General features: G+C 39.5%; 2 non-coding genes across 2 annotated transcripts; one reads left to right on the top strand and one right to left on the bottom strand.

The window, feature by feature from the left end:
* Positions 1-29,193: 29,193 nt before the first annotated feature.
* On the bottom strand, positions 29,194-29,297 carry LOC112718460 (small nucleolar RNA R71). Its single transcript, XR_003160799.1, has one exon. It is a non-coding gene; the product is annotated as a small nucleolar RNA R71 (small nucleolar RNA).
* Positions 29,298-44,885: 15,588 nt separating this feature from the next.
* On the top strand, positions 44,886-44,993 carry LOC112718765 (small nucleolar RNA R71). Its single transcript, XR_003161092.1, has one exon. It is a non-coding gene; the product is annotated as a small nucleolar RNA R71 (small nucleolar RNA).
* Positions 44,994-72,089: the final 27,096 nt, after the last annotated feature.

The raw sequence follows: 72,089 nt of genomic DNA on the forward strand, positions 1-72,089 counted from the left end.
ACAACCCAAGGATAGCCTGGACTCCTGGGATAAGCTGGTCACTGCCTTTTTGGAAAAATTCTTTCCTCCTCAAAAGCTGAGCAAGCTGAGAGTGGATGTTCAGACCTTCAAGCAAAAAGATGGTGAATCCCTCTATGAAGCTTGGGAAAGATACAAGCAGCTGACCAAAAGGTGTCCATCTGACATGTTTTCAGAATGGACCATATTAGATATATTCTATTATGGTCTATCTGAATTTTCGAAAATGTCATTGGACCATTCTGCAGGTGGATCTATTCACCTAAAGAAAACGCCTGAAGAGGCTCAAGAACTCATTGACATGGTTGCAAATAACCAATTCATGTACACTTCTGAGAGGAATTCCGTGAATAATGGGACACCTCAGAGGAAGGGAGTTCTTGAAATTGATGCTCTGAATGCCATATTGGCTCAGAACAAAGTGTTGACTCAGCAAGTCAACATGATCTCTCAAGGTCTGAATGGATGGTAAAATGCATCCAACAGTACTAAAGAGGCAGCTTCTGAAGAAGCTTATGATCCTGAGAACCCTGCAATGGCAGAGGTCAATAACATGGGTGAACCTTATGGAAACACCTATAATTCATCATGGAGAAATCATTCAAATTTCTCATGGAAGAATCAACAACAGCTTCAACAAGGCTTTAACAATGGTGGACGCAATAGGCTGAGCAATAGCAAGCCTTTTCCATCATCTTCTCAGCAACAGACAGAGAATTCTGAACAAAATACTTCTAATTTAGCCAACCTAGTCTCTGATCTGTCAAAGGCCACTTTCAGTTTCATGAGTGAAACAAGATGCTCCATCAGAAATCTGGAGGCACAAGTGAGCCAGCTGAGTAAGAAAGTCATTGGAACTCCTCCCAGTATTCTCCCAAGCAATACAGAAGAGAATCCAAAAGGAGAGTGCAAGGCCATTGATGTGATCAATGTGGCCGAATGCACAAGGGAGGAGGAGGACGAAAATCCTAGTGAGGAAAACCTCCTGGGACGTCCTTCAAGCAAGAAGGAGTTTCCTATTAAGGATCCAAAGGAATCTGAGGCTCATACAGAGACCATAGAGATTCCATTAAATCTCCTTCTGCCATTCATGAGCTCTGAAGACTATTCTTCCTCTGAAGAGGATGAAGATGTGACTGGAGAGCAAGTTGCTCAATATTTAGGAGCTATCATGAAGCTGAATGCCAAGTTGTTTGGTAATGAGACTTGGAAAAGTGAACCTCCCTTGCTCATTAGTGAACTAGATACTTGGATTCAGAAAATTTTACCTCAAAAAAGACAAGATCTTTGCAAGTTCTTAATACCTTGTACCATAGGCACCATGACCTTTGAAAAGGCTCTATGTGATCTGGGGTCAGGGATAAATCTTATGCCACTCTCTGTAATGGAGAAGCTGGGGATCATTGAGGTACAACCTGCCTTGTTCTCATTACAATTGGCAGACAAGTCATTGAGACAAGCTTATGGAATAATGGAGGACGTGTTAGTAAAGGTTGAAGGCCTTTACATCCCTGCTGATTTCATAATCTTAGACACTAGGAAGGAAGAGGATGAATGCATTATCCTTGGAAGACCTTTCCTAGCCACAGCAGGAGCTGTGATAGATGTCAACAGAGGTGAAATAGTCCTTCAATTGAATGGGGACTACCTTGTGTTTAAGGCACATGGCCATCCCTCTGTGACAAAAGAGAGTAAGCATGAAGAGCTTCTCTCAGTTCAGAGTCAAGAAGAGCCCCTACAGTCAAACTCTAAGTTTGGTGTTGTGAGGCCACAACCAAACTCTAAGTTTGGTGTTAAGACCCCATATCCAAACTCTAAGTTTGGTATTGGGACTATACAACATTGACTTGATCACCTTTGTGGCTCCATGAGAGCCACTGTCAAGCTATTGACATTAAAGAAGCGCTTGTTGGGAGGCAACCCAATTTTATTTATCTAATTTTTATTTTATTGTTATTTTGTGTTTTATTAGGTACATGATCATGTGAAGTCACGAAAAAACATATAAAAATTAAAAACAGAATCAAAAACAGCAGAAAAAAAATCACACCCTAGAAGAAGCACAGACTGGCGTTCAACGCCAGTAAGGAGCATCTGGCTGGTGTTCAACGCCAGAACAGAGCATGAAACTGGCGCTGAACGCCAGAAACAAGCAACATTCTGGCGCTGAACGCCAGGAATGTGCCTAGAGGAAAAGCTGGCGCTGAACGCCAGTAACAAGCATGAAGCTGGCGTTCAACGCCAAAAATATGTTACATGTGGGCGTTGAACGCCCAGAATGTGCACCACTCGGTGTTTAAACGCCAGAATGGTGTGCAAAGGCATTTTACATGCCTATTTGGTGCAGGGATGGAATTCCTTGACACCTCAGGATCTGTGGACCCCACAAGATCACCTCAGGATCTGTGGATCCCACAGGATCCCCACCTAACATATTGCCACCTTACCTCCTAATCCTATTTTACTCTTCCCCATGTCACACTTCCCAAAACCCTTCACCAATCACCTCAATCTCTCTTCCCAATTACCCACTTACATCCATCCACTCTTCCCCATAAAGCCTACCTACCTTCAAAAATTAAAAAACATTTTCCCACCCAATCCCACCCTATATGGCCGAAACTTCACTCTCCCCTCTCCCTATATATACCCTTCCATTCTACTTCATTTTAACACAACACTACCCCCTCTATTATACCTTGGCCGAACCATCATCTCTCCCTCTCTACCATATTTTCTTCTTCTTCTTCTTCTATTCTTTCTTTTCTTGCTCGAGGACGAGCAATATTTTAAGTTTGGTGTGGTCAAAGCACAATCTTTTTTGTTTTCCACTACCATCAATGGCACCTAAGGCCGGAGAATCCTCTAGAAAAGGAAAAGGGAAGACAAAAGCTTCCACCTCCGAGTCATGGGAGATGGAAAGATTCATCTTCAAGAGCCATCAAGACCACTTCTATGATGTTGTGGCAAAGAAGAAGGTGATCCCTGAGGTCCCTTTCAAGCTCAAGAAGAATGAGTATCCGGAGATCCGACATGAGATCCGAAGAAGAGGTTGGAAAGTCTTAACCAACCCCATGCAACAAGTCAGAATCTTAATGGTTCAAGCGTTCTATGCCAATGCATGGATCACTAGGAACCATGATCAAAGTATGAACCCGAGTCCAAAGAATTATCTCACAATGGTTCGGGGAAAATACTTAGATTTTAGTCCGGAAAATATGAGGTTGGCATTCCACTTGCCCATGATGCAAGAAGATGAACGCCCCTACACTAGAAGGGTCAACTTTAATCAAAGGTTGGACCAAGTCCTAATGGACATATGTGTGGAAGGAGCTCAATGGAAGAGAGACTCCAAAGGCAAGCCAGTCCAACTAAGAAGACTGGACCTCAAGCCTGTGGCTAGAGGATGGTTGGAGTTCATTCAATGCTCCATCATTCCCACTAGCAACCGATCTGAAGTTATTGTGGACCGGGCCATCATGATTCATAGCATCATGATTGGAGAGGAAGTAGAAGTTCATGAGGTCATCTCCAATGAAATTTACAAAATAGCCGACAAGCCCTCCACCATGGCAAGGCTAGCTTTTCCTTATCTTATTTGCCATCTATGTTACTCAGCTGGAGTTATCATAGAAGGAGACATTCCCATTGAGGAAGATAAGCCCATCACCAAGAAGAGGATGGAGCAAGCAAGAGAGACCCTCCACGGATCTCAAGAGATGCATGAGGAAGCTCATCATCAAGAAATCCCTGAGATGCCTAAAGGGATGCACTTTCCTCCCAACAACTATTGGGAACAACTCAACACTTCCTTAGAAGATTTGAGCTACAATGTGGAACAACTAAGGGTGGAACATCATGAGCACTCCATCATTCTCCATGAAATAAGAGAAGATCAAAGAGCAATGAGGGAGGAGCAACAAAGGAAAGGAAGGGACATAGAAGAGCTTAAGGACATTGTTGGTCCTTCAAGAAGAAGACGCCACTAAAGGTGGATTCATTCCTTGTTCTTATTTCTTTCTACTTTTTGGTTTTTATGTTGTGTTTGTCTATGTTTTGTGTCTTTATTTCATGATCATTAGTATGTAGTAACCATGTCTTAAAGCTATGAATAAAATCCATTAATCTTTCACCTCTCTTAAATGAAATATGCTTTAATTCAAAAGAACAAGAAGTACATGAATTTCGAAATTATCCTTGAATTTAATTTAATTTTATTGATGTGGTGACAATACTTTTTGTTTTCTGAATGAATGCTTGAACAGTGCATATTTTTTATCTTGTTGTTTATGAATGTTAAAATTGTTGGCTCTTGAAAGAATGATGAAGAAAGAGAAATGTTATTGATGATCTGAAAAATCATGAAATTGATTCTTGAAGCTAGAAAAAGTAGTGAAAAGTAAAAAGCTTGCGAAAAAAATGGCAAAAAAAATAGAAAGAAAAAGAAAAAGCAAGCAGAAAAAGCCAATAGCCCTTAAAACCAAAAGGCAAGGGTAAAAAGGATCCAAGGCTTTGAGCATCAATGGATAGGAGGGCCCAAGGAATTAAAATCCAGGCCTAAGCGGCTAAATCAAGCTGTCCCTAACCATGTGCTTGTGTCATGAAGGTCCAAGTGAAAAGCTTGAGACTAAGTGGTTAAAGTCGTGATCCAAAGCAAAAGAGTGTGCTTAAGAGCTCTGGACACCACTAACTAGGGACTCTAGCAAAGCTGAGTCACAATCTGAAAAGGTTCACCCAGTTATGTGTCTGTGGCATTTATGTATCCGGTGGTAATACTGGAAAACAAAATGCTTAGGGCCACGGCCAAGACTCATAAGTAGCTGTGTTCAAGAATCAACATGCTTAACTAGGAAGGTCAATAACACTATCCAAAATTCTAAGTTCCTAGAGAAGCCAATCATTCTAAACTTCAAAGGAAAAAGTGAGATGCCAAAACTGTTCAGAAGCAAAAAGCTACAAGTCCCGCTCATCTAATTAGAATTAATATTCATTGATACTTTGGAATTTACAGTATATTCTCTTCTTTTTATCCTAATTGATTTTTAGTTGCTTGGGGACAAGCAACAATTTAAGTTTGGTGTTGTGATGAGCGGATAATTTATACGCTTTTTGGCATTGTTTTTAGGTAGTTTTTAATAAGTTCAAGCTACTTTTAGGGATGTTTTCATTAGTTTTCATGTTAAATTCACATTTCTAGACTTTACTATGAGTTTGTGTGTTTTTCTGTGATTTCAGGTAATTTATGGCTGAAATTGAGGGACTTGAGCAAAACTATGAAAAAGGCTGACAAAAGGACTGCTGATGTTGTTGGAATCTGACCTCCCTGCACTCGAAATGGATTTTCTGGAGCTACAGAAATACAATTTACCCGATCTCAATGGCGTTGGAAAGTAGACATCCAAAGCTTTCCAGCAATATATAATAGTCCATATTTTATTCGGGAATTGATGACGTAAAGTGGCGTTGAACGCCAAGTACATGCTGCTGTCTGGAGTTAAACGCCAGAAACATGTCACAAACCGGAGTTGAACGCCAAAAACACGTTATAACTCGGCGTTCAACTCCAATAAATGCCTCAGCTCGTGGATAGATCAAGCTCAGCCCAAACATATACCAAGTGGGCCCCGGAAGTGGATTTATGCATCAATTACTTACTCATGTAAACCCTAGTAGCTAGTTTATTATAAATAGGACTTTTTACTAGTGTATTAGACATCTCTGGACGCCTAGTCCTTAGACCATGGGGGCTGGCCATTCGGCCATGCCTAAACCTTTTACTTATGTATTTTCAACGGTGGAGTTTCTACACACCATAGATTAAGGGTGTGGAGCTCTGCTGTACCTCAAGTTTCAATACAATTACTATCACTTTCTATTCAATTCTCTTTTATTCTTATTCCAAGATATACGTTGCACAAAACTTTGATGAATGTGATGATCCGTGACACTCATCATCATTCTCACCTATGAACGTGCGTGATTGACAACCACTTCCGTTCTACTTTAGGCCGGGCGCATATCTCTTAGATTCCCCAACAGAATCTTCGTGGTATAAGCTAGATATATGGCGGCATTCATAGGGATCCAGAAACTCTAACCTTGTCTGTGGTATTCCGAGTAGGATCCTGGGAATCTGGAAAGTCTAACCTTGTCTGTGGTATTCCGAGTAGGATTCCGGTATTGAATGACTGTGATGAGCTTCAAACTCCTGAAGGCTGGGCGTGATGACAAACGCAAAAGAATCAATGGATTCTACTCCAACCTGATTGAGAACCGACAGATGATTAGCCGTGCTGTGACAGAGCATTTAGACCATTTTCACTGAGAGGATGGGATGTAGCCATTTTCAAGGGTGATGCCTCCAGACGATTAGCCGTGCAGTGACAGCGCATAGGACCATTTTTCCGAGAGGATTAAAAGTAGCCATTGATGATGGTGATGCCCTACATACAGCTTGCTAGGAAAGGAGTAAGAAGGATTGGATGAATGTAATAAAAAAGTAGAGATACAAGAGGAGCACAACATCTCCATATGCCTATCTGAAATTCCCACTATTGATTTACATAAGTATTTCTATCCCTTTTTATTTTATTTATCTTTTAATTATCTAATCCAATTACATTTGACCCTATGAATCCACTTAACTGAGATTTACAAGGTGACCATAGCTTGCTTCATACCAACAATCTCTGTGGGATCGACCCTTACTCACGTAAGGTATTACTTGGATGACCCAGTACACTTGCTGGTTAAGTTGAATGGAGTTGTGAGCTTCTCTAACAGTGCCTGAAACTCTTGTATCACAATTTCGTCCACCACTCTTCCACCTTCTTAGTAAGATCTACTAGCTGCTTGGTGATCATCTTGTTTTGGGCTAACAGTGCATCCATGTGGTTCAGCTCCATTACTCCTCTAGTGTTGCTTCTTTCGGAGGCATAGAAGTAATCATTCTCAGCAACTGTTTCAATGACATATATGGCTTCTTCAATGGTTTTCTTCTTGTTTAAAGAGCCTCCTGATGAATGATCCACAGCCTTCTTTGACTCATAGGAAAGACCTTCATAGAAGATGTGAAGTTGAACCCACTCATTAAACATCTCTGGTGGGCATCTTCTTGTTAGATCCTTGAACCTTTCCCAAGCTTCATAAAGTGTCTCCCCATCTTGCTGTCTGAACGTCTGCACTTCAGTTCTCAGTCTATTGATCCTTTGAGGGGGGTAAAACCTTGCCAAAAACTTGTTCACTACCTCTTTCCAATTGGTCAAGCTCTCCTTTGGAAAGGATTCAAGGCACTTGGATGCCTTGTCCCTGAGTGAAAAGGGGAACAAGAGCAACCTATAGACATCGGGGTGGACTCCATTGGATTTCACCGTGTCACAAATCCTCAAGAAGGTGGTCAAGTGTTGGTTAAGGTCTTCTTGAGCACCTCCTCCAAATGAGAAATTATTTTGCACCAAAGTGATGAGCTGGGGTTTTAGCTCGAAATTCTTGGCATGTATGGTGGGTTTCTGAATGCTGCTCCCACAATTTCCAGGATTAAGGTTGATATAGGATCCTAAGACCCTCCTTTCTTGCCCAGCACGGTTGGCATGGCCTTGATTATGAGCCTCCTCTTCATGATTATTCTCCAAATTCTCTTCCATGTTGGGTTCGAAATACTCTTCCTCTGCTTCCTCAACACCAATAATCCTTTTTCCTCTTGTTTCCCTTTGTCGTCTCCAAAGGGTTCTTTTAGGTTCTGAATCAAAGGATGTTGAAGCTCCTTCTCTTCTCCTGTCATACAACAAAAAAATTGCACAACAGGAGGTATAGTGAAGATTATTCTTGTTAGAGTAATAGTTAGTGTGAGTGATGCAATTTATCAAACAGTTAGTGGGTTAGTGAGCTGAATTATGATCAACTAAGAAAAAGAGAACAGAAAATAGAGAGGGTATAGGGGGTGTGGAAGAAATTAAAAACTAACTAAGGTAAATTGACTGAATAAAAAGAAACGAATAACGAAATAAAAAAATGCTCAATCTAGTGATCTTCTAACTTAATCATTATTGATTCAAAATCAATCCCCGGCAATGGCACCATAAACTTGATGCATGAAAACTTGTCTCTCAACAAATTTCCCTTCGGCAAGTATACCGAATTGTCGTCAAGTAAAACTCACAATAGAGTGAGGTCGAATCCCACAAGGATTGATTGGTCAAGCAACTTTAGTTAGAAGAATATGCTAGTTGAGCTAAACAGAATTTAGATTATGATGCAGAAATTTAAATGACTAGAAAGTAAATAACAAAAATTAAAGTGCAGAATCTTAAATGGGGAGTTGGGATAATGAGCAAGAATTTAAATGGCAGAAAGTAAATAGAATGGGTAAGATCAGAAATGGGGAGATCATTGAGTTTAGGAGATGTTGCATTCTCCAGATCAAGTTCATTCTCATCTCCTCCTCAATCAATGCATTCATTAATCTCCTTGGCAATCTTAAGTGATTAGATCCCAATTCCTTGGCAATTCAATCTCTCTAAGCTTGAACAATTGCCCAATTCCTTGATTTAATTGCTCATGGGAAGAGATGAAAGTGTGGTCACTGATTATACCACATGTATTTCCAAATCAAAGTGTTGGGAGGATTAAATGTCACAATATCCATCCAAACCCCAATTTGGTCCAACATGAGAAAGCATTTCTAGCATGATTTCCTCATCCCTTTTCCAAGGTTCAAAGGAGATCCAATTATGGAGAGTTTCTTTTCCAAGACTACTAACCAATTGAATTAAGATCGAAAGCTTTCTAGTAAGATCAAGAGAAAAGAAAGAAGAAGAAGAATAAAAACTATAATTGATCCATCAAATTACAACAGAGCTCCCTAACCCAATGAAAGGGATTTAGTTGTTCATAGCTCTAGGAATCAAAAATGGCAGAAAAGAAGAATCCATGCTAGAAGTACAGAAAAGTAAATATGCAGAGAGTAGTTCCCCAAAAGTGCTAAGCTTCTCTCTAGTTCAAAACTACTCCTATTTATACTACTCCTCATGATCTTCTAGTGAGTGCTTCAAGTCTTGGATGTGGGCTCTGGACCTTGAGTTGAAGCAATTCTCATCTTTAGTGGGCCCAGCTTGCAGAGAAAAATGAATTAGGCTTGGGCATTTAGTGAGATTAACTTTGGGTAATATTTTGAGTGCGAGAACGTTAGTGGCATTCACTTTTTTCACTAACGTTCCACCCTTATATTCCCACGTTAATTCCAACGTTAGAAATCTTAACGTGACTTCTAACGTTTCTTACTCAATCCTTGGCCAACGTTAACGGGACTCACTTCTCCCATTAACGTTGGCTTGTGCCCCTTTTTGCAAACGTTAATGGGAATCACTTTTCCCATTAATGTTGCTTGCCTCTTGCCCCTACGTTAGATCTCACGTTAGCTTGGCTAACGTAGCTCTTAACGTGGGTCTCTATCACCTTTGAGAGCGTTAGTGACACTCACCTTTGTCACTAACGCTCCTATTGCCTTAAGTCTCTACGTTAGAACCCACGTTAACTAAGTTAATGTGGCTCTTAACGTAGTAATGAAGCCATCTCCCAACGTTAGTGACAAAAGTGAGTGTCACTAACGTTGGCGTTGTTGATCCTCTTCCACGTTAGAGTTCACGTTAACTAAGTTAATGTGACTCTTAACGTGGGGCATTGCCTAGTTTCCCAATGTTAGTGGTGTTCACTTTTACCACTAACGTTGAGGAGAAACGTTATTGGAGTTCATGTTTCTCGTTAACGTGGAGTCCTCTTTTTCTTCTACATTAAGTACCACGTTAACTTAGTTATTGTGGCTCTTGACGTAAGCTATGAATGGCTTCACAGGCGTTATTGGTGATCACTTTTTCATTAACGTTGCAAGCTCTTTGCCATCCCACGTTAGTAGTCACGTTAAATAAGTTAACGTGAATGCTAACATGGTTCTTCCATGCTTCATTTGTCCTGAAATCAAGCAATTAAAGTGCATCAAAGCTCTAGCCAAAGTCATGAGATTATGCATCATCAAATTCTCATGCAATTCTGGCAAAAATGTCATGAAATCATGCAAAATTCACAATAGTTGCTTGAATGAAGGTGTAAGTGTATTTTCACCCAAAACTTGCCTTATTCAGTAGGAAAATGCATGAAACTACCCTAAAATAGTAAAGAAAAGGTCAGTGAAACTGGCCTAGATGCCTTGGCATCAGGGGCACGCGTACGCGTGACTTGATTTGTGCCATTGGCGCGAGAGCAGCCTCGCATTCGCGCAACTTTCTGTTTCAAACGCATATTGCCAAAATTTAGGGTGACGCGTGCGCGTGGGTGACGCGCACGTGTGCATGGCCGTTCGTTTAAAATGATGCAGACACGTGGGGCACGCGTTCGCATGGGGCACGCGTTCGCGTGGGACACGCGTTCGCGTGGGACACGCGTTCGCGTGGTAGGGCTTGTGCTTCTAGCATGGTTCCAGCACTACTCCATCATAACTCTCTGCCATGCACCCATTTACGTTGATTTTACCGGGCCAGACGTTTGCATGGGTGACGCGGACGCGTGGGGAGGCTATTTCGCAAACGACACGAAGGCGTCAGCGGCGCGATCGCGTGGGTGTATTTGTCCTGAGGCACGCTGAGGCACGCCTCCAGCCACGCTCTCACATGACTTTCTGTTCAATTTTCTTTTCTTCCCAATACACTTCTGACGCGGACGCGTCAGCGACGCTTACGCGTTGCATGCATGTTTTATATATATATATATGCAGGATGCAAAATTCTTATGCAAAATTTATGAATGACCACTAATAAAAATGAAAATAAAATAGAATAAAACTAAGAATAAAAATGAAAGAATATACCATGGTGTGTTGTCTCCTACCTAGCACTTTTGGTTAAAGTCCTTAAGTTGGATATTTGGTGAGCTCCTTGTCATGGTGGCTTATGCTTGTACTGATCCAGAAATTCCCACCAGTGTTTGCAATTCCAATAGCCTCCGAGATCCCAAACTAGGCGCAAAGAGCCTTCAAGCAGGATTAAGCAAGTGACAAGACCCCAAGAGTATTGATTGCTAGACTGAATTCTGGGGTCCCAAATCTTGCTTTTGCACCCGTCTTCTGGTTAAGCAATATTGTTCCATCCGGGTGGCAAGCAGTCTGAATTCTCACTGAAGCGGCCAAACAACATCCTAGACCCATTCAATTGAGCTCTATACCAACCTTTGCGTTTAAACTTTGAGCACACAACCATGTTAAACCTTGCTTGACAACTCCAACCACTAGCCATCTTCCTCTTACTCTTAATGTCACAAAGAGCTCTAAGTTGATCATCCGTCTCTAGAAGCCCATATTCAAGTGGGAAAGTAAAGGTTAAGGATAAGAATTTTACCCACTTGAATGTTGTATTGGACGGTAATGGTTTTGGGAGAGGTGTTTCTAATGATCTTGCAAGCTCCACTCCCTTGTGCTCTTCTTTGACAACTTCCACCTCTTTGCAAGCTTCTTCAATATCAACCTCTTCCTCTTGGTAGCTTTCTTCCAATTCAATCTCTTCTTCATTGCTCACCAAAGGCATGGTAGGTTGTGCTTCTTCTCTTTGAATCTCCATCTCTTGATTAACCTCTTCCAAGTCTTCGACCATGACATGCCTTGGAGGTTGTACACCCTCCTCAACAACAAATTCAAACGTCTTGGAAGGAGGCTCTATGACCTGACCTTCCCATGGAGGTTCAGTATCTCCTAAGTCTGCAACCACTTTTTCCTTTTCAATAATTGCTGCTTTATCCAGTTGTTTAAGTATAAAATCGTACTCCTCCTTGATGATTTCTTTTCTATGACAACTCCCTTCAATTACTCCTTCATCTGCAAAGGTCTCTTCTACCTTCACCTTTAGTACCTCCTCTAGCTCCTTATGAAGTATGGATTTGCAAAGATGATCCCTTCTCTCTTGTTCCATGTCAATAGCATCATTGGGATCATGTTGCTCTTGGATTGATGGATGTTGGTGCTCTTCCATTGATGGTGGTGATGGGATGGAGAGATCATTCTGTGGTTGAAAAAGAAGTGCACTAGAGGTTGAAGGTTGATTGTTGAAGGTATTCAGTGGTCCAATTTGGGCGAAGAAAGCTTGTATAGCAGAGTTTAGATCAGTAAGTGCTTTCTCCATGGAGGTTTGGGGTGGATAGGAGGGTTCATTTGTTAGGAGAAAGGGTTCATGGTAGGAAGTTGGTTCATCTTGATAATGATAAGGAGATGATGTATATTGAGGTGGTGGTTCATGAGAGTAGTTGTGTTGGAATGGGGGTGGTTTTGTGTATGGTTCATTTAGCTCAAAAGGTGGTTGGTATGGTGGATACGGGTTAGGGTCATATGGAGGTGAATGGTGGAAAGGGGCTTGTGAGTATAGTAGTCCAAAGTTATGTTGATGAGGGGGTTCATAGGCATATGATGGTGGTTGTTGATAATCAAAAGAGTGCTCACCATAACCATTGCCTTGATATACATCACAGAATGGTTGTTGATAGTCCATTGGAGGTGGTTGTTGCCAAGAGGGTTGATCAAATTCTTGTGGCTCCTCCCATCTTTGATTGTTCCATCCTTAATGCATGTTCTCATTGTAATCTCCTCTTTCTGCAAGATAGTTGTAACCAGACTCAAAGCCAAAGGGGTGAGAGTTCATAGTAGTGAGAGAAAACAAAAACAAAAATTAATAAAAGGCAAATATTTAAAATAACCAATAATAAGGCACACGTTTGCAATTCCCTGGCAGTGGCGCCATTTTGACGATCGGATTAATTGATGGTAAAGAATTTCATAAAAATATAATCGTGTTGGAAGTATAGTTCCTAAACCAACAGAGAATCCTTTCTTACAAAAGTTTTGTTTGTCACTTAAGCAAACCCAATAAAAATAAATAACCGAAGTATTCAAACCTCGGGTCGTCTTCTCAAGGAATTGTAGGGAAGTATGATTTATTATTGGTTATGGAAAAAGATATATTTTATTTTGGGTTTTTGAAATAAGGAACAAGTAATTTAAATGACAAGAAAAATAAATTAATAATTAAGAAAACTCTTGGCAAGATATGAAAATTAGAAGTCCTATCCTAGTTATCCTTTTCAATTGTGATGAAAATTGCTCGCTGCTCCCACTTAGTCAACCTCTAACTATGAAGGTACGTCAAGTGGATAAATCAATATGAATCCTCAAGTCCTAGTCAATTCCTACGAAAAGACTAGAGTTAGGAGAATCCAAATCAATCAGCAAAAAATTCCAATTTTCAATCATCAGCTGAGTTTGATAACTTAAGAGTCTCTAATTACTCAACGAATGCTAAGAGTGTAAAAAGCTAAATTAAAATCATATATCTGAAATACCTCAAATTATATTAATTAAGAAAATCCTAACATGAATAAGCCAAATTGAAAAGATAAATAACAATTAAGGTAATAGAACAAATAAAAGTAGAAAATACATTAAAGGAACATTGAATCTGTAATTTGAAAAGAAGTAACCTAAACATAATAGAAATCCTAAATCCTAATCCTAAGAGAGAGGAGAGAACCTCTCTCTCTAAAAACTACATCTAAAAACCTAAAATTATGAATTATGAGCTTCTGCTAAGTATCCATTGAGTCTCTGCATGTTCCCTGGCTTTATTCTGTGTTTTTGGGCTAAAACCTAGGTCAAAATGCGGCCCAAAATCTTCCCTAGCGTCTCCTGAATTTCTGCAAATCGCGCATGTCACGCGTATGCGTCGGTCATGCGTACGCATCACTCAGTGTTTTCCTTGCCACGCGTACGCGTCGTCCATGCATTCGCGTCATTCGTGCAGACTCCAATCCACGCGTTCGTGTCAAGCACGCGAACGCGTCACTGCTATTTTCTCCAATTCACGCGGTCGCGTAAGCCATGGGTCTGCGTCGGCATTCGTTGGTCATCTCCTTAGTTTCTTGTGTTCCTTCCATTTTTGCAAGTTTCCTCTCCATTCTCTAAGCCATTCATGCCCTATAAAGCCTGAAACACTTAACACATGGATCACGGCATCGAATGGTATAAAGGAGAATTAAAATACGTAATTAAAAGATCTCTAGGAAGCAAGTTTTCAACCATAGAACTAAACTAGGAAGGAATTGTAAAATCATGCAAATCATATGAATTAGTGGGCAAGAATTTGATAAAAACCACTCAATTAAACACAATATAAACCATAAAATAGTGGTTTATCACATACAAAGCAGCATTTACCCAGAAAAATCCAAAGCAGACAGCCAATAATCAATATTTAATCAAGAAAACCAGAAATCAACTAACCTAATGCCTCCTAGTTACTAAAGCAGAAATTAAAAAGCAGCGAAAATTAAAAAATGCAGAAACAGGAACAGGGGAGTGTACAGGGTAGGAACATGAGTTGATGAGGGAAGAAGAAGAATGTAGGGCGAGATAGAGAGGGTCTAGCGGCATAGAGGTCCTCCGCTGCTGGTGGTTGCTCGCCGAACTGAAGGTGCAGCGGCTAGGGTTACTGTCGCGGAGTTATCGTGGAGACAGGGGTACAGCGCAGGAAGAAGAGAAATGGGGAAATAAATGACGAAGAAAGAGAAGAAGGAAGGGAGAGAGAGGGGCCGACAGCAGTCGCCAGCAGTGTAGCGGTTGGAGGTGGCTGGGTGGTCTAGACTAGAGGTGGCGTAGGTTTGGGATGATGGTGATGCTGTGCTCTGGGAAAAGAAGAAGAAGAAAGAAAAGGTTGGGGTGGGGTTTGTGAAGTGCGACAGTCCCATCTTCGAATTAACGTTTGAAAAATGACCTGTGCGTACGCACAAGGTCGAGTGCAGACGCAAACTTAAGGAAAATGAGGGGTATGCACACGCACAGCAGCGTGCAGGCACTGTGGACAGAAGGGCCATCACAACCTGTGCAGACGCACAAGTGGTTATGCGCGCGCACAAAAGGCAGAAAAAGGTTGCTTCCCACGCACAAGGGGTGCGTGCGCCGCGACCAGTTGGGTTGCCCAAAGCTGTGCGTGCGCTCAGAGCTATGCGCACACATAGGTAGCTTTTTTTTTTGAAGAAAAAGGGTGGGGTGTGCGTACGCACGCAAGGTGTGCGGATGCACAGGGAGAAAAGAAGGGTTGTGTACACACGCACAACCCGTGCGCGTGCTGTGAACAAAGGGGATGTTTAGGTTTGTGTGTGCGCACAGCAGGGTGCGTATGCACAGGGACGGAAAAACAGGGGACGTGTGTGCACGCACGTAGTTGTGTGTACTCAAGGACTCTGTTCTTGCAACAAAAATTATGCCTCTAAGGCACCAAATAGGTCATTCAAAATAGGTTTTCAAGTACCAAAATACCATAAAACTCCAAAAATCACATTATTCCACTAAAATTACCTAACAAACATAAAATTCAACTAACCAACCAAGCAAAATAACCAATTATTCAAGCGTTAAAAAATAAAAGAGAGAAAGTTAGAAGGATATTACCATGGTGGGGTGCTCCCACCTAGCACTTTGGTTTAAAGTCCTTAAGTTGGACTTTGAGGAGATCCTTGTTAGGGTGGCTTGTGTTTCTTCTCCTCCTTGAATCTCCAACCAAGTTTGTTCATAATTTGACCTCCGGTGTCCCAAATGATTTGCATCAACCTCTTGGAAGATTTCAAGCTAGCAACTAGGATCCATGAGTGTTGAATTTTGAAACTAATACCCGGATCCCATACTTTAGTTTCTCTATCACTCTCTTGTTAATCTTCACTTGTGCCTTTGGATGGACAACCTTTTGAATCACCTTTGAAGCACCCAAATAATCCTTGGAATCCTCTTAATTGTATCTTGCAACCAATATCATATCTTTCACCACGCAACAACCCAAGAAGGACTTTGAGTTGGTAATCCGTTTCCAAGAGAGAAAATTGATGTGGGCCTATGAAGCTCATTGAAGAAATTGTTACTCACACAATTTGTCCTTGGTTTGGAATTGCTTCCTCACCCAATTCTTCTTCTTCTTCCTCTTCACTTAAGTCCTAACATGGAGGTTGTGAGAATTCTACCTCCATGTCTCTCTCAAACTCAATGGAAAGAGGCTTATTTGGATTATTAAGGGGATTAACTAAGGAGGACAAAAATCATTAATGATGGAATCCTCATCTTGATCAATCTCCCTCAATTCTCCTTTTTTCTCCTCAATTTCAGTACTCCACTTTCTCCCTTTTGTTCTAATTCATGCTCTATCTCTTCTTCTTTCCCTTGTGGCTCCATTTTATTCTCCTCTCTACACTCATTTGTTGCTCCTCCATATTCTTCAAGAGGAATGTCTTGATTGCTTGAGTGTAGTGAGGCTAAGCGGTTCACTGTTTTGGCTATGGTAGCCATGAATTCCCCTTGCTTCCTTCAGAACCCTTCTTGCTCTTGGAAGAATACTTGAAGGTCTTGTTCTTCTTGGGGCAAGGGTTCGAAAACTACACATTTAGGTGGAAAAGAAGATTTGAAGGTTGGAAAGAAGGTTGTATATGTGGGAGGTAGTTCATGTAGGTGGGGAAATCGAGGTGGTGTATAAGGGGATGATGGTTCATATGGTTCGTAACAAGGTGTATAGACATTTTGATTCTATAGAAGTGTATGATATGGTACTTGAAGGTTTGGTGGTTGGAGGTTGTGTATGGGGTATCTTTCATATCTTTGGGTTTGATATTCATATAGGGAAGAGTGTGGGGAAAGATTTGGCTCGTTGTAGCATGGAGAAGAATGCTCCTCCTTCCATCGCTTCTCCCATTCCATTATGCAATCCCAATTTGAATTCATCATACCCTACAAAATAGTTACAAAAAAGCTCCAAGCAACAAGGGTGATAACTCATAAAGAAAATAGAAAATAAAAATAAAAGACATCAATAAAACAAGAAAACAAACACCTAAATATTAGCAAAAACAACCAAATAACCAAAAAGTAAACTATTTACACTATTAACATATTCACAATAACCTAAGATATAACACCAATTGCGTTCCCCAGCAACGGCGCCAAATTTGACGACTGACCAAAAGCATAGGTTTGGATTTTCACACTAAAAGTAAAATTTGTCTGTTGCAAGTATAGTCCAAACTCGACAATTGGAAATCAATCAAATGTTAAATTCAAACAAGATATAAACTGAGATCAAGAGTAATTCAACCTTGGGTCATTCTCCATAGGAATGCAATTGAAGTGTTATCCGCCTTCGGTTGTGAGGACAAAGTGGTTTTGCAATCAAAGAACAAAAGATTAAAAGAACCAAGAAATAAAAGAAAGAAGCAATGATCAAAATTGGTATCAATGCAATAAATAGGAAACAAGATCAAAACTAGTGAAAATGTTATAAATGCATAAAAAGCCTTGACTTGGGAGTGGGATCCAAGGAATCCTATCATTTCATAACCACAACTATGATAATTATGATGAGTCAATCTCGCTTAGTCTACCCCTAACATCGAAGAGTAAGTTGAGCAAGCATAATTGACTTTAATACATAAGTCCTAGCTAACTTACCAAACTAGTTGATAAAAAGCTAGCGTCAATGGAAACAAGAGTCAACTAACTACCCATAAATTAACACTAAATGTCAGACATTATGACTCTAGTATCCTAGGAACACATATCCGAAGCCAAGGGGTGAAAATCTACTCAAAACTCATAATTGGCACTTTCACAAACACCTTGTGGGCTTAAAAGTAAAACATGAAAAATTGCAAAGACAAATAAAAGCTATAACCAAAATATTCACAAAACCAACTATAAACAAGCACTCAAGCATATATAGGGCATAAAACATAAAATTCATCAATCAAAACTTTAAGAAACTCAAAATTGCAATATAAACAATGTAACTTGAAAATGTGATAATTAAAGAGAAAATTGAGAGTACTTAAAATTAAAGAATCAAAATCCAAAATCAAAGCTTGCTATAAAATGCTACAATTGAGAATTGAAGAAAACCCTAGGAGAGCAATCTACTATACACTACTCCTACTCCTAATTATGAAATTAAACTATCTAAGTGAGCTCCCTTGATATGTGTTGAATTCCCCTTGATATAACACTCTAATTTAGGCTTCAAACCTTCCAAAATGGGTAAAAAGCCCTCAGAAATTGTGTAGCATGTGTTTCATTAATGAAACCATGTGTAGAGTCTTGTGTGTATGCACAGGTAGTTGTGCATACGCACACATGCTAATTCCTTCTTGTGCGTACGCACGGGTACTTGTGCGCATGGACACTTGTCTGTGTGTACTCTTTCTTGTTTTCTTCAAGTGTTCTCCATTGTATATACTTTCTTCCACTTTTGGCTATCCATTCTTGCCTCTATGACCTGAAATTACTCAACAAACATGTCATGGCATCAAATGGAATACAAGTGGAATTAAATTGCTCATTTCAAGCATAAAATTGCATGTTTTCGTAATTAAGTTCAATTTAGGGACAAAACACAAAAGTATGCTATTTTGGTGCCTAAGTGTGAGTTTATGTGATGAAATCCATCCAAATCGAGCTAAAATATATCGGAAAATATGGACTCATCACCTACTAAAACATAATAAAACTTAACGAAACATACTGAAAACACTAAGAAAATGATGCCAAAAAGTGTATAAAATATCCTTTCATCAGAACACCAAACTTAAACTGTTGCTTGTTGATGAGTCCATATTTGACGATATATTTTAGCTTGAATTGACTGGATTTCATCATATAAACTCACACTTATTCACTAAAATAGCATACGTTTGTCTTTGATCCCTAAATTGAACCTAAATGTGAAAACATGTGTTTTTATGCTTAAATTGAGCAATTTAATCCCACTTTTATTCTATTCGATGCCGTGATATGTTTCTTAAGTGATTTCAGGTCCTAGAGGCAAGAATGGTTTGGTAGAAGTGGAAGAAAGGATGCAAAAAGGGAGAAAACATGAAGAAAACAGAGGAGAAGAGTGCAGCCATGCGTGCATACGCACAAGAAGGATTCATCTAGTGTGCGTGTGCACAACCCACTGTGCGTACGCACAGGAGAAAATTTAGCAAAGTTTGCATATGCACACATCTGTGCGTATGAAGCACCAGCGCATGCTTCCATTAAAAAGCCATGTGCTGCGTAATTTCTGAGGCCTTTTGGCCCAATTTTTGAAGGCTCAAGGCTGAAATGAAGTGTTATATCAAGGGGAATTGAAGACATATGAAGGCATTAGGACTTAGACATAATTTTTCATAGTTTTACATAGTAGGAGTAGCAGTAGTGTAGATTAGGGAATTCTCTCTTTGGGTTTAGTTAGGGTTTGTAGCATTTTATACTTCAAGTCTTGCTTTTGGATTTTGCAATTTACATTGTAAGTATTTCTTTAATTGTCTCTTTCAATTACATTACTTGTTCTACACTTTCTCATCTTTCCATTTCTCTTGTCAATATTTACATAGTCTTTCAATTTTGGATTCCTAGTTGTTTAATTTGAAGTTTGATGATCATTACATGTTTGTTTGAGTTACTTTTATTGATTTTGATCATTTATGGTTCATAGCTTTTACCATTTTCTCAATTTTGCCATGTTTTATGTTTTTGACTTCTATGTGTTTGATAAAATGCCAACCTTAGATATGACGTAGATTTCCACCCCTTGACTTGGGGGAAATAAATTTATGGATTACTAGAGCCATAATGTCCAGTATTTAGTGATAATTATTGGGTTGTTAGTTGTTATTGTTTCCACTAACGCTAGCTTTTTACCAATTAATTTGGTAAGTTAACTAGGATTTGAGGATTAATAACAATTATGCTCACTTGACTTATCCTTCAATTTTAAGGGTTGACTTAGTGAGATTAATCCATCATAATTATCATAGTTGTGGTTATGGTAAGGAAGGGATTCCATAACTCATCCCAAGTCAAGGTTTCATTTACGCTTTAAACCACTTTTCACTCACTTTATAGCTTTACTTATCTATATTACATTCATAGTTCTATTATTCCTTATTTAGTTTATTAATTTCAATTTTGTCTTGTTCTTTAATTCCTTTATTTTATTGCTTTCAATTGTTGAAAACCCCTTTGCCTTCCACAACCAAAATTGTATGCACTTGTTGTCACTAATTCCTAGGGAGAACGACCCGGGAGTCTAAATACTCTCAGTTAATTTTGATTTGATTTGTGACATCTTTGAATTTAAATTTAATTGATGGTCAATTGTTTGGGTTTGGAACTACGCTAGCAAAGAAAATCTATTTTGTGAAAATTCCTAACGTGCTTTAGGCTATTCATCACTTGTCCTCAGGTAACCAAAAACAAGTAGGACTAAAAGTAAGAGGAAGATACAATAATTTTTTCAATGAAGCTCAGTTCCAAATGATGAGTAAGGCTAACAGCTCTTTACTTCTGAACAGTTTTGGCATCTCACTTTCCTTTGAAGTTCAGAAATGTTGACATCTCTTGGAACTAGAATCTGGATGATATTATTGATTCTCTTAGTTTAGCTCTTCTTGATTCTTGAACACAGCTTCTTTTGGTGCTTTGCACCTTTTTGAGCCTAGCCGTGACTCTAAGCATTTTGTTTTACCGTATTACCACCAGATACATAAACGCCACATGCACTTGACTGGGGGAACCCTTTTCTTAAGCATAATCTTTTGCTTTGGATCACGACTTTAACTGCTCAGTCTCAAGTTTTTTACTTGACACCTTCACACAACAAGCATTTAGTTAGGGATAGCAACTCATTTGAGTTTTTTAGGCTAATTTTTGGCCCTCCTAACCATTGATGCTCAAAGCCTTGGATCTTTGCTCTTTTGATTTTTCTGTTATTAGCATTCTTTTTTTCTTTTTCTTTTTCTTTTTATTTTTCTTTATCTACTGCTTTTTCTTGCTTCAAGAATCAATGTTTTTGATGTTTAAGAAAGTTAATAATGTTTCTCTAAATACTTTTTTCTTTCCAGAGTCAATATTCTCAAATCCAATATCAATTATGCACTGTTAATTCATACATTCAGAAATAAATGCAAGGCCACCTCAAAACAAGTGGAGTAACTCATGACAAACTTAAAGTTCATGCATCTCACTATTTCTTTTTCAAATACATTTTTTTTTCTTTTAAGCATGGTGGGATACAATGGATATTTTATAACAGAAAATAAAACAAAAGATAAAACTAGGAAAATGATAAAGGACTACTTGTGATCATGAACTTAGAAAAGAAAACAGACAGTAAACTAAAGTACACTAAAAACATAATAGGACAGAGAGGGGTAATGGGACTTAACAACCTTAGTGACGGTGGCTACTGCTCCCTCTTGAAAGTCCAATGGAGCGTTTGACCTCCTCTATCTCACGCCCTTGTCTTTGCTGCTCCTCCATCATCCTTCTTTGATCTTCTCTCATTTGATGGAGGGTAGTGGCGTGCTCCGTGTGCTCCACCCTCAGCTGCTCCACATTTGAGCTTAGCTCCCTTATTGAGGTATGTAATTGATCCCAATAGTCACGGAGAGGAAAAAACATCCCTTGAGGTATTTCAGTGATATTTGGTTGAGGCGGCGGCACAAGTTCTTGTTGTGGTGCGTGCACATGCTCTCTAACATGCTCCATCCTTCTTTTATGACAATTCCAGCTGAATTGCATAGATGACAAATGAGATGTAGGAATACCAACCTCGCTTGGGTGGAGGACTTTTCTGCTACCTTGTATAATTCTTGAGGTATCACCTCATGTACCTCCACCTCATTCCCAAGCATAATAGAGTGGATCATTATTGCTCAATCTATGGTAACCTCAGATCGGTTACTTGTACGGCTGATGGAGTGTTGGATAAACTCCAACCATCATCTAGCTACAGGCTTGAGATCAAGCCTACTCAGTTGGTAGGGCCTGTCGTGCACGTCTAGCCTCTATTGGGCTCCTTATACACAGATGTTAGTGAGCACTTGCTCCAACCTCTGATTAGAACTGACCCTTTTGGTGTAAGCGTGTGGGTCTCCTAGCATTTGTGGTAGTTTGAGTGCCACTCTTACACTTTCTGGGATAAAATCTAAGAGTTGCTCTCTCACCATGGTGCACTAGTTCTTGCGCTGTAGGTTCACACTAATATCATGCTTTTTGGTGACCCAAGCATTGGCATAAAATTCTTGCACCATTTGTATTCCAACCTCCGAGATAGAATTGGTTAGGACTTCCCAATCTGTTCTCCAGATTTCTTGTTGGATTTCTAGGTACTCATCCTCTTTTAGCCTAAAGGAGACTTTGGAGATTGATGAGCGGATAATTTATACGCTTTTTGGCATTGTTTTTAGGTAGTTTTTAGTAAGTTCAAGCTACTTTTAGGGATGTTTTCATTAGTTTTTATGTTAAATTCACATTTCTGGACTTTACTATGAGTTTGTGTATTTTTCTGTGATTTCAGGTAATTTCTGGCTGAAATTGAGGGACTTGAGCAAAACTCTGAAAAAGGCTGACAAAAGGACTGCTGATGATGTTGGAATCTGACCTCCCTGCACGCAAAATGGATTTTCTGGAGCTACAAAACTCCAATTGGCGCGCTCTCAAAGGCGTTAGAAAGTAGACATCCAGAGCTTTCCAGCAATATTTAATAGTCCATACTTTATTCGGAAATTGATGACGTAAATTGGCGTTGAACGCCAAGTACATGCTGCTGTCTGGAGTTAAACGCCAGAAACACGTCATGATCCGGAGTTGAACGCCCAAAACACGTTATAACTTGGAGTTCAACTCCAAGAAAAGCCTCAGCTCGTGGATAGATCAAGCTCAGCCCAAGCATACACCAAGTGGGCCCCGGAAGTGGATTTATGCATCAATTTCTTACTCATGTAAACCCTAGTAGCTAGTCTAGTATAAATAGGATAAGTTACTATTGTATTAGACATCTTTTGACAGTTTAATCTTTTGACTTTTTAGTCTTTGATCATTCAGTCTTTTGATCATTCAGGGGGCTGGCCATTTGGCCATGCCTGAACCTTTCACTTATGTATTTTCAACAGTGGAGTTTCTGCACACCATAGATTAAGGGTGTGGAGCTCTGCTGTACCTCAAGTTTCAATACAATTACTATTACTTTCTATTCAATTCTCTTTTATTATTATTCCAAGATATACGTTGCACAACACTTTGATGAATGTGATGATCCGTGACACTCATCATCATTCTCACATATGAACGCGCGTGACTGACAACCACTTCCGTTCTACTTTAGGCCGGGCGCATATCTCTTAGATTCCCCAACAGAATCTTTGTGGTATAAGCTAGATAGATGGCGGCATTCATGGGGATCCGAAAAGTCTAACCTTGTCTGTGGTATTCCGAGTAGGATCCTGGGATTCCGAAAAGTCTAACCTTGTCTGTGGTATTCCGAGTAGGATTCCGGTATTGAATGACTGTGACGAGCTTCAAACTCCTGAAGGCTGGGCGTGATGACAAACGCAAAAGAATCAAGGGATTCTACTCCAACCTGATTGAGAACCGACAGATGATTAGCCGTGCTGTGACAGAGCATTTGGACCATTTTCACTGAGAGGATGGGATGTAGCTATCAACAAGGGTGATGCCTCCAGAAGATTAGCCATGCAGTGACAGCACATAGGACCATTTTCCCGAGAGGATTAAAAGTAGCCATTGATGATGGTGATGCCCTACATACAGCTTGCCATGGAAAAGAGTAAGAAGGATTGGATGAAAGTAATAGGAAAGTAGAGATTCGAGAGGATTCTAGCATCTCCACACGCCTATCTGAAATTCCCACTATTGATCTACATAAGTATTTCTATCCTTTTTTTATTTTATTTATCTTTTAATTATCTAATCCAATTACATTTGGCCCTATGAATCCACTTAACTGAGATTTACAAGGTGACCATAGCTTGCTTCATACCAACAATCTCTGTGGGATCGACCCTTACTCACGTAAGGTATTACTTGGATGACCCAGTACACTTGCTGGTTAAGTTGAACGGAGTTGTGTCCACACATAGTTGAAAAAGCAATGAATTTTGCAAAATACAATAACAAAGGAATCACAATTTCATCCACCAAGTTTTTGGCGCCGTTGCCGGGGATTGTTCGAGTATGGACAACTGACGGTTCATCTTGTTGTTCAGATTAGGTAATTTTCTTTTCAAAAATCTTTTTCAAAATTTTCTTTTCTTTTTCGTTTTTCCAAAAATATTTTCGAAAAAAAATTTAATAAAAATCCAAAAAAATCATAAAATCATAAAAATAAAAAAATATTCGGTGTTTCTTGTTTGAGTCTTGAGTCAATTTTTAAGTTTGGTGTCAATTGCATGCTTTAAAAATTTTTTCTTGCATTTTTCGAAAATTCCATGCATTCATGGTGTTCTTCATGATCTTCAAGTTGTTCTTGGTAAGTCTTCTTGTTTGATCTTGATGATTTCTCGTTTTGTGTCTTTTGTTGTTTTTCATGTGCATTTTTGCATTAATATTTTCCAAGCATTAAAAATTTCTAAGTTTGGTGTCTTGCATGTTTTCTTTGCATCAAAAATTTTTCAAAATTATGTTCTTGATGTTCATCATGATCTTCAAAGTGTTCTTGGTGTTCATCTTGACATTCATAGTGTTCTTGCATGCATTATGTGTTTGATCCAAAATTTTCATATTTTGGGTCATTTTTATGTTTTTCTCTCTCATCTTTAAAATTTAAAAAATAAAAAAATATCTTTTTCTTATTTCCCTCCAAATTTTCAAAATTTTGGGTTGACTTGGTCAAAAATTTTTAAAATTAGTTGTTTCTTACAAGTCAAGTCAAATTTTCAATTTTAAAAATCTTATCTTTTTAAAATCTTTTTCAAAAATCTTATCTTTTTCATTTCTTATTATTTTCGAAAACTTCAAAAATGTTTTTCAAAATATTTTCAAAATCTTTTTCTCATCTTTATATCATATTTTTCGAAAATTCACTAATAATTAATGTGATTGATTCAAAAATTTGAAGTTTGTTACTTTCTTGTTAAGAAAGGTTCAATCTTTAAGTTCTAGAATCTTATCTTGAAGTTTCTTGTTAGTGAAGTAAGTAATTTTAAATTTAAAAATTAAATCTTTTTATCTTTTATCTTATCTTTTTCAAAAATTTTATCTTTTTCAAAATTTGATTTCAAAATATCTTATCTAACTTCTTATCTTCTTATCTTTTTAAATTTTGATTTTAATATCTTTTTCAACTAACTTTTTGACTTTTTGTTTGTTTCTTATCTTTTTCAAAACCACCTAACTACTTTTCCCTCTCTAATTTTCGAAAATATCTCACCCTTTTTCAAAATTCTTTTTAATTAATTAATTAGTTTTAATTTAAATTTAATCTTATTTCTCATTTTTAATTTTCGAAAATCACTCACCTCTTTTTTTTTAAATTATTTTTCAAATTTTCTATCCCTTCTCACTTATTCTATTTAATTATTTAAATTACTAACATTTCTCTTCACCTCTCTCCATCTAAATATCCGAACCCACTCTTCTTCATTCTTCTCCCCGTTCTTTTTCTACTAACATAAAGGAATCTCTATACTGTGACATAGAGGATTCCTCTTTCTTTTCTTGTTTTCTTCTCTTTCATATGAGCAGGAACAAGGATAAAGGCACTCTTGTTGAAATTGATCCAGAACCTGAAAGGACTCTGAAGAGAAAATTAAGAGAAGCTAAGTTACAACAATCTAAAGGTAACCTTTCAGAAATATTAGAACAAGAGAAGGAGATGGCAGCCGAAAATAATAATAATGCAAGGAGAATGCTTGGTGAATTCACAAAGCCAACGTCCAAATTTGATGGAAGAAGCATCTCCATTCCTGCCATTGGAGCCAGTAATTTTGAGCTGAAACCTCAGCTAGTTGCCTTAATGCAACAAAACTGCAAGTTTTATGGACTTCCATCTGAAGATCCTTACTAGTTTTTAACTGAGTTCTTGCAGATTTGTGAGATTGTTAAGACGAATGGAGTTGATCCTGAAGTCTACAGACTCATGCTTTTCCCTTTTGCTGTGAGAGACAGAGCTAGAATATGGTTGGATTCACAACCTAAGGATAGCTTGGACTCTTGGGATAAGCTGGTCACGGCCTTCTTGGATAAATTTTTTCCTCCTCAAAAGCTGAGCAAGCTTAGAGTGGATGTTCAGACCTTCAAGAAAAAAGATGGTGAATCCCTCTATGAAGCTTGGGAAAGATACAAGTGATGCCAAGGCATCTTAGGCTAGTTTCACTAGCATTTTTCTGTTAGTTTTAGTTGTTTTATGCACTTTCTTGAGCTTAAAGTAACCAAGAATGGTTAAATGAATAACAAAGCAATGAACCATCCAAACAATATGATTTTGATGCAAATTCCATGAGTTTTTAGTTATATTACTTGAATGCTATGAATGGAAGATTTCTCATGAAATTTTGCAAGGCTTTGATGCAGTTGTTTGGATGATTTCAGGGAAGAAGAGGCTAGGCAAGGAAGCAACAAAATCAATAAAGGAAGCTTGAATATCACATGTGGAGTTTAAGTTCCAGTTTAAGCTTAAACTGGAACTTAAACTGACAAGCCATATAATGCTAGCAGTGGCGTTTAAGCTCCAGTTTAAGCTTAAACTGGAGCTTAAACACCAGAATCATGAAAGCTGAAAGTGGCGTTTAACTTCCAGTTTAACCTTAAACTGGAAGTTAAACGCCAGAATTGAGAAATGCACCAGGGAGCATTCCCACGTTTAAGCTCCAGTTTAACCTTAAACTGGAGCTTAAACGTGTTCGACCAGAATTTGTCTCCAGGGTTACTTTCTCATTTCCACGTTTAAGCTCCAGTTTAACCTTAAACTAGAGCTTAAACGTGTTCGACCCAATTTATCCTCCAGGGTGCTTTCCTCATTTCCACGTTTAAGCTTTAGTGTAACCTTAAACTGAAGCTTAAACGTGTTCGACAATTCCACCCTCCAGGATTGCCTTCTTCCATTTCCACGTTTAAGCTTCAGTTTAACCTTAAACTGAAGCTTAAACGTGCTTGAATTATATCACCTCCAGGAGTGTCCAACGTTTAAGTTGCAGTTTAAGCTTAAACTGCAACTTAAACGCCACTTAGTGAAAGGGTTTCTGGGCCAAGGATATTGCAGTTTAAGTTAGTATTTGAGCACAAACATTGACTTAAACATACTCTGGTATGAAACCCAATTGAATATCATGGTTTATGGGATTGGGCCTGAAGAATTGATGAGTCTGGAATTTCAATTTGTTGAGTCATGTGTCATTACTTGATTATCACTAAGTTGGCTCAATGAATGTTACAGAATTGGACCAGCAGCCTCATCAGGATTATGGATCATAAACCCAAAGCAAAAGGAAATCAGGGAAAGGCCTCAAAGCCCAAGAAACACAACAGAAGCTCAATTTAGAAAGTGTATAAATAGGATAGAATTTAAGTTAGAAGGACTTTTACTTTTACTTTAGATCATTTTTGCTAGTTTTCATACTTTTTGTAATTGAATTCAGAGCTATGACTCACTAAACCCCTTTCATTGGGTTAGGGAGCTCTATTGTAATTCAATGAATCAATAATAGTTTTTATCTTCTTCTTCAATCTTTTCTCTTGAATTTTGTTAGAAAGCTTCTCGATCTAATTCCATTGGTTAGTTGTCTTGGGAAAGAAACTATCCATAATTGGAATCCTTCGGAACCTTGGGAAAGGAATGGAGGATTCATGCTAGAGAAGCTTTCTCACAGTGAATTGGATTGGGGTTTGGATGGATATTGTGACATGTAATCCTACCAAATTGTGGTTCATGAAACTGTGTGGTATAATCAGAGATCGAGCATCATCTCTTCTTATGAACAGTTAAACCAAGGGATTGGGAATCTGTTTGTTTTTAGAGAGAATTGGTGAGCCAAGGGATTGGGATCCAATCATAGAAGATTGCCAAGCAAAATTCAATGAATGCATTGGTTGAGGAAGGGATAAAAATGTGTTGATTCGGAGATCTCAATATCTCCTGAAACCCAATGAATTCCCCATTTCTGATCTACACTTTCTCTTTACATTCTGCAATTAAATTCATGCAATCACCCCCATCCCCTTTTAATTTCAGCAATTTAGCTTCTCGCTCTTTAATTCATGCAATTTAAGATTCCGCAATTCTCATCTAAATCTTGATTCCGCTCAACTAGAACACACTCCTAATCCGAATTGCTCACTCAACCAATCCTTGTGGGATTCGACCTCACTCTTTTGTGAGTTTTTACTTGACGATAACCGGTGCACTTGCCGGGAGGAATTTTTGCCGATTGTGCAATTTCCTAAAATCGTAGCTATCAAGTTTATGGCTATCAAGTTTATGGCGCCGTTGCCGGGGATTGGTTTTCGATTGACAATTCTCAAATTGGAAGTTAACTAGATTGAGCATTTTTCTTGTTTTGTTAATTCAGTTCAAGTTACTTGTTGAATTTTAATTTCTGCACTCTGTTACTTGCTTTCTTTCTTTATGCCTTTAAATTCAAGCAACTAACTCACTGACCCACTAACTATTTGAATTAATTCCTTAACTACTCTAACCATACTCTTCCATTAACCAAGAGTATTTCACTTGTTTGTTGCCTGTGCTGTGTTCTTGTATGACAGGTAGGAGAGGAGAGATATCAACTCCTCCATATACCGAACCAGAGAGGACCCTTCATAAACTTAGAAGGGAAGCAAGAGGGAAAAGAGTACTGGGAGAAGAAGAATCTGAAGGAGAATCTGAGGATAATTTTGAGGAAGCTCTAGATCTCAACATGGATAGAGAAGTTCACAACCATGAGAGAGCTGATGGAAACAATGCCATTCCTGAGAGGAGGGTTCTTGGTTCATACATAAACCCAACCTCTGGGAATTGTGGTAGTAGCATTCAGAAACCACCCATTCAGGCCAACAATTTTGAACTCAAACCACAACTAATATCACTGGTGGAGGATCATTGTTCATTTGGTGGGAGTGCTAATGAAGATCCAAACCAACATCTCACAAAATTCCTGAGAATTTGCGACACTGTGAAGTCCAATGGAGTCCAGGAAGATGCCTATAAACTGCTCTTGTTCCCATTTTCACTTAGGGACAAGGCAGCTAAGTGGCTAGAATCATTCCCAAGGGGGAGCCTAACAACTTGGGATGAGGTGAAAAGCAAGTTTCTGGCACGTTTCTACCCCCCACAAAAGGTCAATAGGCTTCGATCTGAGGTTCAGACTTTTAGACAACAAGAGGGTGAAACTCTCTACGAGGCATGGGAGAGATTCAAGGATTTGACAAGGAAATGCCCACCAGACATGTTCCATGACTGGGTGCAATTGCATATTTTCTATGATGGACTTTCTTATGAATCAAGGAAGGCTGTAGACCATTCATCAGGAGGTTCATTGAACAGGAAAAAGACTGTGGAAGAAGCCATTGAAGTGATTGAGACAGTGGCTGAGAATGAGTACTACTATGCTTCAGAGAGACACAACACTAAGGGAGTCATGGAGCTGAACCATGTTGATACAATTCTAGCCCAAAACAAGGTGTTTGCCAAGCAACTAGCAGAGCTCACCAGGAACTTAAAAACAAATCAAGTGGCTGCAATACACACACAAGATCAAGAGGAAGTAAACACTGAAGGAGGTGATTGGGAAGAGGCCAACTATGTGGGAAATCAACAAAGGCAACCATATGATCCATATTCCAACACTTACAACCCAGGTTGGAAAAACCACCCAAACTTTGGGTGGGGAAACCAGCAAACCCAACCACAAAACCACAAACCTTACAATCCCAACCAACATAACAATTCCATATACCAAAACTCCAACCAAAGATCATACCAAGCCACAGAAAACACTTACTCCCAACCACCATATCATGGCCAAAATAATCAACCTGCCCAACCTAATCCGAACCAACAATTTCAAGATCAATTAAACAGGATAGAAGGAATGCTAGCAAACATGGGTCAGGACATAAGTGAGTTGAAAAGCTTTAGGGAGGATGTGAGATCTACCTTAAGGAACCATGGTGAAAAACTCAAGAGGATGGAGTCTCGAGTAGGAGAGCTATCTCAACAGGCCCCCAAGTCAACTGCAGTATTCCCTAGTGACACAGAAAAGAATCCTAAAGGGGAACAAAAGGGAGTGAGATGGGAAGAATGCAAGGCCATCACCATATTGAAGGAAGTCTCAGAAGAAGAAGGAATCAGACCCTCAGAACAGGAGCCAGAAATCTTGAAAGAAGGTGTGGAAGAAGCTAAGCAGGAAAGTGAAACTGAGCAAGCCAAGGAACTGCAAAATAAAGGCATGCTGGAAACATACCAACCAAAAGCACCATTTCCTCAGAGGTTAGGAGGAGGTGAAAAAGGGAAAACATATTCAAGGTTTTTAGAGACATTTAAGTCTCTCCATATCAATATTCCCTTTCTTGAGATTCTCCAGCAGATGCCTACACACATCAAGTATTTGAAAGAATTGCTGAGCAAGAAAAGCGTTTTGAAGGGAGGACAAACTGTAATAATGAACAAAGAATGCAGTGCACTCATCAAGAAGGACATAGTCTCTAAGAAAACAGACCCAGGAAGTTTTCATATCCCCTGCATCATAGGGGAAACAAAAATTGACAAAGGATTCTGTGATCTAGGAGCTAGCATAAATGTGATGCCTCTGACTCTTATGAAGAAGCTACAACTGAATGAGGTGAGATCCACTGATGTAATCATACAATTGGCTGACAAAACTCAAAAGCAAGCTGAAGGGGTAGTTGAGAATGTGCTGGTGAAAGTGGGAAATTATTTCTTCCCCACAGACTTTGTCATTTTGGACATGGAGGAAAGTTACCTACACCCTATCATTCTGGGAAGGCCATTTCTAGCCACTGCTAGAGCACTCATAGATATAGAACAAGGAAAGCTAATTTTGAGAGTACATGATGAACAGCTCATTTTCCATGTTTTCAAACTTGCATCTGAGCCTGAACCAGAATCTGAAAAGCCTAAGGATGATAGTAGCCATCTGTGTTTGGAGGAAAGCAATCCAGCAGCTGAAACTCTGAAACAGTCCTTGGAAGGGAAACAAGAATTGCAAGAGTTAAAGCCACAAGAATCAATAGAATCAGATCAGAAGGATCCTCCTGGCATAAGGGTCAATGAAGAAATCCTCAAGAGAGAGGGAAGAATTGTAAAGAAATTGCCAAGAGGGTGGAGAAACAAGAAAATTCCCACTGAAGGTTTCTCTCCGGGAGATAAAGTGATATCAAGTCATTATTTGCCAATCCCACCTGGCCTCAAACCCATTCCTTCCCAGCTCCCTCAAGTGTTCACAATCAGGAAAGTTCTTTCTATGGAACATTTGGAAATCATGAAGGAATCAAATGGGGACGTTTTCATGGTGAGAGGAGAGGACATCAAGCACTACAATCCACCCTAACAAGGGACAACCGTCAAGCTAGTGACGTTAAAGAAGCGCTTCATGGGAGGCAACCCATGTTTTAGTATCCTTACTCTTTATTGTTTTACTCTGCATCTAATAAAGCATGGTTTCTTATGCATGAACTTGAATCCTCAGGACAACTGTTGATAAGGTGCACTAAACATTACATGTAAAATACAATTGGTCTCTAAGTTTGGTGTGCCTGAAGGCACCCCCAAATCTTATTCAAATTGTATTCAATCCTTCATTCAAGGTGCACAACCAAACATTAAGTTTGGTGTTCCTCTTTGAACACAGTTAATGAAAAGCAAGAAGTTCCTCTGGATTTAGAAATTCATGACAAGTATACCATTTGCATGTTTTAATACTTTGATTTCAATTACTTTAGGTAGTAAAATTGTTTAGGATCAAAGAGCCAAAGTGACTATGATTTATTAGAATTATGCACATTCATTAAGGACAACCAACATGGATTTCATGTCATCAGGAGACATTACCAAACACTAAGTTTGGTGTCCATTAATAAGTGTGCATACATACAAAGGTCACGGCTATAAGCTCATGAAGTCAATCATTGATTTACAATTCAAAAAGAATGAAAAACATGTGCAAGTACTATTCATTATTCACATGGACCGAAAAAAATGATAGCAAATTTGTTTGTTTGTGCAGGTACAAAGGCAATGATAAGAATGGATGAAAAAGACAAAGGGGGGAGGTACGGTCTTAGTCAAAAAGGGAGTTCACAAGTCTTTGAAACTAACACATGGGAAAAGGAAGTTCTGCATGAAAAGATAGCTACATGTACAACTTAATGCACCCAGAATACCTCCAAGAAAGTTAAAAGCAATTCGTACTTCTCCCTAATTCATATATTTACCATCAAGCCATCCTTCACAAATCACCCTAGCCGTCCATTTTTCACTTGCATGCACTATAAAGAATCATTTGGGGAACGAGTTCCACACCACCAAATCTCCTTCTTGCACATATTCTTTCATCATAGCATAACTATCTCTTGCCGAAAACAACCTCACCACACTTCTAACAGCATTCTCTTACTTCACCTTGTCACCTTAGCTTGTCACTTGCCAAAACTAAGGAACCAATGGCAGCCTCATCTAGCCACAAAAGAAGAAAAGACAAGCAGCCAATGGAGGAGGAAAGGGAATTTGATGCATGGAAATACAAATCAGTTTTCCATGAGATTCAGGCCGAATGGATGAGACCTAAAAGGATACTAGCTGAGATTCCCTTTGACCTTGAAAAGGACGAGTTCCCTAGTGTTTGGGAGAAGATCAAAAAGAGGAAGTGGGAGCTCCTGACTAAGCCAATCACTAAAATCAACATCAACCTGGTGAAGGAGTTTTATGCAAATGCAGTGAGGGAGGATCCAACCGTGGAACCCACATACAAAAGCTATGTGAGAGGGGTGGAAGTTGACTTCAGCCCCAAGGCAATCATGAAAACTCTTGGCCTGAAAAACATACGTTTCAGCCAAGCAAGTTATGAGGATAGGATGATAGGAGAACCTGGCTATTCGACTATTGCTGAAGACCTTTGTGCCATCAGAGCTGAATGGGTGAGAAAAACAAAAGGGGCTCCAAGAGTCTTGAGAAGGGGAGACCTAACACCTGAAGCTAAAGGGTGGTATGAAATAGTTAGGAGATCCATCCTACCCACTGCAAACTCTTCAGAAATAGTCCCTAAAAGAGCCATCTTGCTACATTGCATTATGATGGAAGGGGAGATCAAAGTTCATAAACTCATTGCTGAACAGATACAAGAGTTTAGTGAGAAAAGTGACCCTGACTCCTGGCTCCACTTCCCTAGCACCATCATCAGACTATGCATCGATGCCCAAGTACCACTTGAAGATGCAAGACCTAATTGGCTACATCCTGGAATGGCCATAACTGCTCACAGAATGACTCTTGGCCCAATTGCTCCAAGACATACAAAAAGAAGAAATGAAGAAGGGCAACAAGCAGAAGAGGAGCAAGAAGCAGAGCAAGAAGGAGAAGAAGAGCAAGAAGAGCAAGGAAATCCAGAAAGAAGGCAACAAGTTCCCAGAGACCCCATGGATATGAGCAGAATGCAGGAAATCATGGAAGGAATGTCTCAACAATACATGAGGTCTCAAGAGAGGCAAGAGGACTTTCACCTAAAAATGATGGACATGCAAAGGAACTTTGAATCAAGATTCCTAGATCTGCAAAGGAAACAAAATTTACAATTACAGGAATCCCTCAGCCACATATGCCAACACCAAGATGTCAACATCTTGGCAATCAAGGAAGCCACAACTTTGCAGAATGCAAGATATGCAGTTCAAGCTGATTACAACATCAGTTCTCAAATCAAGCTTAACTACATAGGGGAACATCTACACAAGATGGACCCAGCATTCCCAGCTTTTGATGAGTATTTCAAAGGGAGGAAAGAAGGAGAAATGAACAAGGCAGTGATCCTTGAGAAAGGAGTGGAAGAAACAATGAAAAAGGCTGGATTCTGGACAAAGCTCATAAGAAAAGACAAAGGAAGTACAAGTGGTCAAAAAGTGACAAGAAGCAAGAAGAAGCAGGACCCCAAGAATCAAGAAGAACCAAGCAACAAATGAGAGGTGGTCTTGTTCCTTAATAATCAAATAATAGTTTGTGAATTGTCTTTATGAGCTTTCTTTCATTTTAAGTCATTTAAGTTTTATGTGAAATTTCTAGTATGTTTGTCTGTTTACTGCTTTGAATAAAGTGAATGCCTAGATGTTTGGATATAACTTCACCTTCTTAAACAAATGCTTGCCATGCTTGTTCTGTTTCCAAAAATAAAAGAAAAGTTTGAACAAAAGTAACTTGGCTCAATTAGTGACAAATCAAGTAGAATTAAGTGGTGGTATGCATGCTTGATTGTTTAGTCAGCTCACTGGAAATTGAGTGTAGAATTATCATTTTTTGTGTAGAAGTTTGAATACTGTCTATGGATCTTGATGAAATAATGTCTTTGGCCATGAAAAAGAAAGAAAAAGAAGAAGAAAAAGCCACTGAAAAAGGGCAACCAAAAAGCAAAAAAATTGAGAAAATAAGCTAGGCACCAATGGTTTGAACTTCTGAGACAAATGCCTGTGGTGTTTATGTATTAAGGATATGCTTGGATGAATAGGTTCTTAGGAGTGTTTCAACACTTGGTAACTTGGGTTAACTAACCCGGGATTATCAACCAAAAGTCCATTATCAAGAGCAACCTAAATACAAAACATTTAGTCACACAAAGAGGTGCTGGGCACCAATGTCTCAAGAAGAAATGTGAACTAAAATGCCTGTAGTGGATATGTGTAGTGCACTGATAAGAAAAAGAAAATGCCAAAGGCTTGTGCAACACATGACACTGAGCAAACAAGGAGCAAAGGAGCTCTAAGAAAAAGAAAAACAAAGAAGGGAAAAGTGCCAAGGACATAAGAATAACAAGAGGCCATAGCAGTGTTTGATGGATGCAATGAAAAAGTGATAATCTTACCTGATAAGAATGAAAAAGTGATGCTGCAACTTTCTGCATAAAACCCTTCTGATGAACTTCAAATGCTTGCTAATATAGCCAATGTAATTGCTTTCTGTTTCATACTTTCTTCTCAAATAACTCAGGACTTGCTTAGGGACAAGCAAGTATTAAGTTTGGTGTTGTGATGCCAAGGCATCTTAGGCTAGTTTCACTAGCATTTTTCTGTTAGTTTTAGTTGTTTTATGCACTTTCTTGAGCTTAAAGTAACCAAGAATGGTTAAATGAATAACAAAGCAATGAACCATCCAAACAATATGATTTTGATGCAAATTCCATGAGTTTTTAGTTATATTACTTGAATGCTATGAATGGAAGATTTCTCATGAAATTTTGCAAGGCTTTGATGCAGTTGTTTGGATGATTTTAGGGAAGAAGAGGCTAGGCAAGGAAGCAACAAAATCAATAAAGGAAGCTTGAATATCACATGTGGAGTTTAAGTTCCAGTTTAAGCTTAAACTGGAACTTAAACTGCCAAGCCATATAATGCTAGCAGTGGCGTTTAAGCTCCAGTTTAAGCTTAAACTGGAGCTTAAACGCCAGAATCATGAAAGCTAAAAGTGGCGTTTAACTTCCAGTTTAACCTTAAACTGGAAGTTAAACGCCAGAATTGAGAAATGCACCAGGGAGCATTCCCACGTTTAAGCTCCAGTTTAACCTTAAACTGGAGCTTAAACGTGTTCGACCAGAATTTGCCTCCAGGGTTGCTTTCTCATTTCCACGTTTAAGCTCCAGTTTAACCTTAAACTGGAGCTTAAACGTGTTCGACCCAATTTATCCTCCAGGGTGCTTTCCTCATTTCCACGTTTAAGCTTCAGTTTAACCTTAAACTGAAGCTTAAACGTGTTCGACAATTCCACCCTCCAGGATTGCCTTCTTCCATTTCCACGTTTAAGCTTCAGTTTAACCTTAAACTGAAGCTTAAACGTGCTTGAATTATATCACCTCCAGGAGTGTCCAACGTTTAAGTTGCAGTTTAAGCTTAAACTGCAACTTAAACGCCACTTAGTGAAAGGGTTTCTGGGCCAAGGATATTGCAGTTTAAGTTAGTATTTGAGCACAAACATTGACTTAAACATACTCTGGTATGAAACCCAATTGAATATCATGGTTTATGGGATTGGGCCTGAAGAATTGATGAGTCTGGAATTTCAATTTGTTGAGTCATGTGTCATTACTTGATTATCACTAAGTTGGCTCAATGAATGTTACAGAATTGGATCAGCAGCCTCATCAGGATTGTGGATCATAAACCCAAAGCAAAAGGAAATCAGGGAAAGGCCTCAAAGCCCAAGAAACACAACAGAAGCTCAATTTAGAAAGTGTATAAATAGGATAGAATTTAAGTTAGAAGGACTTTTACTTTTACTTTAAATCATTTTTGCTAGTTTTCATACTTTTTGTAATTGAATTCAGAGCTATGACTCACTAAACCCCTTTCATTGGGTTAGGGAGCTCTATTGTAATTCAATGAATCAATAATAGTTTTTATCTTCTTCTTCAATCTTTTCTCTTGAATTTTGTTAGAAAGCTTCTCGATCTAATTCCATTGGTTAGTTGTCTTGGGAAAGAAACTATCCATAATTGGAATCCTTCGGAACCTTGGGAAAGGAATGGAGGATTCATGCTAGAGAAGCTTTCTCACAGTGAATTGGATTGGGGTTTGGATGGATATTGTGACATGTAATCCTACCAAATTGTGGTTCATGAAACTGTGTGGTATAATCAGAGATCGAGCATCATCTCTTCTTATGAACAGTTAAACCAAGGGATTGGGAATCTGTTTGTTTTTAGAGAGAATTGGTGAGCCAAGGGATTGGGATCCAATCATAGAAGATTGCCAAGCAAAATTCAATGAATGCATTGGTTGAGGAAGGGATAAAAATGTGTTGATTCGGAGATCTCAATATCTCCTGAAACCCAATGAATTCCCCATTTCTGATCTACACTTTCTCTTTACATTCTGCAATTAAATTCATGCAATCACCCCCATCCCCTTTTAATTTCAGCAATTTAGCTTCTCGCTCTTTAATTCATGCAATTTACGATTCCGCAATTCTCATCTAAATCTTGATTCCGCTCAACTAGAACACACTCCTAATCCGAATTGCTCACTCAACCAATCCTTGTGGGATTCGACCTCACTCTATTGTGAGTTTTTACTTGACGATAACCGGTGCACTTGCCGGGAGGAATTTTTGCCGATTGTGCAATTTTCTAAAATCGTAGCTATCAAGTTTATGGCTATCAACAAGCAGCTGACCAAAAGGTGTCCATCTGACATGTTTTCAGAATAGACCATATTAGATATATTCTATTATGGTCTATCTGAATTTTCGAAAATGTTATTGGACCATTCTGCAGGTAGATCTATTCACCTAAAGAAAACGCCTGAAGAGGCTCAAGAACTCATTGACATGGTTGCAAATAACCAATTCATGTACACTTCTGAGAGGAATTCCGTGAATAATGGGACGCCTCAGAGGAAGGGAGTTCTTGAAATTGATGCTCTGAATGCCATATTGGCTCAGAACAAAGTGTTGACTCAGCAAGTCAACATGATCTCTCAAAGTCTGAATGGATGGCAAAATGCATCCAACAGTACTAAAGAGGCAGCTTCTGAAGAAGCTTATGATCCTGAGAACCCTGTAATGGCAGAGGTTAATTACATGGGTGAACCTTATGGAAACACCTATAACTCATCATGGAGAAATCATCCAAATTTCTCATGGAAGGATCAACAAAAGCCTCAACAAGGCTTTAACAATGGTGGACACAATAGGCTAAGCAATAGCAAGCCTTATCCATCATCTTCTTAGCAACAGACAGAGAATTCTGAACAAAACACTTCTAATTTAGCCAATCTAGTCTCTGATCTGTTAAAGGCCACTTTCAGTTTCATGAGTGAAATAAGATCCTCCATCAGAAATCTGGAGGCACAAGTGGGCCAGCTAAGTAAGAAAGTCATTGAAACTCCTCCCAGTATTCTCCCAAGTAATACAGAAGAGAATCCAAAAGGAGAGTGCAAGGCCATTGATATAATCAATATGGCCGAATGCACAAGGGAGGAGGAGGACGAAAATCCTAGTGAGGAAGACCTCCTGGGACGTCCTTCAAGCAAGAAGGAGTTTATATTTAAGGATCCAAAGGAATCTGAGGCTCATACAGAGACCATAGAGATTCCATTAAATCTCCTTCTGCCATTCATGAGCTCTGAAGACTATTCTTCCTCTGAAGAGGATGAAGATGTGACTAGAGAGCAAGTTGCTCAATATTTAGGAGCTATCATGAAGCTGAATGCCAAGTTGTTTGGTAATGAGACTTGGAAAAGTGAACCTCCCTTGCTTATTAGTGAACTAGATACTTGGATTCAGAAAATTTTACCTCAAAAGAGACAAGATCCTGGCAAGTTCTTAATACCTTGTACCATAGGCACCATGACATTTGAAAAGGCTCTATGTGATCTGGGGTCAGGGATAAATCTTATGCCACTCTCTGTAATGGAGAAGCTGGGAATCATTGAGGTACAACCTACCTTGTTCTCATTACAATTGGCAGACAAGTCATTGAGACAAGGTTATGGAATAGTGGAGGACGTGTTAGTAAAGGTTAAAGGCCTTTACATCCCTGCTGATTTCATAATCTTAGACACTAGGAAGGAAGAGGATGAATGCATTATCCTTGGAAGACCTTTCCTAGCCACAGCAGAAGCTGTGATAGATGTCAATAGAGGTGAACTAGTCCTTCAATTGAATGGGGACTACCTTGTGTTTAAGGCACATGGCCATCCCTCTGTGACAAAAGAGAGTAAGCATGAAGAGCTTCTCTCAGTTCAGAGTCAAGAAAAGCCCCCACAGTCAAACTATAAGTTTGGTGTTGTGAGGCCACAACCAAACTCTAAGTTTGGTGTTAAGACCCCACATCCAAACTCTAAGTTTGGTGTTGGGACTATACAACATTGACCTGATCACCTTTGTGGCTCCATGAGAGCCACTGTCAAGCTATTGACATTAAAGAAGCGCTTGTTGGGAGGCAACCCAATTTTATTTATCTAATTTTTATTTTATTGTTATTTTGTGTTTTATTAGGTACATGATCATGAGGAGTCACGAAAAAAAATATAAAAATTAAAAACAGGATCAAAAACAGCAGAAGAAAAAATCACACCCTGGAGGAAGCACATACTGGCGTTCAACGCCAGTAAGGAGCATCTGGCTGGCGTTCAACGCCAGAACAGAGCATCTGGTGCTGAACGCCAGGAATGTGCCTAGAGGAAAGCTGGCGCTGAACGCCAGTAACAAGCATGAAACTGGCGTTCAACGCTAGAAACATGTTACATGTGGGCGTTGAACGCCCAGAATGTGCACCACTCGGCGTTTAAACGCCAGAATGGTGTGCAAAGGCATTTTACATGCCTATTTGGTGCAGGGATGGAATTCCTTGACACCTCAGGATCTGTGGACCCCACAGGATCCCCACTTACTATATTCCCACCTTACCTCCTGGTGCGCGAAATTGTGAACTATACTTTTTCACAACTCTCATAATCCCCGGTAATGGCTCCAAGAACTTGGTGGCTCAATACCATGGCATTACACAACTTCGCACAACTAACCAGCAAGTGCACTGGGTCGTCCAAGTAATAAACCTTACGCGAGTAAGGGTCGATCCCACGGAGATTGTTAGTATTGAAGCAAGCTATGGTCATCTTGTAAATCTTAGTCAGGCAAACTCAAATGTATATGGTGATGAACGAAAATAACATAAAAGATAAAGATAGTGATACTTATGTAATTCATTGGTAGGAACTTCAGATAAGCGTATGAAGATGCCTTCCCTTCCGTCTCTCTGCTTTCCTACTGTCTTCATCCAATCCTTCTTACTCCTTTCCATGGCAAGCTCGTGTAGGGTCTCACTGTTGTCAGCAGCTACCTCCCATCCTCGCAGTGAAAGCTAATGCACACACTCTGTCACAGTGCTGCCAATCACCGGTGTGGTTCCCTCCCCTACTGGAATAGAATCCAGTGATTCTTTTGCGTCTGTCACTAACGCCCAGTAAGTTACAGGTTTGAAGCACGTCACAGTCATTCAGTCATTGAATCCTACTCAAAATACCACAGACAAGGTTTAGACCTTCCGGATTCTCTTGAATGCCGCCATCAGGTCCTGCCTATACCACGAAGATTCCGGTTAAAGAATCCAAGAGATATTCACTAGAGCCTCTTATGCTTGTAGAACAAGAGTGGTTGTCAGTCACTTTGTTCATGGGTGAGAATGATGATGAGTGTCACGGATCATCACATTCATCAAGTTGAAGAACAAGTGATATCTTAGAACAAGAACAAGCGGAATTGAATGGAAGAACAATAGTAATTGCATTAATACTCGAGGTACAGCAGAGCTCCACACCTTAATCTATGGTGTGTAGAAACTCCACCGTTGAAAATACATAAGCATAAGGTCTAGGCATGGCCGAATGGCCAGCCCCCCAATGATCTAAGATCTAAAGTGATCAAAAGATATAAAGATCCAAAGACCTAAAGATCCAAAGATTTCTAATACAATAGTCAAAGGTCCTATTTATAGAAAACTAGTAACCTAAGGTGTACAGAAATGAGTAAATGACATAAAAATCCACTTCCGGGCCCACTTGGTGTGTGCTTGGGCTGAGCAATGAAGCAAATTTCGTGCAGAGACTCCTCTTGGAGTTAAACGCCAGCTTTAGTGCCAGTTTGGGCGTTTAACTCCCATTTGGGTGCCAGTTCCAGCGTTTAACGCTGGAATTTCCTGAGGTGACTTTGAACGCCGGTTTGGGCCATCAAATCTTGGGCAAAGTATGGACTATCATATATTGCTGGAAAGCCCAGGATGTCTACTTTCCAACGCCGTTGAGAGCGCGCCAATTGAGCTTCTGTAGCTCCAGAAAATCCACTTCGAGTGCAGGGAGGTCAGAATCCAACAGCATCTGCAGTCCTTTTTGGTCTCAGAATCAGATTTTTGCTCAGGTCCCTCAATTTCAGCCAGAAAATACCTGAAATCACAGAAAAACACACAAACTCATAGTAAAGTCCAGAAAAGTGAATTTTAACTAAAAACTAATAAAAATATACCAAAAACTAACTATATCATATCAAAAACATACTAAAAACAATGCCAAAAAGTATACAAATTATCCGCTCATCACAACACCAAACTTAAATTGTTGCTTGTCCCCAAGCAACTGAAAATCAAATAAGATAAAAAGAAGAGAATATACTATAGACTCCAAATTATCAATGAAACTAAGCTCCAAATTAGATGAGCGGGACTAGTAGCTTTTTGCCTCCGAACAGATTTGGCATCTCACTTTATCCTTTGAAATTCAGAATGATTGGCTTCTTTAGGAACTCAGAATCCAGATAGTGTTATTGATTCTCCTAGTTAAGTATGCTGATTCGTGAACATAGCTACTTTATGAGTCTTGGCCGTGGCCCAAAGCACTCTGTCTTCCAGTATTACCACCGGATACATACATGCCACAGACACATAATTGGGTGAACCTTTTCAGATTGTGACTCAGCTTTGCTAAAGTCCCCAATTGGAGGTGTCCAGGGTTCTTAAGCACACTCTTATTGCCTTGGATCACAACTTTATTTCTTTCTTTTCTTTTTCTCCCCTTTTTTTTCGTTTTTCTCCTTCTCTCTTTTTTTTTTTTTTGTATTCACTGCTTTTTCTTGCTTCAAGAATCATTTTTATGATTTTTCAGATCCTCAGTAACATGTCTCCTTTTTCATCATTCTTTCAAGAGCCAACAATTTTAACATTCATGAACCACAAATTCAAAAGACATATGCACTGTTTAAGCATACATTCAGAAAACAAAAAGTATTGTCACCACATCAATCTAATTAAGCTAGTTTTAAAGATGAATTTGAAATCCTGTACTTCTTGTTCTTTTGTAATAAAAACAGTTTTCATTTAAGAAAGGTGATGGATTCATATTCATAGCTTTAAGGCATAGACACTAAGACACTAATGATCATAAGACACAAACATAGATAAACATAAGCATAAATTTTCGAAAAACAGAAGAATAAAGAACAAGGAAATCAAGGAACGGGTCCACCTTAGTGATGGCGGCTCTTTCTTGCTCTTGAAGATCCTATGGAGTGCTTGAGCTCCTCAATGTCTCTTCCTTGTCTTTGTTGCTCCTCCCTCATAATTCTTTGATCTTCTCTAATCTCATGAAGGATGATGGAGTGTTCTTGATGCTCCACCCTTAGTTGTCCCATGTAGGAACTTAACTCTCCTAGGGAGGTGTTTAGTTGCTCCCAATAGTTTTGTGGAGGAAAATTCATCCCTTGAGGAATCTATCCATCTCCCATGACTCGGAGGTGGAAGCCTTTGCCTTCCCTTTCCTCTTTCTAGAGGTTTCTCCGGCCTTGGATGCCATAATGGTTATGGAAAAACGAAAAAGCAACGCTTTTACCACACCAAACTTAAAATGTTTGCTCGTCCTCGGGCAAAAGAAGAAAGAAGAGAGTAGAAGAAGAAGAAATGAGGAAGAGGGAGATGGTGGTGTGTTCGGCCAAAGAGGGGGAAAAGTGGTGTTTAGGTTGGAAAGTGGTTTGAATTTGAAGGGTGAGGTTGGTGGGGATTTATGAAGGATGGATATGAGTGGTGAAGAGAAGGGTAGGATTTGATAGGTGAGGGGTTTCTGGGGAAGAGGTGTTGAGGTGATTGGTGAATGGGGAAGAAGAGAGAGAGTGATGGTAGGGTCCTGTGGGGTCCACAGATCCTGTAGTGTCAAGGAAAAGGCATCCCTGCACCAAATGGCATCAAAATCCACGTTTTGAGCCATTTCTGGCGTTAAACGCCGGGCTGGTGCCCATTCCTGGCGTTTAACGCCAGGTTCTTGCCCTTTCCTGGCGTTTAACGCCAGTCTGGTGCCCCTTTCTGGCGTTAAACGCCCAGAATGGTGCCAGACTGGGCGTTAAACGCCCAACTGCTAGGCTTACTGGCGTTTGAACGCCAGCAGCATCTTCCTCCAGGGTGTGCTGTTTTTCTTCCTGTTTTTCATTCTGTTTTTGCTTTTTTCATTATTTTTGTGACTTCTTATGATCATCAACCTACAAAAAAAAGATAAAATAACAAAAGAAAATAATTAATTATAAAACATTGGGTTGCCTCCCAACAAGCGCTTCTTTAGTGTCACTAGCTTGACAGAGGACTCTCATGGAGCCTCAGAAATGCTCAGAACCGTGTTGGAACCTCCCAACACCAAACTTAGAGTTTGAATGTGGGGGTTCAACACCAAACTTAGAGTTTGGTTGTGGCCTCCCAACACCAAACTTAGAGTTTGACTGTGGGGGCTCAGTTTGGCTCTGTTTTGAGAGAAGCTCTTCATGCTTCTTCTCCATGAAGACAGAGGGATATCCTTGGGCCTTAAACACCAAGGATTCTTCATTCACTTGAATGATCAACTCTCCTCTATCAACATCAATCACAGCCTTTGCTGTGGCTAGGAAGGGTCTGCCAAGGATGATGGATTCATCCATGCACTTCCCAGTCTTTAGGACTATGAAATCAGTAGGGATGTAATGGTCTTCAATCTTCACCAAAACATCCTCTACAAGTCCATAAGCTTGTTTTCTTGAGTTGTCTGCCATCTCTAGTGAGATTCTTGCAGCTTGTACCTCAAAGATCCCTAGCTTCTCCATTACAGAGAGGGGCATGAGGTTTACACTTGACCCAAAGTCACACAAGGCCTTTTTGAAGGTCATGGTGCCTATGGTACAAGGTATGGAAAACTTCCCAGGATCCTGCCTCTTTTGAGGCAGTTTCTGTTTAGACAAGTCATCCAGTTCTTTGGTGAGCAAAGGGGGTTCATCCTCCCAAGTCTCATTTCCAAATAACTTGTCATTTAGCTTCATGATTGCTCCAAGGTATTTGGCAGCTTGCTCCTCAGTGACATACTCATCCTCTTCAGAGGAAGAATACTCATCAGAGCTCATGAATGGCAGAAGTAAGTCCAATGGAATCTCTATGGTCTCAGTTTGAGCCTCAGATTCCCAAGGTTCCTCATTGGGGAACTCATTGGAGGTCAGTGGACGTCCAGTGAGGTCTTCCTCAGTGGCGTTCACTGCCTCTTCTTCCTCCCAGAATTCGGCCATATTGATGGCCTTGCACTCTCCTTTTGGATTTTCTTCAGTATTGCTTGGGAGAGTGCTTGGAGGAAGTTTAGTAATTTTCTTGCTCAGCTGATCCACTTGTCCTTCCAGATTTCTAATGGAAGATCTAGTTTCAGTCATGAAACTTTGAGTGGTTTTGATTAGATCAGAGACCATGGTTGCCAAGTCAGAATTATTCTGCTTGGAACTCTCTGTCTGTTGCTGAGAAGATGATGGAAAAGGCTTGCTATTGCTAAACCTGTTCCTTCCACCATTATTATTGTTGAAACCTTGTTGAGGTCTCTGTTGATCCTTCCATGAAAGATCTGGATGATTCCTCCATGAAGGATTGTAGGTGTTTCCATAGGGTTCTCCCATGTAATTCACCTCTTCTATTGAAGGGTTCTCAGGATCATAAGCTTCTTCTTCAGATGAAGCTTCCTTAGTACTGCTTGGTGCATTTTGCATTCCAGACAGACTTTGAGAAATCATATTGACTTGTTGAGTCAATATTTTATTCTGAGCCAAAATGGTATTCAGAGTGTCAATCTCAAGAACTCCTTTCTTCTGACTAGTCCCATTGTTCACAGGATTCCTTTCAGAAGTGTACATGAATTGGTTATTTGCAACCATTTCAATCAGTTCTTGAGCTTCAGTAGGCGTCTTTTTCAAATGAAGAGATCCTCCAGAAGAGCTATCCAAAGACATCTTGGACAGTTCAGAGAGACCATCATAGAAAATACCTATGATGCTCCATTCAGAAAGCATATCAGTGGGACACTTTTTGATCAATTGTTTGTATCTTTCCCAAGCTTCATAGAGGGATTCTCCTTCCTTTTGTCTGAAGGTTTGGACTTCCACTCTAAGCTTACTCAATTTTTGAGGTGGAAAGAACTTTGCCAAGAAGGCATTGACTAGCTTTTCCCAAGAGTCCAGGCTTTCTTTAGGTTGAGAGTCCAACCATGTCCTAGCTCTGTCTCTTACAGCAAAAGGGAATAGCATCAGTCTGTAGACCTCAGGGTCAACCCCATTAGTCTTGACTGTGTCACAGATTTGCAAGAACTCAGCTAAAAACTGATGAGGATCTTCCACTGGAAGTCCATGGAACTTGCAATTCTGTTGCATTAGAGAAACTAATTGAGGCTTAAGCTCAAAGTTGTTTGCTCCAATGGCAGGGATAGAGATGCTTCTCCCATAGAAATCGGGAGTAGGTGCAGTAAAGTCACCCAGCACCTTCCTTGCATTGTTGGTATTGTTGTTGTTTTCGGCTGCCATGTGTTCTTCTTCCTTGAAGAATTCGGTCAGGTGCTCTAAAGAGAGTTGTGCTTTGGCTTCTCTTAGCTTTCTCTTCAAGGTCCTTTCAGGTTCAGGATCAGCCTCAACAAGAATGCCTTTGTCCTTGCTCCTGCTCATAAGATAGAGAAGGAAACAAGAAAATATGGAATCCTCTATGTCACAGTATAGAGATTCCTTTAGGTGTCAGAGGAAAAGAAGAGTAGAAGACAGAAGTGGAAAATTCGAACTTAACAAAGAAGATAGAGTTGGAATTTTGCCTTAAGGGATAGTGTTAGTCCATAAATTGAAGGATGTGAGAAGGAGGGAAGTGATTTTCGAAAATTAAGTGGGAAATTTGAAAACATTTTTGAAAAACATCACTTAATTTTCGAAAATGAAAATGGAAAAGAAATCAAGTGATTTTTGAAAAAGATTTTGAAATTAGAAATCAAAAAGATTTGATTGAAAGCTTATTTTGAAAAAGATGTGGTTAAGAAGATATGATTTGAAAACAATTTTAAAAGATATGATTTGAAAACAATTTGAAAAGATATGATTTTAAAAATTAATGACTTGCCTAACAAGAAAAGATATGAATCAAACATAAAACCTTCCTCAACAGAAAAGGCAAAAAATGTTCAATCAAATCATTAATTGTTAATAAGTATTTTTGAAAAAGGAAAGAAATTGATTTTGAAAAAGATTTGATTGAAAATTGATTTGAAAAAGATTTGATTTTGAAAAGATTTTGAAAACTTAGAAAAAAATCTGATTTGAAAACAAAATCTTCCTCCCCTAGCCATCCTGGCGTTAAACGCCCAGAATGGTATCCATTCTGGCGTTTAACGCCCAAAATGCTACCCTTTTGGGCGTTAAACGCCCAACCAGGTACCCTGGCTGGCGTTTAAACGCCAGTCTGTCCTTCTTCACTGGGCGTTTTGAACGCCCAGCTTTTTCTGTGCAATTCCTCTGCTGTATGTTCTGAATCTTCAATTCTCTGTATTATTGACTTGAAAAGACACAAATTAAAAATATTTTTGGATTTTTAATAATAAGGACAAACCAAAATGCAACAAGAATCAAATGACAATGCATGCAAGACACCAAACTTAGCAGTTTGTATACTACTGACACTAACAAAACGAAAATGCATATGAGACACACAAAACACTCAAGTCAATAGAATTCAAAGATCAGAACAAGGAAATCATCAAGAACAACTTGAAGATCAATGAGGACACATGCATGAATGCAATAAGAACAGAAACATGCAATTGACACTAAACTTAAGATGAGACTCTAGACTCAAAAAAGAAATATTTTTGGATTTTATGATTTTATAAATTTTTTTTTTTTTTGAATTTTTCGAAAATTATGTAGAAAAAGAAAATAAAGGTATCAAAATTCTTAATGAGAATTCCAGGAATCATGCAATGTTAGTCTAAAGCTTTAGTCTAAAGAAATTAGACATGGCCGGCCAAGCTTCAGCAGGACATTGCATTCAAGAGCTAAATTGATGAAGATCAATCAGCTTTGGTGATGATAAAAACATCACCTTGAAACACTAGAATTCATTCTTAAGAACTCTGAAGAAAAATACCTAATCTAAGCAACAAGATGAACCGTCAGTTGTCCAGCCTAAACAATCCCGGGCAATAACACCAAAAACTTGATGTTGTTGCCGGATCTTGGCACTGATGTTACCAAAAGCTTGCTCAAAACTTGAACAATCCCCGGCAACGGCGCCAAAAACTTGGTGCGCGAAATTGTGAACTATACTTTTTCACAACTCTCATAATCCCCGGTAATGGCTCCAAGAACTTGGTGGCTCAATACCATGGCATTACACAACTTCGCACAACTAACCAGCAAGTGCACTGGGTCGTCCAAGTAATAAACCTTACGCGAGTAAGGGTCGATCCCACGGAGATTGTTAGTATTGAAGCAAGCTATGGTCATCTTGTAAATCTTAGTCAGGCAAACTCAAATGTATATGGTGATGAACGAAAATAACATAAAAGATAAAGATAGTGATACTTATGTAATTCATTGGTAGGAACTTCAGATAAGCGTATGAAGATGCCTTCCCTTCCGTCTCTCTGCTTTCCTACTGTCTTCATCCAATCCTTCTTACTCCTTTCCATGGCAAGCTCGTGTAGGGTCTCACTGTTGTCAGCAGCTACCTCCCATCCTCGCAGTGAAAGCTAATGCACACACTCTGTCACAGTGCTGCCAATCACCGGTGTGGTTCCCTCCCCTACTGGAATAGAATCCAGTGATTCTTTTGCGTCTGTCACTAACGCCCAGTAAGTTACAGGTTTGAAGCACGTCACAGTCATTCAGTCATTGAATCCTACTCAGAATACCACAGACAAGGTTTAGACCTTCCGGATTCTCTTGAATGCCGCCATCAGGTCCTGCCTATACCACGAAGATTCCGGTTAAAGAATCCAAGAGATATTCACTAGAGCCTCTTATGCTTGTAGAACAAGAGTGGTTGTCAGTCACTTTGTTCATGGGTGAGAATGATGATGAGTGTCACGGATCATCACATTCATCAAGTTGAAGAACAAGTGATATCTTAGAACAAGAACAAGCGGAATTGAATGGAAGAACAATAGTAATTGCATTAATACTCGAGGTACAGCAGAGCTCCACACCTTAATCTATGGTGTGTAGAAACTCCACCGTTGAAAATACATAAGCATAAGGTCTAGGCATGGCCGAATGGCCAGCCCCCCAATGATCTAAGATCTAAAGTGATCAAAAGATATAAAGATCCAAAGACCTAAAGATCCAAAGATTTCTAATACAATAGTCAAAGGTCCTATTTATAGAAAACTAGTAACCTAAGGTGTACAGAAATGAGTAAATGACATAAAAATCCACTTCCGGGCCCACTTGGTGTGTGCTTGGGCTGAGCAATGAAGCAAATTTCGTGCAGAGACTCCTCTTGGAGTTAAACGCCAGCTTTAGTGCCAGTTTGGGCGTTTAACTCCCATTTGGGTGCCAGTTCCAGCGTTTAACGCTGGAATTTCCTGAGGTGACTTTGAACGCCGGTTTGGGCCATCAAATCTTGGGCAAAGTATGGACTATCATATATTGCTGGAAAGCCCAGGATGTCTACTTTCCAACGCCGTTGAGAGCGCGCCAATTGGGCTTCTGTAGCTCCAGAAAATCCACTTCGAGTGCAGGGAGGTCAGAATCCAACAGCATCTGCAGTCCTTTTTGGTCTCAGAATCAGATTTTTGCTCAGGTCCCTCAATTTCAGCCAGAAAATACCTGAAATGACAGAAAAACACACAAACTCATAGTAAAGTCCAGAAAAGTGAATTTTAACTAAAAACTAATAAAAATATACCAAAAACTAACTATATCATATCAAAAACATACTAAAAACAATGCCAAAAAGTATACAAATTATCCGCTCATCACCTCCTAATCCTATTTTACTCTTCCCCATGTCACACTTCCCAAAAACCCTTCACCAATCACCTCAATCTCTCTTCCCAATCACCTATTCACCACTCACATCCACCCACGCTTCCCCATAAACCCCACCTACCTTCAAAATTCAAAAACATTTTCCCACCCAATCCCACCCTAAATGGCCAAACCTACCCTCTCCCCTCTCCCTATATATACCCTTCCATTCTACTTCTTTTTCACACAACACTACCCCCTCTACTATACCTTGGCCGAATCCATCTCCCCTCACTCTCCTCCAATTTCTTCTTCTTCTTCTCTTCTTTCTTTTTTTGCTCAAGGGCGAGCAATATTTTAAGTTTGGTGTGGTAAAAGCATAAGCTTTTTGTTTTCCATTACCATCAATGGCACCTAAGGCCGGAGAATCCTCTAGAAAAGGAAAAGGGAAGACAAAAGCTTCCACCTCCGAGTCATGGGAGATGGAAAGATTCATCTCCAAGAGCCATCAAGACCACTTCTATGATGTTGTGGAAAAGAAGAAGGTGATCCCTGAGGTCCCTTTCAAGCTTAAGAAAAATTAGTACCCGGAGATCCGACATGAAATCCGAAGAAGAGGTTGGGAAGTCCTAACCAACCCCATGCAACAAGTCAGAATCTTAATAGTTCAAGAGTTCTATGCCAATGCATGGATCACTAGGAACCATGATCAAAGTATGAACCCGAGTCCAAAGAATTATCTCACAATGGTTCGGGGAAAATACTTAGATTTTAGTCCGAAAAATGTGAGGTTGGCGTTCCACTTGCCCATGATGCAAGGAGATGTACGCCCCTACACTAGAAGGGTCAACTTTAATCAAAGGTTGGACCAAGTCCTAATGGACATATGTATAGAAGGAGCTCAATGGAAGAGAGACTCCAAAGGCAAGCCAGTTCAACTAAGAAGACTGGACCTCAAGCCTGTGGCTAGAGGATAGTTGGAGTTCATTCAACGCTCTATCATTTCCACTAGCAACCGATCTGAAGTTACTGTGGATCGGGCCATCATGATTCATAGCATCATGATTGGAGAGGAAGTAGAAGTTCATGAGGTCATCTCCAATGAAATCTACAAAATAGCCGACAAGCCCTCCACCATGGCAAGGCTAGCTTTTCCTCACCTTATTTGCCATCTATGTTACTCAGCTGGAGTTATCATAGAAGGAGATATCTCCATTGAAGAGGATAAGCCCATCACCAAGAAGAGGATAGAGCAAGCAAGAGAGACCCTTCACGGTTCTCAAGAGATGCATGAGGAAGCTCATCATCAAGAAATCCCTGAGATGCCTCAAGGGATGCACTTTCCTCCCAACAACTATTGGGAACAACTCAACACCTCCTTAGAAAATTTGAGCCACAATGTTGAACAATTAAGGGTGGAACATCATGAGCACTCCATCATTCTCCATGAATTAAGAGAAGATCAAAGAGCAATGAGGGAGGAGCAACAAAGGCAAGGAAGGGACATAGAAGAACTTAAGAACATTATTGGTCCTTCATGAAGAAGACGCCACTAAAGGTGGATTCATTCCTTGTTCTTATTTCTTTCTGCTTTTCGGTTTTTATGTTGTGTTTATCTATGTTTTGTGTCTCTACTTCATGATCATTAGTAGTTAGTAACTATGTCTTAAAGCTATGAATAAAATCCATTAATCCTTCACCTCTCTTAAATGAAATATGCTTTAATTCAAAAGAACAAGAAGTACATGAAATTCGAATTTATCCTTGAACTTAATTTAATTATATTGATGTGGTGACAATACTTTTTGTTTTCTGAATGAATGATTGAACAGTGCATATGTCTTTTGATATTGTTGTTTATGAATGTTAAAACTGTTGGCTCTTGAAAGAATGATGAACAAAGAGAAATGTTATTGATAATCTGAAAAATCATAAAATTGATTCTTGAAGCAAGAAAAAGCAGTGAAAAAAAAAGCTTGCAAAAAAAATGGCGAAAAAAATAGAAAGAAAAAGAAAAAGCCAATAGCCCTTAAAACCAAAAGGCAAGGGTAAAAAGGATCCAAGGCTTTGAGCATCAATGGATAGGAGGGCCCAAGGAAATAAAATCCAGGCCTAAGCGGTTAAATCAAGCTGTCCCTAACCATGTGCTTGTGGCATGTAGGTCCAAGTGAAAAGCTTGAGACTGAGTGGTTAAAGTCGTGATCCAAAGCAAAAAGAGTGTGCTTAAGAGTATAAGCTAGATAGATTCCCCAACAGTATCTTCGTGGTATAAGCTAGATAGATGGCGGCATTCATGGGGATCCGGAAAGTCTAACCTTGTCTGTGGTATTCCGAGTAGGATCCTGGGAATCTGGAAAGTCTAACCTTGTTTGTGGTATTCCGAGTAGGATTCCGGTATTGAATGACTGTGACGAGCTTCAAACTCCTGAAGGCTGGGCGTGATGACAAACGCAAAAGAATCAAGGGATTCTACTCCAACCTGATTGAGAACCGACAGATGATTAGCCGTGCTGTGACAGAGCATTTGGACCATTTTCACTGAGAGGATGGGATGTAGCTATCAACAAGGGTGATGCCTCCAGACGATTAGCCGTGCAGTGACAGCGCATAGGACCATTTTCCCGAGAGGATTAAAAGTAGCCATTGATGATGGTGATGCCCTACATACAGCTTGCCATGGAAAGGAGTAAGAAGGATTGGATGAAAGCAATAGGAAAGTAGAGATTCGAGAAGATTCTAGCATCTCCAAACGCCTATCTGAAATTCCCACTATTGATCTACATAAGTATTTCTATCCTTTTTTTATTTTATTTATCTTTTAATTATCTAATCCAATTACATTTGACCCTATGAATCCACATAACTGAGATTTACAAGGTGACCATTGCTTGCTTCATACCAACAATCTCTGTGGGATCGACCCTTACTCACGTAAGGTATTACGTGGATGACCCAGTACACTTGCTGGTTAAGTTGAACGGAGTTGTGTCCACACATAGTTGAAAAAGCAAGGAATTTTACAAAATACAATAACAAAGGAATCACAATTTCGTCCACCAGAGATCACCCTTTTTTTCGTCACCACATCATAGAAGTGGTCTTGATGAGTCTTGGTAAGGAATCTCTTCATTTTCCAAGGTTCAGAAGAAGAAGCGAAAGCCCTTCCCTTTCTCTTCCTTGAGGCTTCACTGACCTTGGGTGCCATACTTAAGAGTGGTAGAAGTCAAAAACGAAAGCTTTTGCAACACCAACCTTAAGAAGTTTGCTCGTCCTCGAGCAAATAAGAACAAAAAGGAAAGAAGAAAGTAGAAGGAAGAAGAAATATAGAGGAGGAAGGAAGAAAAGCCTTTGGCCAAGTGGGGGGTAAGGAAGGGGAATAGTATGTTTAGGTGTGATGAGAATGAGAGGAATGAAGGGGTATTTATAGGGGTGGGAGGGTTAGGGTTCAGTTATGAGGGAGGGAAGAATGGGTGGTAGTGGTTTGAATTTGAAGTGGGTGGATTGGTGGAAATTGAATGATGGAGATTATGATGGGTGTTGGAAAGAGGAAAAGGTGATATGGATGTAATTGATGAGAGTGTATGGGGAAAAGAGAAAGTGGAGTGTGGGTTTCAAGGTTTAGAAAATAAGGAGAGAGAAGAAAGGTGGGATATGTGCAGATTCTGTGGGACCCACTTAGTTGAGAAGGTTGTAGAACTCGAGCTGGCAGCCCCCTACCTGGCGTTCAACACAAGGAATGGGTGTTGAATGCCCATGGAGGGGTAATTAATTGGGGCTGGCTGCCCTCTGTAGGGCGTTGAAAGCCCAGATTTGCTCTCTGGCTGGCGTTCAACGCCAGGCATGCTCCCTTTTGGGCGATGAACGCTGAGGATGCTCCCTTCTTGGTGTTTAATGCCAGGTCGATATCCCTTTGGAGTGTTGAACACCCAAGTCCCTTAATGAGAAGATAATTTGTCGGTGTAGAATTTCTCAATGAATTCTCGTTGTAAGTATAGTTTTAAACCAACAAACAATCCTCAATCAAAATTTAGTTTGTCACAAGTACAAACCCCAATAAAAATAACCAAAGTATTTAAACCACAGGTCGTCTCTCAAGGAATTGCAGGGAAGTGTTCTTATTATTGGTTATGGCAAAATGTTTTTGGGGTTTTGAGTAAGGGACAAGAAAAATAAATGGCAATAAAGTAAAGGAAACTCAAATAATAAAAAGGTCTTGGCAAGGTTTAATGGTTAAGGATCTTTATCCTTGTTACTAACCACAACATGATAATTGCAAGGATCAATCCCATTAAGTCATCCTCTAACAAGTGAAGGAAAGTCAAATGAGCTATATCAATCTCAATCCATAAGTCCTAGCCATTCACTAATGCACTTAGTAAATGCTAGAGTCAATGGACACCAATCATCAATCACTTGGACATTAGCAACTCAATTTCACCTAAGTTACCATCCCAAGCTAAGAGCACAAAAATCTATTCTAACATCCTACCAAACATTTTATCAAACACTTGGAAGGCATAAAAGAGAAGCATAATAAAATGACAATAAATATAAAATCTAACACTACCAAATGCACGGAAAAAACAATAACAAAGCAATTAAACAATAAGAGAACATAAAACATGGAATTGCATTAAAGGAAAATAAAAGGAACAAGAGTGCATCAACAACAAAGTAAACAAAATAAAGGAGATGACAACAAAAGATAAAAGAAACAAGATATAGCAACAAAGAATTGAAAGGAAAAGTAAATGGGAATAAGAATTAAACTAGATCTAAGAAAATCCTAATCTAAACCTAACCTAATTTCTACAGAGAAGAGAGAGCTTCTCTCTCTAGAATTCTTCCTAAAGCATGGTAAAAACTCAAACTAACACTACTTGATTCATCCCCCTTCAATCCCTAGTTCAATAGCATCAGAAATGGGTGGGATTAGGCCCAAAATGCTTCAGAAATCGCCCCTAGCGTATTGCTTTTAAGTTGGTCACGTGCTACTTCCCACACGTACGCATGGGTCACGCGTATGTGTCATTGGCAATTTTCTCTTCCACGTGTACGTGTGGGTCACGTGTACGCATCGCTTGGCAGATGTCCCTCCCACGCCTAAGCATGGGCCACGTATACACGTCACTTGGTAGATTTCTGCAAAATCTCATTTCTTCATGAATTCTCTATTTTGCGTGCTTTCCTTCTCACTCCTTCCATCCAATCCTTGCCTTATGAACCTGAAATCACTCAACAAACATATCAAGGCATCGAATGGAATCAAATGTGAAATAAATTACCAATTTAAGGGTCTAAAAAACATATTTTTACACTTAAGCACAAAACACACCCTTTTTCTTAATCAATGTCCCAAATTTCCCCACACTTAAATGATACACACACTCACTAACCTAAGCTAATCAAAGATCCACATAAGGAACATTTATTCTTTTTCACTTTAAGGCTTGTAATGTGCTAAATTAAAGAACAAAGTGGGTTAATCATAGGCTCAAAATTGGCTAACAATGAAAGATAAAAGTTAGGCTATTTGGGTAAGTAAGCTCAACGAAACAATGGCCTCAATCATATAAATGCATGTATACACAAAATAATGGACATATAGTGGTTATATGATATAACCACGCAATTGGGATCAAAACTCACATGCTTGTGTTCTTAGCTCAAAAACCATGTTCCAAAATAAATTCTTTCAAGAAAGTTCAACAATTTTTTTCAAATTGGTAGGGCGCCCTAAAATAGTTTTCATGGAAAAGAAATCATCACTCTAATTATGTAGTCCTAATACGAAAGAAGTGGTAAAATATATACAAATTCTAATTAACATGCAACCTATCATGCAATGCAATAACTAGCTAACAAATAAAAATTAAAAATTGGTGTTGAAAAATGAAATTGTTATCCATGGAGATCGGTCGGACGACCTCCCCACACTTGAAGATTGCATTGTCCTCGGTGCATGCAAATAAGAGCAAGGTGGACGGGTTGCTACAACTGATGAGTTTCTTTAAAAGGTTGTGCAGATGAACTTGTTTGTTGCCCCATTTTGAAGCTTTTCCTTTCCCTCTTTTGGTGGCCAACCTAAAAGGAGAGAAAAAAAAAGAAAATTAAGTCTACAACAAGGATATCAAAGCAAATAGAACATAGGCGGGGGCTAATGCCAAATAAGAGTATGGTTCTCAACTACATGGTGGCTACAACATGTAAGTGAGAAAATAATATGAGCTAATTGATATTAGGATTTTTGCTAGTGAAGAATTTTATAAAGTCGCGTTGTAAGTATAGATTCTAAACCAACAGAAATCCCTTCGTACAAACGTTTTGGTTGTCACAAGTAACAAACCCTTTTGAAATTGATAACTGAGTATTCAAACCTCGGGTCATCTTCTCAAGGAACTGCAGGGAAGTATGTTCTTATTATTGGTTATGGAGATTGTAAATTTGGGGTTTCAAGAATGAGGAACAAGTAATTTAATGACGAGTAAATTAAATGGCAATTAAAATAAATAAACAACTGTAAAATAGACTTTTGGCAAGGTATGAGAAATTGGAAGTCCAGTCTTAGTTATCCTTATCAATAATGATGAAAATTGAATCTTAATTCCACTTTGTTGACCCTTACTAAGGCAAAGGAAGGTCAACGGATTAATTAGTATGATCTTCGGATCCTATTTATTTTCGGGGAAAAGATTGGGATTATTGAAGAACAATTTAATTAGCAAAGATAACAATTATCAAGCATGTTTGAGTTTGATAACTCCTGAGTTACTGATTTCTTAACCAAGACCAAAAAGGGGAAAAGTAAATCTACTGGAATAAAAATGCCTTCAGAAGGGAAGCAACAGTAACATAAATAAAAGAAAGCAACAATAAACTGAAATACCTCAAATAACATTAATTCAAAAGAGTAATCTGTAACATAGAAGAATTCATAAACTAAATTGACAGAGCAAGTAATGAAAAAGGAATATTGAACCTGATAAAAAGATAATCCTTAAAGTAAATAAAATCCTAAATCTAAATCCTAATCCTAAAGAGAGAGGAGAGAACCTCTCTCCAACTAAACCTAAATCATGGAAAGTGACTAAAATTCGAGACTCTCCTTGAATGGCTGCATTCCCTCACTTCATAACCTCTGGTCTATGCCTTCTGAACTTGGATTTGTGCCAAAATGGCCTTCAGAATTCGCTATGAGCATTTTCTGCAATTTCTGGTGCGTGGCCTCTGTCACGCGTCCGCGTAGGTCACGCGGTCGCGTCAATTGGAGTTTTGCATGTCGCGCGGTCGTGTCAGTCATGCGGCCGCATCATAGGTGTCCTTCTTTAGGTGCACGGTCGCATCAGTCATGCGGCCGCGTTGCTGCTTCTTCGTGCTTGGCATGCGGCCGCGTTGTCCATGCGGTCGCGTCGCTGCCAGTTTCTTCACAAACTCCGTTTTATGCTTTCCTTCCATTTTTGTATGTTTCTTTTCCATCCTTTAAGCTATTCCTGCATTAGGAGATCTAGAACAACTCAACACACCAATCACGACATTGAATGATAATAAAGAGTAATTAAAATAATTAATTTCAAAGCATAGGAAACATGTTTTTCACAAATATCACATAATAAGGAAGGAAAAGTAAAACCATGCAATTTACATGAATAAGTGGGTGAAGGATTGAATAAATCACTCAAATTAAGTACAGAATATATCATAAAATATGGGTTTATCACTAATGGCATATCAACTACTACTTGATGCAATGGTAAAATCAAAGCATGAAGAGCACTCAGAAGCATCAAGTTTAAACAAAAATGAGTGGATCATAAAAAATAATGAGTTCATATCAATTCACAAGGGATACAAGAGTCATCAAACATTAAGCACTGACCTAAAAATTTCATCACCCAACAATACCAAACAAGTCAAGAAGCACCAAAACTAACCAAGAAAGTCCCAACAATTGAGTAAGGGAAATCTAACACCATTATTAAAATAAGAAACTTAGAAAGGAAAAGAAGAACAAGCTATAGAACAAAATTAAAATGCAATGAATAAAAGTATGCAAACGCAATAAACAAAGGAAATTAAAGATGAGAAAAAATAAAAAAAAGTGAATTTTTTATTTTTTTCTTTCTTTCTTTTTTTTATTTTATTTATTTATTTATTATTATTATTATTTTATTTATTTATTATTTTTTTGAAGAAAAAAAAGTAAGAAAGGAAGAAGAGAGAAGAAGAAAGGTAGAAAGAAAGAAAAAAGAAAGAAGAAAGATAGAAGAAGAAAGAAGAAGAAAGGAGAAAAACAGGGGGCGAGGCGACGCGTGCGTGCACGTGGGAGGCATGATGTACAATCGACGCATAAGCGTCGCCCACGCGTACGCGTGGAATGCAGAAAGTGCAGGTGACGCGTGCGCGTTGCCCACGCGTATGCATGGGTCCAGATTATGCTTTAGGCATATTTCTAGCACAATTCTCGCACAACACTCGGGTTTTTGTACCGGGAGTTGCGGAAGTGCAATCAACATGTATGCATCGTCCACGCTTACATGTGGACACGCCCTTTTTTGTAGAAACATAGAAAACAAAAACAGGGCACTCTCTTAATCCTATAAACACTCTAAAGCAACCAAAATTCAAATTTAACAAAAATCTTAGTTTTTTTTTTTGAAAAATTTTCAAAGATAAATGAAACAAAATTTTGCACTTCATCCAAAATGCAATTCAAAAACAACTATTCTAATCAAAGTACGAGCCTAATAAGCAACCTATCAATCAAAGCAAGATATGCAAAAGTATGAAAAGAAGAAAACTACCTAACAATGGCAACTCAATTCATTCATTGATGATATATACAGGAGAATGGAAATAGTTTACTATGGTGGAGTGTCTCCCACATAGCACTTTTATTTATTGTCCTTAAGTTGGACTTATGGGAAGCTCCTTGTCAAGGTGGTTTTTGCTTGAATCCATCCTTGAACATCAACCAATGCTTAAATCTCCAATAAGCTCCATCATTCAAAATTAATATCTCCAAGTTTTGGTGGAGTTTTTCACAAACCATGGGCTCCCAAAGTTGATCCACATCTTGTAATCCGGGATCCCATACTTTGTTTTCGCACCTGTCTTCGAGTTGATCATCATGATTCCATCCGGGTGGCATAACCATAGAATTCTCACTTAAGCGACCAAACATCCTCCTAGAACCAAGCAATCTAGCTCTACACCAAACTTTGCAATGGTCTTGCAAGCTCCACTCCCTTGTGTTCTTCCTTGACAACTTCCACCTCTTTGTAAGCTTCTTCAATTTTAACCTCTTCCTCTTGGTAGCTTTCTTCCAATTCAATCTCTTCTTCATTGCTTACCAAAGGCATGGGAGGTTGTGCCTCTTCTTCTTCAATCCCTATGTCAATTCCAATAGGAGAATATTCAATTGTAGATAAGAATTCATCAATGATTGAATCCATCTCTTGATCAACCCCTTCAAAATCTTCAACCATGATATGTTTTGGAGGTTGTACACCCTCCTCAACATCAATATTAAGCTTCTTAGAAGAGGGCTCCATGATGCTACATTCCCATGGACTTTCAACATTCCCTAAATCTTCAACCACTTCTTCCTTTTCTTCAACAATCATAGGTTCCTCCAATTATTCCAACACAAAGTAACATCCCTCATTTTCCACCGGAGTTTCCAAATCTCTCCTTCATGCTATGCTTTTCAATTAATTCTCCAAATGTGGCCATGGGAGTGCTTTGAGTGTTCAAGCATTGGGAGCCTAATCGGTTTACCACCTTGGTCAAGGCGGCCGTGAATTCTAGTACCTCCCTTTTCATCTTTTCTTGCCCTTGAAGAATAAGACCAAGGGTGTCATCCATTGGAGATCGGGGTGGATAGGAGGGTTCATTGTTTTGGACGAAGCACTACAAGAAAAAAGGCTTATGGCCACGCTTTTTTCTTGCCACGCTTCAAAAGCGTGGCTAAAAGTGGTCAATGGCCACGCTTTTGTGAGGGTGGCGATTGAATAGAGATTTGGCCACGTTTTTTCTTGCCACACTTCAAAAACGTGGCAAAAAGGGTCAACGGCCACGCTTTTGGAAGGGTGGCAATTGATTAGAGAAACAGCCACGTTTTTTTTCTGCCACGCTTCAAAAGCGTGGCCATAGAGAGAAACAGGGACGTTTTAAAAGCGTGGTGACAGGGTTACATTACGGCCACGCTTACAAAAGGTGGCCATATCCTGGTACCACATTTTTTTTCTGCCACGCTTTAAAAGCGTGGCCATAGAGAGAAACAGGGACGTTTTAAAAGCGTGGCGACAGGGTTTTATTACGGTCATGCTTACAAAACGTGGCCATATCCTGGTACCACTTTTGGCACGCTAAAAAAGCGTGGCCAAAGGCTTTTAAAAAAAAAACCCTAAGACCCGGCCCCAACCCGGTCCCCAATCCAATTGACCCTCTTTCAACCCGGTCCCCAACCCTAATCTAGCTACCCTAATCCAGCGCACATCCCCTAGTCACTCTTCCACCAGCACCAACCCTAATCGAGCTACCCTGGAAGAGCTTAGAAGCACGCCGTCATCAACACCACCCTCGCTGCGTCGTTAGCCTCTGCTCCCTCTCCGCCTCGTCTCCTCGTCGCCGTTACCAGCATCCTTACCGTCAGCGTCAGCGCCACCTCGTCATCGGCATCGCTTGCACTCTCTCATCTGCCGGCGCTCCCTCCATCATCTCCCCTAACCCGTCTTTGCTGGCGTTCGCACTCCCTTGGCGCTCATTACTCACCGCGTCGGTTAGCCAACGGAGGTCGCCTTTCCTTCCTCCGCACCGCCAGTCTCTGCCCTCCTTCCTCTTCTGCTCTACTGCCTTCTCAGCCAATGGGAACGGTAGAAGTTTTGATTCGGTGAACAAGGACCTTCTCCAGAACATTCTAGCGAGGCTCCCGGCTCGTTGGTTCACTTCCGCTGCTTGCGTCAGCAAATCATGGAGCTCTGTCTGCAATCGAATCCTTACTCGTCCAAAGTTCTCTTCTGCCCTTTCTCTCAATCCTTCACTTTCTGTGAGTTTCACCTATTTCCCCCAAATCAAAACATTTCTTAAAGGCTAGGGTTAATTGAAAATGGAAATGGAGCTTCGTGGTTCTATCAGCTTGTTTTTGGAGTAAAATTTTCAAATTTATACTCAAAATGATACATGTTATGTTCTGATAAACTTGATTAGTTCTGATTCCTAGTCAGATTGTGTTCAACTTTTCAGGTTACACTGAAACACTTGACCGGAAATCTGATATTGTGGTCCCTGAAGATGATCTCGGCCTCTATGCAATTGATATTCTAGATCCATCCTTGGTAATTTATTGAATTGTTAATTGATTAAACCAATAATCAACAGTTCAACATAGCCTGTTTTATTTTTTGTTATTTTTGGGAATTTTAATTAAGTGATTTGATTTGATTTTCTGCTGTTATGTGAAATGTTGTTGCAGTTTACGAAATGTATACATTCGACTGAGGTGTATCATTTCCATGATATGATTGCATGCTTGTTGGGTGTAGCTACAAGAACCACATTGCTTGGTTATGGTTATGACTTCAGGCAAAGCAATAGGTAAATTGCTCGGCCCCTTCAGCATAATATCAAGTTTAATCAGTGATTTATTTATTTGTTGAAACTGTTGTAGCTCATGATGTCATTGGCCGCTTGATGATTCAATGTTCCCGGCAGCCTGGTCTTGCACAGGTCATAGTCTACTACTTTCATGATAAAATTTTAGTTATATGATGCATATGGTTAATCTAGTTTGTTTTTTGCTTAGTTTTTTTTGTTAAAATCTTTTTAATAGAAAAAAAAAATTGTTTGCAAGCCTATGATTAGTTTATAGACCTGATTGGAAAAACTATTATGATGATTTGTTATCCTTATTTGGTTCTGATTTTAATTGTACAAATTTTGATCTGTTTTAGAGATTTATTTGTTCTTTATCAAATTATGGATTTGGACGGTTTTGATTTGGTGTAACACGATCAGCTTTACCGCTTCCTTTGAGGAGGACCGGCAGCAATTTCAATGTCGTCATACTGAAGGGCAAGGTTTGTTTTTTCCTCTCTTATCTTTCTCAGTGGTAAGATAGGAATTCTTTCGAGTTTTGAGTACTTATACTCTCCACTGGCTCTCTTTGGTAAGAAGAAGGCAGCACCACCTCCTCCTTCAAAGAAAGCTGCTACTGCTATCACTCCTGCCAATGATGAACTCGCCAAGTGGTATGGTAAGTGGTTGCCCCTATCTTCACTTCCTTTCTTTTTTTGTTCTTTACCATATCCCAGTAAGCACCCACTTCTCCATGCTTCTAAATTCCAATTACTTGAACTAAATGCATCATTGTTTGATTACTTAGATTTAATTTTCATGTTTTGCGTCCTTCTAAATTTGAATCTGTTCTTGAATGGGAAACGAAAATAAAGGGCATGTATGCAGGGACAAGTAAAGGAATCAAGAATTCACAATGCAGTTTCTTAAGTTTATTGTCTGAGACAGGTACTCTTATGGTTGAAACAATGGGACTCTGCTGTTTTTGGATCTGAAATTCGAAGTACATCGGATGATGTTTTGTTTGATTTGAAGTATTATTAGGCATTGGATATATATCTTGCATGTAGCTTTTGAGTTTTTATTTAATATATATATATATATATATATATATATATATATATATATATATATATATATATCTTGCATTACAGGCTCAACCAGTGAATGTTCCAACTAGTTTTAAGCAGCGGGCAATGCTGGTGGATGAGAAAATATTAACTGGGTTCAATTGTCCATTCTCTCAAACTCTCCTTATTTTCTTGAACTGAGCCTGTCATAGTAGCCAATTTTCTCATGGCAATGAATTTGAGTAGTATCTTGATAAATTATGTAATCAGGGGGAAAACAATGGAATTTATTCTTTTATGCCCCACCCCACCTCACTGCATCAATATAGTATCTTATATTTAGATGGATAACAAGCTGTTTGTGGCTCTGATGTGGTGTTGTAACAAGTGAAGACATTTCTTAATACATCTTTCATTTGTTTCTTGTTAGACTTCCATGATACATGGGCCATCCTGGATGCTCGAGTGAAAGATGCTTTTGATCTAAAGAAAACCATTCAAGAGGTAATTCTGATTCTGTCCGTCGAGTTTTGGAACCTTCTCGTATTCACATGACGAGTATACCTAATTTCTGCTTAAATTGTTTCCTGAAATTTGATCTCTACCTACTTGCATTGCATCCTGCATTGCCAATTGGTTAGATTCCTTTCTCCCTTTTGCATGGTCATTCAATGGTTCCTTTTGCCTTTTTTTTGTTTCTTTTTTGCAAAAGGAAAAAAAGCACTGAGCTTGCTTACCAATGGGGTTATTCCTTGTTTCTTCATTGTTATGTCTTTGGTCGGTGATTGTCAGCATTTTCATTATTATGTTCTGTGAAAAGGAAATGAAATCATTTTGTTGATGTTGGTGTTATTTTTTTCAGCTCCACCAAACATTGCTGGGAATCATTCTGAGAGGGGGATATTGAGCTCGGTTATGTACTTGTTGGGCACAAGGTTGTAAGAAAAATATAAAATACAGAAAACGAGGGACCTTGACGTGATCTTAAGACCCCAGAACTGCTATTAATTTTTCATTGCTTTTGTAATTATACATGCGTTTTGCTTAGTTAGTGAATTTCGGCTGGATAGGAGGTTGAAGGGTTTTTTGTTACTGAAAAAACCTGGAAAGTTTTGTATAAGGATTAATGTATAAAATAATTATACCAAAAATTGTCACTAATTACTGTTTAATTTATCTTGTAATAAAAATTGCATACTATATTTATAGGTTTGGTAATAAAAAAGGATTGAAAATAAAAAAAAGATTTTTTTTTAAATTTGACAAGGCTATCGCCACGCTTTAAAAGCGTGGCCGTATCTCCCGCTATCGCCACGCTTTAAAAGCGTGGCCGTATCTCCCGCTATCGCCACGCTTTAAAAGCGCAGCCGTATCTCTCTTTGGCCATGCTTTAAAAGCGTGGTTGTATCTCTCGCATATGGCCACGCTTTTTAAGCGGGACAATTTGCAAAAGCGTGGCAAAAAATAAAACGTGGCGATAGGTCACCAAAAGCGTAGCGGTAGCTCAAAAAGCATGGCGAAAAGCTATCGCCACGCTTTTTTCAGCTTTTTGCCACGCTTTAAAAGCGTGGCAATAGAGCTGTTTTCTTGTAGTGAAGGTTTCATGATAGAACGATGATTCTTCTTGGTGGAAATCTGGAGATGGTGTGTATGAAATTGTATTGGAATGTGGGTTCATGATCACAAGGATGAGGTAAGGGTGCTTGGTTATATGATGGGGGTGGATCATAGGAAAGTATTAGGTGAAAAGGGGCATGTGAGTAAGGTAGCTCAAAACTAGGTTGAGGAGGTGGTTCATAGGCATATGGTGGTGGTTGTTGACAACCACAATGAGGATCACCACATCCATTAGATAGATATGCATTAGGAGTGGAATTATACCTATAAGAAACTGGAGGAGGTTGTTCCATCCTTGATGCACATTCTCATTAAAGCTTCCATTCCCTACAACATAATTTGAAGCAAACTCATAGCCAAACGGGTGAGAATTCATAGTATCAAGACAAAATAAAACCAAAAGTTAACAAGAAGCAATGAAAGCTAACTACTAAAACTAGCAACAACTAACAAAGAAGCATATTCACAATATTCACATATATACAATAACCAATAACATGGCACACATTTGTAATTCCCCAGAAACGGCGCAATTTGATGAGAAGATAATTTGTCGGTGTAGAATTTCTCAATGAATTCTCGTTGCAAGTATAGTTCTAAACCAACAAACAATCCTCAATCAAAATTTAGTTTGTCACAAGTACAAATCCCAATAAAAATAACCGAAGTATTTAAACCCCGGGTCGTCTCTCAAGGAATTGCAGGGAAGTGTTCTTATTATTAGTTATGGCAAAATGTTTTTGGGGTTTTGAATAAGGGACAAGAAAAATAAATGGCAATAAAGTAAAGGAAACTCAAATAATAAAAAAGTCTTGGCAAGGGTTGATGGTTAAGGATCTTTATCCTTGTTGATGCCAGGGCATCTTGGCTAGTTTCACAAGCTATTTTTAGTTTATTTTAGGGTAGATTCATGAATTTCTTATGTAATAAGTAAATATTTGGATGAGAATTTCATGCATGCCTTGATTCAACCAAATATTGTTAATTTTGTGCATTTTCATGAGATTTATGCTAGAGTTATTGTTTATTAAGAATGATGCAACTTCTTGTGAATTTAGCAAAGCTTTGATGCATGTGTTTGGTTAATGATAGGTGAAAAGAGGTAGATGAAGAGCAAAGAAAGGAGGCTGCAACGTTTTGCTAATGCTAGTGCCAACGTTGGAGGAAACATTGGCTCACCAATGTTACCTCCAACATCGTCAAAATTTAGAATTGAGAAAACTGCCTTGCGTGGCGTACGCATGGCCTAGTGTGCGTATGCACGAGGAGAAAAATTCAACATGTGTGCATGCACAAGGCAGTGTGCGTACGCACAAGTGGGCAGCGTTGGAGGAAACGTTGGCAATCCAACGTTTGGTCCAACATCTGCGATATTTTCCAAAAATTTAGCTCCCAAAACTGCCTTGTGTGCGTACGCACAAGTAGAAAAATGGTGAGAGTGCGCACGCACAAGGCAGCGTGCGTACATGTAACATTGGTGAACTAACGTTGGGGCAAATGTTAGAAGAAAGGCACTTCCTTTCCAATTGATGTTGGGCTCAACATTTTCATGCCAACGTTATCACCAACGTTACTGCCAGCAGTAATTAAATGAGGCACCATGCAATGTGTGAACGTTAGTTAGCTAACGTCCATCCTCTGTGTAACACCCTACCATACAGAGTCTTATGCTTAAGTCATAATTCAGAGATGGCAAGGTATTACGACCTCTAAAATAAAAAAAAATTAGTACGTATAGTAGTATGAATGATTGATTATAACTAGGAGCCTTTATAGGAAAAAGGGGTAAACAAAAACCGCAACTCGAAAGCGCAACACTCCGATCGACAACGTAACGAGCAAGGATAAACCAACGTGAGATGATATATATCCACCAAGGAGTGTCAAAAATAGGAATATCAAGACTCAAGATCCGGCTGCGAAGATAACCGGTCCGAGCATAGCAATATACACATATGATAAAAATAAGGAAAACCCCAAAGGAAACCCAAAGGGACACAAATACATAAAACCTATTCTCCAAAATCTCCCATAAGAGGAGTCATCACAGTTGTATTATTTAATGGAGATAAAAGTATCTAAGCAAAACATATAAACCAAAACATAGCCCCGAGAACAAAGGATCTTCGCAATTATAGAAGTCTCCAGCATGCCTCAGCGGGAAACCTCACGTCCTGCATCTGAAAACCATAAAAATCTGCATGGGTGAGAACCAGAGGTCCCCAGCATGGTAACAGCTTCCACATATATAATACATAATAATGGAGGAAAGCCAAAGGCAATCCTAAGACTTCCTCCAGATAATATCAAAGCTTATAAACAAGCTAAACCATAAGGGGCATCTGACTAAAGATACTTCAGTCTAACTAATACTTCCCTTTCCAATTCCTTCAGACCTCCCAACCACCAGCAGGAGTATAATGTAGCAAACACAGTTATATCAAGCAAGAAATATACAATTAGGAACAAGTAAGGCATTTAGACAATTAGCAAGTAATATGCAGTCAAATAGGCAATCTCAAATAATTCATATAGTATGCATATGATGAATGCCTGTCCCTAGTGGCTGATGATATCATCTGTCAGTTATAGAGCCAACCCGACAGGTCCTGGTAGCTAACCATTGGACTGTCCCTCTGTCACGCATCCCCAACTCGAGTTATACTCATCATAAACTTGATCATAATCATGATCCATATCCATCACCTTCACTGGTGAATATTTACGGGGGGGAGCTCATTCGGGTCTTTCACAGTGCCTGGCCACACTTACGACATAGGGTCAACAGAGTATCAAGTCTCAACCTGGAGCACGTGGTGGCTAGCCACTGCTACTACCCTGGGAAACTCGTATCTCAGATAGTGGAAGTGCAAATCACAATTATCAATAATTCAGCTTATACATGCATTAATTCTCATCCATGGATCAACATCCAAATCAGCCATCCGGCTCACGGTTCAGTCCAGAACCAGCCAATATTTATAATCATACACAGCCATTCCAGCTCACGGTTAAATCCATAACCAGCCACCCGGCTCACGGTTAAATCCATAACCAGCCGTTTCATTAACAATTACAGCCTTTCGGCCCATGGCATAACAAGCACTTCCACCACCATCCTCCGCATCTCACATAATCATCGTTGATCCTCATTGATCATTCATTTTTCCCTTGCTTCACTCGCAAGTTACCACATTCACTAGCCCTTTTCTAATAGCTAGGCATATCATAATGATTTAAGACATAAATGGTGAGATCAAAGGCTTAGAAGTATGAGATTTGGCTTTTAAAACTCAAAAATCAACTTTGGGATGAAAACAGGACCACGCGTACGCGCACTCCACGTGCACGTGTGGGTGGCCTCAAAAACTCATCGACGCGCACGCGTCAACCACGTGTACGCGTGGGTGTTCTCGTGCCCCAGGCACAACACTGGCACAGTTTTGGCATAACTCTCTGGAAAATGGCTGGGCATTGGGTGCAGCGCATCGGCGCGCTGATGAGCGGATAATTTATACGCTTTTTGGCATTGTTTTTAGTATGTTTTTAGTATGTTCTAGTTAGTTTTTAGTATATTTCTATTAGTTTTTAGTTAAAATTCACTTTTCTGGACTTTACTATGAGTTTGTGTGTTTTTCTGTGATTTCAGGTATTTTCTGGCTGAAATTGAGGGACTTGAGCAAAAATCTGATTCAGAGACTAAAAAGGACTGCAGATGCTGTTGGATTCTGACCTCCCTGCACTCGAAGTGAATTTTCTAGAGCTACAGAAGCCCAATTGGCGCGCTCTCAATGGCGTTGAAAAGTAGACATCCTGGGCTATCCATCAATGTATAATAGTCCATACTTTGCCCAAGATTTGATGGCCCAAACCGGTGTTCTAAATCAGCTCAAAACTGCCCGGCATTAAACGCCAGAACTGGCACAAGAATGGGATTTAAACGCCCAAACTGGCACAAAAGCTGGCATTTAACTCCAAGAGAAGTCTCTACACGAAAATGCTTTAATGCTCAGCCCAAGCACACACCAAGTGGGCCCGGAAGTGGATTTTTATGTCATTTACTCATCTCTGTAAACCCTAGGCTACTAGTTCTCTACAAATAGGACCTTTTACTATTGTATTTTCATCTTGGTTCTTCTGGTTCCCTCTCTGGGGCCGAAACCAATGATCACTATTATCACTTATGTATTTTCAACGGTGGAATTTCTACACACCATAGCTTAAGGTGTGGCGCTCTACTGTACCTCGAGTATTAATGCAATTACTATTGTTCTTCTATTCAATTCAGCTTATTCTTGTTCTAAGATATTCATTTGCGCCCAAGAACATGATGAATGTGATGATTATGTGACACTCATCATCATTCTCACTTATGAACGAGTGCCTGACAACCACTTCTGTTCTACAAGCAAACAAGGCTTGAATGTTTATCTCTTGGATCCCTTAATCGGAATCTTCGTGGTATAAGCTAGAACTGATGGTGGCATTCAAGAGGATCCGAAAGGTCTAAACCTTGTCTGTGGTATTCTGAGTAGGATTCAATGATTGAATGACTGTGACGAGCTTCAAACTCGCGATTGTGGGGCGTCAGTGACAGACGCAAAAGAATCACTGGATTCTATTCCGACATGATCGAGAACCGACAGCTGAATAGCCGTGGCGTGACAGGGTGCGTTGAACATTTTCACTGAAAGGATGGGAGGTAGCCACTGACAACGGTGAAACCCTACATACAGCTTGCCATGGAAAGGAGTAAGAAGGATTGGATGAAGACAGTAGGAAAGCAGAGAGACGGAAGGGACCAAGCATCTTCATACGCTTATTTGAAATTCCCACCAATGAATTACATAAGTATCTCTATCTTTATCTTTATGTTTTATTCATCGTTCATAACCATTTGAGTTTGCCTGACTAAGATTTACAAGGTGACCATAGCTTGCTTCATACCAACAATCTCCGTGGGATCGACCCTTACTCGCGTAAGGTTTATTACTTGGACGACCCAGTGCACTTGCTGGTTAGTTGTGCGAAGTTGTGACAAAGCGTTGAGATTGCAATTGAGCGTACCATGTTGATGGCGCCATTGATGATCACAATTTCGTGCACCAAGTAATTAATTTTTAAAATCAAATCCTTTTAAATTGTTTTTCAAATCATATCTTCTCAATCACATCTTTTTCAAAATAGTTTTCAATCATATCTTTTTTATTTCTAATTTCAAAATCTTTTTCAAATATCACTTGATTTTTTTCCACTCTTAGTTTTCGAAAATCAATTAGTATTTTTCAAAATGTTTTTAAAATCTTTTACTTAATTTTCGAAAATTACTTCCCCTCTTCTCACATCTTTCTATTTATGGACCAACACTATTCCTCAATGAACAATTCGAACTCCATCTCTCTTGATAAGTTCGAATTCTTCTACTTCTGCCTTCTATTTTTCTTTTCCTCTGACACCTCAAGGAATCTCTATACTGTGACGTAGAGAATTCCATATTTTCTTGTTTTCTTCTCTTTCATATGAGCAGGAGCAAAGACAAAAGCATTCTTGTTGAGGCTGACCCTGAACTTGAAAGGACCTTGAAGCGAAAGCTAAGAGAAGCTAAGGCACAATTCTCTGTAGAGGACCTAACAGAAATCTTCAAAGAAGAAGAACCCATGGCAGCCGAAAACAACAACAATGCCAACAATTCAAGGAAGGTGCTGGGTAACTTTACTGCACCTACTCCCGACTTCTATGGGAGAAGCATCTCTATCCCTGCCATTGGAGCAAACAACTTTGAGCTTAAGCCTCAATTAGTTTCTCTAATGCAACAGAATTGCAAGTTTCATGGACTTCCATTGGAAGATCCTCATCAGTTTTTAGCTGAATTCTTGCAAATCTGTGACACTGTCAAGACCAATGGGGTTGACCCTGAGGTCTACAAACTTATGCTATTCCCTTTTGCTGTAAGAGACAGAGCTAGAATATGGTTGGACTCACAACCTAAAGAAAGCCTGAACTCTTGGGAAAAGCTAGTCAATGCCTTCTTGGCAAAGTTCTTTCCACCTCAAAAATTGAGTAAGCTTAGAGTGGAAGTCGAAACCTTCAGAAAAAAGGAAGGAGAATCCCTCTATAAAGCTTGGGAAAGATACAAACAATTAATCAGAAAGTGTCCCTCTGATATGCTTTCTGAATGGAGCATCATAGGTATTTTCTATGATGGTCTGTCTGAATTGTCCAAGATGTCTTTGGATAGCTCTGCTGGAGGATCTCTTCATCTGAAGAAGACGCCTACAGAAGCTCAAGAACTAATTGAAATGGTTACAAATAACCAATTCATGTACACTTCTTAAAGGAATCCTGTGAACAATGGGACTAATAAGAAGAAAGGAGTTCTTGAGATTGATACTCTGAATGCCATACTGGCTCAGAATAAGATATTGACTCAGCAAGTCAATTTGATTTCTCAAAGTCTGTCTGGAATGCAAAATGCACCAGGCAGTACTAAGGACGCTTCATCTGAAGAAGAAGCTTATGATCCTGAGAACCCTTCAATGGAAGAGGTGAATTACATGGGAGAATCCTATGGAAACACCTATAATCCTTCATGGAGAAATCATCCAAATCTTTCATGGAAGGATCAACAGAGACCTCAACAAGGTTTCAACAACAATAATGGTGGAAGAAACAGGTTTAGCAATGGCAAGCCTTTTCCATCATCTTCTCAGCAACAGACAGAGAATTCTAAGCAGAACCACTTTGACTTAGCAACCATGTTCTCTGATCTAATCAAAACCACTCAAAGTTTCATGACTGAAACAAGGTCCTCCATTAGAAATTTGGAGGCACAAATGGGTCAGCTAAGCAAGAAAATTACTGAACTCCCTCAAAGTACTCTTCCAAACAATACAGAAGAAAATCCAAAAGGAGAGTGCAAGGCCATCAACATGGCCGAATTTGGAGAGGAGGGAGAGGCAGTGAACGCCACTGAGAAAGAACTCAATGGACGTCCACTGGCCTCCAATGAATTCCCTAATGAGGAACCATGGGAATCTGAGGCTCCCACTGAGACCATAGAGATTCCATTGGATTTACTTCTGCCATTCATGAGCTCTGATGAGTATTCTTCATCTGAAGAGGATGAGTATGTCACTGAAGAGCAAGTTGCTAAATACCTTGGAGCAATCATCAAGCTAAATGACAAGTTATTTGGTAATGAGACTTGGGAGGATGAACCCCCTTTGCTCACCAAAGAACTGGATGACTTGTCTAGGCAGAAATTACCTCAAAAGAGACAAGATCCTGGGAAGTTCTCAATACCTTGTACCATAGGCACCATGACCTTTAAGAAGGCTCTGTGTGACCTAGGGTCAAGTATCAACCTCATGCCTCTCTCTGTAATGGAGAAGCTAGGGATCTTTGAGGTGCAAGCTGCAAAAATCTCACTAGAGATGGTAGACAATTCAAGAAAACAAGCTTATGGACTTGTAGAGGATGTTCTGGTAAAAGTTGAAGACCATTACATCCCTGCTGATTTCATAGTCCTAGAGACTGGGAAGTGCATGGATGAATCCATCATCCTTGGCAGACCCTTCCTAGCCATAGCAAAGGCTGTGATTGATGTGGACAGAGGAGAATTGATCATTTAAGTGAATGAAGAATCCTTTGTGTTTAAGGCTCAAGGATATCCCTTTGTCACCATGGAGAGGAAGCATGAAGAGCTTATCTCAAAACAGAGTCAAACAGAGCCCCCAAGGTCAAACTCTAAGTTTGGTGTTGGGAGGCCACAACCAAATTCTAAGTTTGGTGTTGAACCCCCACATTCAAACTCTAAGTTTGGTGTTGGGAGGTTCCAACATTGCTCTGAGCATCTCTGAGCCTCCATGAGAGCCCACTGTCAAGCTACTGACATTAAAGAAGCGCTTGTTGGGAGGCAACCCAATTTTATATTTTATCTATTTTCCTTTGTTATTTTATGTTTTCTGTAGGTTGATGATCATGAGAAGTCACAAAATCAATTGAAAAAGCAAAAACAGAAAGAAAAATAGAAAGAAAAACAGCACACCCTGGAGGAGAACTTGCTGGCGTTTAAACGCTAGTGAAGCTAGCAAATGGGCGTTTAACGCCCAGTCTGGCACCATTCTGGGCGTTTAACGACAGAAAGGGGCACCAAACTGGCGTTAAACGCCAGGAAAGGGCAAGAAGTTGGCGTTAAACGCCAGAAATGGGCACCAGCCCGGCGTTTAACGCCAGAATTGGCACAGGGAGCAAGTTTGCTCGCCACTTGGTGCAGGGATGACTTTTCCTTGACACCTCAGGATCTGTGGACCCCACAGGATCCCTACCTACCCCACCACTCTCTCTCTTCTTCACCCATTCACCAATCACCTCAACACCTCTTTCCCAAAAACCCCTCACCTATCAAATCCCATCTTTCTCTTCACCACTCACATCCATCCTTCATAAAACCCCACCTACCTAACCATTCAAATTCAAACCACTTTCCCACCCAAACCCAACCATACATGACCGAACCCTACCCCTCTCCCCACCCCTATATAAACCCATCTTCAATCCTTCATTTTCACACAACCTAAACACTACTTCTCCCCCTTTGGCCGGACCACAAAGCCATTTCCTTCTCCTTTATTTCTTCTTCTTCTACTCTCTTCTTTCTTCTTTTGCTCGAGGATGAGCAAACCTTTTAAGTTTGGTGTGGTAAAAGCATTGCTTTTTGTTTTTCCATAACCATTTATGGCATCCAAGGCCGGAGAAACCTCTAGAAAGAGGAAAGGGAAGGCAAAAGCTTTCACCTCCGAGTCATGGGAGATGGAGAGATTCATCTCAAGGGTACATCAAGACCAATTCCATGAAGTTGTGGCCTTGAAGAAGGTGATCCCCGAGGTCCCTTTCAAACTCAAAAAGAGTGAATATCCAGAGATCCGACATGAGATTCGAAGAAGAGGTTGGGAAGTTCTTACCAACCCCATTCAACAAGTCGGAATCTTAATGGTTCAAGAGTTCT

Source organism: Arachis hypogaea, chromosome 10 (assembly GCF_003086295.3).
Source record: "Arachis hypogaea cultivar Tifrunner chromosome 10, arahy.Tifrunner.gnm2.J5K5, whole genome shotgun sequence".
NCBI classification, from domain to species: Eukaryota; Viridiplantae; Streptophyta; class Magnoliopsida; order Fabales; family Fabaceae; genus Arachis; species Arachis hypogaea.